General features: G+C 44.7%; 1 protein-coding gene across 1 annotated transcript; it reads left to right on the top strand.

Moving 5' to 3' along the window:
- Positions 1 to 40164: 40164 nt before the first annotated feature.
- LOC308660512 (ceramide synthase 4-like) lies at positions 40165 to 71753 on the top strand (the record flags this gene model as incomplete). Its single annotated transcript, XM_081314903.1, has 11 exons — positions 40165 to 40334; positions 41924 to 42041; positions 42671 to 42789; positions 48472 to 48529; positions 48825 to 48875; positions 59798 to 59890; positions 60666 to 60794; positions 62175 to 62281; positions 67981 to 68137; positions 71298 to 71376; positions 71512 to 71753. The coding sequence occupies 10 exons, from the start codon at positions 40165 to 40167 to the stop codon at positions 71367 to 71369; spliced, it is 1074 nt and encodes a 357-aa protein (XP_081171029.1). The 3' UTR covers positions 71370 to 71376; positions 71512 to 71753.
- Between the last annotated feature and the right edge of the window lie 336 nt (positions 71754 to 72089).

Here is a 72089-nt window from a genome sequence, read left to right as displayed (position 1 = left end):
ACCCAAAGAAATACAATAAGGATGCGGCTTGGTTAAAAGAGGTGGATGCAAATTAAACAGAAGCAGGTCAATGGTGAGAGACAGGGAGAGGTTAATATCAAGAGAGGAATATTTCAAGGAGATTCATTATCACCACCACTATTTCTTATTGCACTGTTTCCTCTGTCAACAATACTGGATAACTCAGGACACGGCTATCAAACATCAAAAACATCTGCCAGACTATCCCACCTCCTTTACATGGATGATCTGAAGCTGTGTGGAAAAACATCATCTGAAATAGAATCGCTGCTGAACACTATCCGTATAGAATCGCTGCTGAACACTATCCGGCGGTTATATCTGCCTCTTTGAGTGAGGGTAGTTTCCCCGCCGTCTTGAAAGAGGCGGTGGTGAGACCTCTCCTCAAGAAGCCTGCCTTGGACCCAGCTGTGTTGAATAACTTCTGTCCGGTCTCCAACCTTTGCTTTCTTGCGAAGGTTGTTGAGAGTGTGGTGGCGCATCAGCTCCCTCTGGTCCTGGATGAAGCGGATTATCTAGACCCGTACCAATCGGGTTTCAGGCCCGGGTACAGCACGGAGACGGCATTGGTCGCTCTGGTGAATGATCTCTGGAGGGCTCGGGACAGGGGACATTCCTCTGTCCTAGTCCTATTAGACCTCTCAGCGGCTTTCGATACCATCGACCATGGTATCCTGCTGCGGCGTCTCAGGGGATTGGGAGTGGGAGGCACGGTTTTGCAGTGGTTCTCCTCCTATCTCCTGGGACGTTCGCAGTCGGTGTTGGCAGGGGGGCAGAGGTCGACCTCGAGGTCTCTCGTTTGTGGAGTTCCTCAGGGGTCGGTCCTCTCGCCTCTTCTGTTCAACATCTATATGAAACCGCTGGGTGAGATCATTCGTGGTTTTGGAGTTGGGTATCATCAGTATGCTGATGATACCCAGCTTTTTATTTCGACCCCAAACCACCCCAGTGATGCCCTCGACGTGATGTCCCGTTGCCTGGAGGCGGTTCGGGTCTGGATGGGGAGGAACAGACTTCAACTCAACCCCGACAAGACTGAGTGGCTTTGCATCCCGGCATCCCGGGTTATTCAGGACATTCCATCTCTTTCTATGGGGGGGTGAACTATTACCCCCCGTAGATAGGGCTCGCAACTTGGGAGTCCTCCTAGATTCACGGCTCACCTTGGAAGACCACATAGTAGCTGTGACTAGGGGGGCCTTCGCCCAGGTTCGCCTGGTGCGCCAGTTGCGGCCCTATCTAGACCGGGATGCCTTATGTACGGTCACTCCCGCGCTCGTGACCTCTTGTCTGGACTACTGCAACGCTCTCTACATGGGGCTGCCCTTGAGGACCACTCGGAGGCTCCAACTGGTACAGAATGCAGCCGCGAGAGTTGTGTTGGGGGTCTCCCGATACTCCCATGTTACACCTCTGCTCCGTGAGCTGCATTGGCTCCCAGTTGTCTTCCGGGTGAGATTCAAGGTACTGGTAATGGTGTTTAAGGCCCTACATGGCATGGGTCCGGAGTACCTTAGGGAACACCTGCTGCCGGCATCAACTTTCCTCCGCCCTGTGCGTTCCCACAGAGAGGGCCTCCTCAGGGTGCCACCGATCAGAGAATGTCGATTGGTGGCCCCCAGGGGGAGGTCCTTCTCTGTGGGCGCCCCGGAGCTATGGAATCGGTTACCGGTTGAGCTCCGGATGGCGCCCGACCTTCGCTCCTTCCGTCGCGATCTAAAGACATTCTTGTTTGAACAAGCCGGCCTGGCCTGATGGGGGATGGGTGGGGTTTTTTACTGTTTTTTAATATTTGTATTTATTGTTTTTAAGGGACGCGGTGGCTCAGTGGGTTAGGACGCTGAGCTTGTTGATCAGAAGGTCGGCAGTTTGGCGGGTCGAATCCTGAGTGCCACGTAACAGAGTGTGAGCGCCTGTTACTCGTCCTAGCTTCTGCCAACCTAGCAGTTCGAAAGCACGTAAAAATGCAAGTAGAAAAATAGGGACCACTATGGTGGGAAGGTAACAGCGTTCCATGCGCCTTTGGCATCTAGTCATGCCGGCCACATGACCACGGAGTCGTCCTCGGACAAACGCTGGCTCTTCGGCTTTGAAACGGAGATGAGCACCGGCCCCTAGAGTCAGAAACGACTAGCACGCATGTGCGGGGGAACCTTTACCTTTACCTATTTATTGTTTTTAGTGGGCACATGTTTAATCCTTTTTAACTTTTGTATTTTTGTATTTTTGTATTTTTGTGTATATATATATATATATATATATATATATATATATATATATATATATATATATATATATATATATATATATATATATATATATATATATATATGTTTTCGTAGATTCTCGCGGGTGTCTGTATGTGTAGATCTAGAGTCTCGGGTTTCTTCCCGCGTTCCTTTCATCTTCAGAAAGTTGTGGCGACGTTTCGATGAAATCCCATCCGTCATCATCAGGCCGGAGTGTTCCTCCTGCTGCTTCCAGGAGCAATGCGTGGTCTGGCTGTTCCTTTCCTTCCAACTGCCGGTGGGGCTGTGTTCTGACTGGGTGGAGGCGTGGCTGCTTTCTGATTGGGTGGGGGTGTCCTCCGATTGGGTGGAGGCGTGGTTGTCTTCTGATTGAGTGGAGGCGTGGCTGTCTTCTGATTGGGTGGATGCGTGGTTGTCTTCTGATTGGTTGGAGGCGTGGCTGTCTTCTGATTGGGTGGGGTATGTTCTGAATGGGTGGGGTTTTTTGTTGTGTTGTAATATCCTGAGTGTTGTGATTTGGTATCCTGAGGAGTGGGCTGTGTAGTGGCCTCCAGAGCTTTGGTTTGGCTCCGAGTTCGAGGACCTGCTATGTATCTCTGGTATGGGTCAGTCAGGTTCGTGTGTGCGTTCTTCTGCTTGGGTGATGGCACTTTTGCTTGACTTGTTCTGTCTTCTGTGTGGGAGAGTTTTTGTTCTGGGTGTGGATGAGTCTTGCTGGGGCTGGTGGCATTTGGGGTTGTTTGTTGGTTTTTTAAATCCTTGTTTGCTGAAATTCGTTTCTCTATCAATGCTGGTTTCCAAATGGCATGTAGGCGGGAGGTGTCATCTCGCTTGTTCATACTGTCTGGGTGTTTTTCTATTTCAATGGCTTCTCTGATTATTCTGCTATTGAGATGTTCTATTTTGGCGATTGTTTTTGTACCTTCAAAATTGATGTTGTGTCCCGTAGTGTTTATGTGTTGTACTAGTGAAGATGTGTGATCTTTCTTCTGTACTGAGTTCTTATGTTCTTCTACACGTACCTCTATTCTTCTGTTAGTCTGTCCGATGTATGTTGCTGGACAGGAGGCGCATGGGATTTGGTATATGCCCTGGTTTTCCAGTTCTATTTTGTCTTTGGGATTTCTCAGGATGGTTGATATCTTTCTGTCAGTATTAAAAGCGGTTTTGATGTTATGTTTGCGTAGTACTTTACTGATTTTGTCGGTTGTTCCTTTTATGTAGGGCAAGATGGCTCGTCCGTTGTTCTGTTCTTCTTCTTGGATGTTTTTCTGTTTCGGAGTCCCCTGCTGAATCATATTGGTGATTTTGTTTTTTTGGAACTTGTTTGCTGTCAATATGTCTGTCAGGGTGTGTAGTTCTGTTTGTATATGTGTTTCATCTGCAAGGCGTCTGGTTCTTGTTATTAGTGTTTTGGCTACTGAATTTATTTGTGCTGGGTGATGATGTGATTGCGCATTGAGGTAACGGTTGGTGTGTGTTTTCTTTCGGTAGACTGTGTGTCCTAGGGTGCCGTTTTGTTTTTTGTATATAAGTACATCCAGGAAAGGTAACTGGTTGTTTGTTTCAATCTCCATGGTGAATTTTATTTTGGGATGTAGGCTGTTCAGGTGTGTTAGGAAGTTTTCTAGCTCCTTTCTTCCGTGGGGCCAGATCACGAAGGTGTCATCCACATATCTGAGCCACAGTTTCGGTTTGTTTGTAGTCTTTTCCAGAGCGTTAGTTTCAAATTCTTCCATGAAAAGGTTGGCGATAACTGGTGAAAGAGGGGATCCCATTGGTGCGCCTTCTATTTGTTTGTATCTCTGGCCTCTGTGTATGAAGTATGTGTTTGATAAGCAGTGTTCTGCTAGTTCTATAATATGGTTTGGTGGTTGGTATTTGCTTCTTATTGTTGATAGAGCTTCTTGGACTGGCACCTGGGTGAATAGTGATGCCACATCGAAGCTGACTAGCAAGTCTTTTTGGTCTATATGTAGATTTTTCACTAATTCTATAAAGTGGTATGAGTTTTGGACATATGAAGCTGCCATTTCTGCTTGAGGTTGTAATTGTTTTGCTAGGTATTTAGCTAAGTTTTGTAGTGGTGAGCCTATAGAACTTACTATGGGTCTTAGTGGGATTCCATCTTTGTGTATTTTGGGGAGGCCATATAGTTTTGGGCATCTGGATGACTTCTCCCTAGGAATGATTGTTTGTTGGATTTCTTGGCTTATAGAAGTTGATTTTATCTTTTTCTTGGTGGGAAAAAGATGAAGATGAAAGGAACGCGGGAAGAAACCCGAGACTCTAGATCTACATATATATATATATATATATATATATATATATATATATATATATATATATATATATATATATATATATATATATATATATATATATATATATATATATATATATATATATATATATATCTATCTTTTATTAAATTTGTATACCGCCCTTCTCCTGAATGACTCAGGGCGGTGAACAGGGCATATAAATAGCAAATACAAAAATTAAAAAGAAATTAAACAAGTGCCCAATTAAAAAATACAATAACAATAAAAACCCATTAAAAAACCCTTACGTCCCCCATCAGGCCAGACCAGCTAGTTCAAACAAGTGGGTCTTCAGGCCGCGCCGGAAGGAGCAAAGGTCCGATGCCATCCGGAGCTCAACCGGCAGTTGGTTCCATAGAGCCGGTGCGCCCACAGAGAAGGCCCTCCCCCTGGGGGCCACCAGTCGACATTCCCTGACCGGAGGCACCCTGAGGAGGCCCTCTCTGTGGGAACGCACAGGGCGGAGGGAGGTTGACGCTGGCAGCAGGTGGTCCTCGAGGTACCCCGGACCCATGTCATGTAAGGACTTGAAGATCATAACCAAAACCTTGAATCTCACCCGGAAGACAACTCGGAGCCAATGCTTGGAGGTCATCTAGTCCAACCCCACAATCTTCTTTAAAAAGTCAGATGAGGCAGAGATCCTACTGGGTGTTAAGGATGTTGTGGTGCCCATGGGCTGTGGGTTGACTATTCTGCCCCAAGAATTTCTCTACTCACCTGGCTTGACAGAATTTCTTGGTCAAGCTGGTCCGATCCTCATTCAGCCGGTATCTAAACCACCTTTCTACCTGTCTTGGTTGGAGATCACACTGCTTGGCTAAGCCATTGACTTCTTCCTGGAAAGCAGGACACAGAACCAACTTGATGATGATGATGATGACTGGCTATGCTCAGCTGTTTGAGGTCTACTTTATAACACCCCTGAAAATCAAGGCCAGAGTTTTAGCCACCTGTAGCCACACTTTCCAAAACCTCTGTGTGGAAGAAACTCACCTTTGGGGGACTTTTCCTCCACTTTCTGTAAAAAGCTTCCAGGATGGGGTTTGGAGAAGGTTTCTGCCTCACCTTCTCTCGCAGACCCAGTTTTTTGCTCAAGGGAAAAGGCAACAGTTCGGATCAGACAAACACACACTGGCTAAGTGCAGAGAAGAGCAACAAAGATGATTAGGGGACTGGAGGATAAAACATATGAAGAACGGTTGCTGGAGTTGGGTATGTCTAATTTAATGAAGAGAAGGAGGAGGGGGGGACATGATGGCAGTCTTCCAATATTGGAGGGGCTGTCAGAAAGGAGGGGGCCAAGCTATTCTCCAAAGCACCTGAAGGCCAGACAAGGAACAACGGATGGAAACTGATCAAGAAGAGATTCAACCTAGAAATAAGGAGAAATTTGCTGACAGAACAATCAATCAACAGAACAGAAGTTTCGTTCAGAAGTTATGGGTGCTTCATCAACTCTGTCTATTCTATTCTATTCTATTCTATTCTATTCTATTCTATTCTATTCTATTCTATTCTATTCTATTCTATTCTATTCTATTCTATTCTATTCTATTCTATTCTATTCTATTCTATTCTATTCTATTCTATTCCATCCCATCCCATCCCATCCCATCCCATCCCATCCCATCCCATCCCATCCTATTATTCTACTCTACTCTATTCTTCTTCTTGGACAGGGGGTTGGACCAGAGGACCTACAAGGTCCCTTCCAACTCTAGTCTTCTAATTGTAATTCCAAATTTAACTGGTCCTAGGTTTCCTTAAAGGGACGCAGTGGCTCAGTGGGTTAGGACGCTGAGCTTGTCGATCAGAAGGTCGGCAGTTTGGTGGGTCGAATCCCGAGTGCCACGTAACAGAGTGTGAGCGCCTGTTACTCGTCCTAGCTTCTGCCAACCTAGCAGTTCGAAAACACGTAAAAATGCAAGTAGAAAAATAGGGACCACTACGGTGGGAAGGTAACAGCGTTCCATGCGCCTTTGGCGTCCACTCATGCCGGCCACATGACCACGGAGACGTCCTCGGACAAGCGCTGGCTCTTCGGCTTTGAAGCGGAGATGAGCACCGGCCCCTAGAGTTGGAAACGACTAGCACGCATGTGCGGGGGAACCTTTACCTTGAACTTTTTAGGTTTCCTTGTTTCATGCTGTACTCAAGAACAGGCACATAAAACCAACAAAAAGAAAACAAAGCTGTTGAACATAACCTGCCTTTAAAAAAAATAATGCTGAAATATAACAAACGAATAATAAAAGATGGTTGCAGTAGAGTAAAATAAATTTTAAATACTGGTGATTAGAAACCATACTTAAGGGGGAAAAGACAAAAATACAATATTTATCTAGCATAACAGTAATCTGTTAACGTATTATTAAATCTAGACCTATTGAAACATGTTGTTCTTGCCTTCTCATTTTTAAAATATAAAGCCATTTTAAAAAACTGATGAAGAGATGGTGCTTTATGTCAATGAAGACCAAATCATCTAGTCCAAAGGTTGAATCAGGGCAACTGGACCAAATCCTGAGTTTGATCCAGTGGTCATGATTCAACCTGGACACAGACAGTGCTTTTAACAGAATAACAGAGTTGGAAGAGGCCTTGGAGGTCATCTAGTACAACCCCCTCCTCAAGCAGGAAACCCTATACCCTTTCAGACAAATGGTTGTCCAATCTCTGCTTAAAAACGTCCAGTGATGGAGCATTCACAACTTCTGGTGGCAAATTGTTCCACTGATTAATTGTTCTGTCAGGAAATTTCTTCTTAGTTCTAGGTTGCTTCTCTCTTTGGTTAGTTTCCATCCGTTGCTTCTTGTCCACCATTCAGGTGCTTTGGAGAATAGGTTGACCCCCCCCCTTTTCTTTGTGCTAGCCCCTCATATACTGGAACACTGCTAGCATGTTACCCCTAGTCTTTTCTTTTCACTAGACTAGACATTCCTGCAGGAATTCTTTATATCTTTCAGCCTCCAATCCCCTAATCATCTTTGTAGCTCTTCTCTGCACTCCTTTGTCTAGAGTCTCAACATCTTTTTTTAATGTAGCTCGGTCTATATGACTGAGTCCCCTTCTTCCACTGCTGCTTAGTTTCAGCTGGCCAAGAGCTTGCCTTTCGAAGAAGAACCGGACGGCAGTCAGGACGAGAGTGAGAGGAACGCAGAGGAGGAGGTGATGGGGTTGGGGATAGCGGACTTCCTCCGTGTCTTGCAGGTCCTCCCAGGTGACCCCTGGAGGGAACCAATGTTCCTGTTTCCAAAGCCATTGTGCGAGCTGTGCCATCTCCCTGGGAAAGACAAGAAAGAGTGTTTCCAGAAGAATAGTCCCCACCTCAACCCTTCCTCCTCCAGCAATACTATTCCATCTTCTCCCTTTCTTGGAAATAGCCCATGTCAGGGGACAGACAATGCAAGGACTCTTCCATGATCAAGTATCACAGCATAATCTTGAAAGTCTGCCACTCCATCTTATACCAAAGAGAATCAAGAAAGACTTTTTATTTATTTATTATTTAAATTTATATACCGCCCTATTCCCGTAGGACTCAGGGCGGTTTACAGGGAAAATTAAAATACATAGCATACAAAATTAAAATCAGTTAAAACTATTAATTAAATTGCAGTCCCTGAAGTTAAACTAAAACCCAATTAAATTAAATTAAATTAATTGGCTAAGTCTGGGCCAAAAAGCTCAAAGAACCAGGTTGTCAAGTCCCGGCAAAATGAGCGAAGGTCGGGGGCAGTCCTGAGTTCCGTGGGAAGTTGGTTAAATAGGGCCGGGAATAACCTGGGAATAACCCACCGGCATTCCTTAACCGGCGGTACCCTGAGAAGGCCCTCCCTGTGGGAGCACACAGGATGATGGGAAGTTGATGCCGGCAGCAGGTGTTCCCTCAGATATCCTGGACCCAAGCCATTTAGGGCTTTACAGGTCATTACCAGCACCTTGAATCTTCCCTTGACTTTCTTTCTCACCTGTTCTTCTTTCTCCATGGAATGCCACAGGTTTAGTTCCGGTTTCCAAGTCTTCAATCCCATCATTAATGTCATGGGCAGGGATTGAAAGGAAAGCTTACCGATCATAGAAGTCATAGAATCACAGGGCTGGAAGGGAGCTTGGAGGCCTTCCAATCCAACACCCTGCTCAAGGCAGATGTCCTTATGCCATCCTAGACAAATGGTTGTCTAATCTTCTTGAAAACCTCCAGTGATGGTGCAACCACAACTCCATTGTTCCCTTGTTCCCTTGCTCTCACTATCAGGAAATTTCTCTTTCCAGAGAAACTCTAATGAGATGGGTCCAGATTATGACCTTCATTCCGGAAGAGCCTCTGCTGTAACCGTGAGTTATTGACTGAGGATGCCTATGAATAAAGTAATTTGTTTATTCCATCCATTTGAGTTTTTATCCTGGCTGTATCACATGGAACCAGGAAACCCATCTACTTGGGAATCTGCTTGGGACAGCATAAATGGATAGAAACTAATCAAGGAGGGAAGCGACCTGGAATTAAGGAGAAACTTCCTAACAGTGAGAACAATTAACCAGAAGTTGTGGGTGTAGAAGGTAATAACGTTGAAGCCTCAAACAAACCAGCAAAATTAAAATCAAAGTTTCATTTTATCCATCATAAGCACAAAATCCAGACGTGGTTTCCAAATGGAAGCAAAATTAGATATGAGCCATGGCAATCCAGGGATTAGAATGCAGTACTTCTGCATTCCTCCTTCTGCTGACTGCCGGCTGCCTGTAATTTGGCAGTTCGATCCTGACCAGCTCAAGGTTGACTCAGCCTTCCATCCTTCTGAGGTTGGTAAAATGAGGACCCAGATTGTTTTTTGGGGGGGCAATATGCTGACTCTGTAAATTGCTTAGAGAGGGCTGCAAAGCACTGTGAAGCGGTATATAAGTAAGTGCTGGTGGGAAGAAAGGAAGGAAGGAAGGAAGGAAGGAAGGAAGGAAGGAAGGAAGGAAGGAAGGGAGGGAGGGAGGGAGGGCGGGCAGTGGTGGTGCAGTGGCTAGAATGCAGTATTACAGGCTAATACTGTTACCAGCTGTTTGATTCTGACCAGCTGAAGTTTGACTCAGCCATCTATCCTTCCGAGGTCAGTAAAATGAGGACCCAGATTGTTGGGGGGTGATAGGCTGACTCTGTAAACTGCTCAGAGAAGGCTGCAAAGCACTGTGAAGCAGTATATAAGTCTAAGTGTTAATGCTATATGTTCTTTTCATTGAATAAAGCAATCATCAATTCAACCTTTTATATGGTATAGGGTTTCCTGCTTAAGTGGAGGGGGTGGACTAGAAGACCTCCAAGGTCCCTTCCAGTTCTATTCTGATTGATTGATTTCTACTTAACCAGCTTGTTCTCCTAACTTTGAGGTAGACATCTAGGGAGAAAGAGCATCAGGAGAAAATTCCTCCATTGCCTGCAGCTGATCTGGCAAAGGGTGTCATTGGAAGCAGCTTCAGCTAAGCATCTCCTGATGTTCCTCAGCTAATCTTCTCTTCTCCTCTTTCCCTTCCCCCCCTCTCTCCCCCTCACCAGCCCCACAGTGCCATTGGGCGGCTTGCCCACCCCTCAAAGAGCCTTTGGTTCCATTGCACAGAGATCCCAATTTTTTTACTCCTCTCAGCTTATCAATGGGATTTACCAGGACCCAGATTGTTGGGGGTAATAAGCTGACTTTGTAATAATGCCGCTTGGGGTGTGTGTGAAAGCCCTAACAAGCAGGCATATACATAGAATGAAGGCTACTGCTAAGCTTGTAAGCCGCCCTGAGTCTTCGGAGAAGGGCGGGATATAAATGGAATAAAAATAAAAATAAATAAATAAATAAAAATAATCATAGCCACCACTACAAGCTATGTTTTTTAAAGAAGCGGGGTGGGGGTGGGGGTGCTACCTATACTTGCCAAAACAGACACCGAAAATGCAGAGCTGGCTGGGTCCTGCTCATATCTAATTTGCATTGGCCCCAAACTCAGCCAATCCATAAATCCAGAGATTGGGTTGAGCCCAGATCAATGAAATATTTAGGTTAAAGGGGAGGAAGGACTCCTGCCCAATTTGAAGAACCTGTCCTCCACAGTTGCAAACACTTCTGATCGTCCCGGACTGAGGGAGGGAGGGGTCACTGCGCCTCCGGTTGCCTGTCTCCCCCACCCTCCCCACCCTCCGGTTGATGCTGCAAACCACACCGCTTCTCTCTCCCTACCGACACCCACCACCGACCACCTCAGCCACTTTCGGCCCGTCGCCTCTTCCCAAGACCCAGAGGCTTCCGGGAGAGCAGTCTCGGATTCCCTCTGGCCACCTCCTGCCTTTCCCTTGCCGGCTCTGAAGCGGAATTTTCTGCGAGGGATGGATGGACCTCGGGCGCCGAACTGGCCCTTCTGGGGTTTCAGGCGCTGCCCAGGACCTCCACCTTCCGGCAGAACTAAGGAGAAAGGACGGTGAGAACAATTGATCGGTGGGACAACCCGCCTCCAGAACTTGCGAAGGTTGGGAGACTTTCTGGGATGGACCTGAAAGAAAACCCGACCGGGGACGACCCCACCACAGGGGTCTACCTCGAGACTCCGACTCGGGGAAGAGACACGAAGCTCGGCCGGGGATGGAGAAGCGCCCTTGCAGCTCGAACGGAGGACGGGGGTGGGGGGTTTCTCCCCCTCCCGTAAGAAGACTCCAAGGCTCATTCCGGTCCCCATCGCTCCCGGCCACTTCTCCAGGAAGAGGGCGATGGGAGTTGGAGTGCCACACGCGAGGACCCATCTCTTCCCTCCTCCCCCATCTTCCCCTCTTGCCACTCCTGCTTGCGCCCAAGCAAGCAAAGGATGCGCGCCAGGGAGCTCCCGTTTCTAACCACCCCCGAAGTGAGACGCTCGAGGCTGGCGCCCCAACTTCCCCAGTAAGAAAAGGGGGGGTAGCAGAATTAGGGCCCCGGTGCCCGAACTGATGCTCTCTGGGGAATCCAAGTGCATCTCGCCTACCTTCTCCGTGGCGATGCCAAACCGTCCACCTTTGCTGCCCTCGTCGCCTGCTCCTTCAGCTGCTCTGTGCCCGGTTCCGATCCTGGGAAGGAGAGACGTCGATTGTCCTCGGAGGGGTGGAGCCCAACGGGGGCGGGCCGCATAGCCTCTGAGCCTAGGCAAAGTGCCCAGGGACCTAGAAGGGCAGGGACGCGTCCTGAAACTTAAGGACTCTGCAAACGGACACCCGCCGCCTCTGAGAACGTGCAGAGGGCGAAACGTGAAAGAAGTATCTTCGCATGGTTCTGTCCATCGTCTGTCCGATGTCCAGGCGTTTTTCTTCGCTTTTTCTCCGATTCTCTTCCAGCTAGAGAGGCAAAGCCTTGTCATTTCCATCTGCGTGGCCTTGGATGTCCTTCACGAAATGATTTCCAACCTGGCCCACTTCGGTGGGGGCGCTTTCAAGAGACAGCCTCCCTGTGAGTTCTCTTTTCCTCCACCCAGCTCCAGACATTTTGTGCTTCCCTTTTTGATTAGAACAAGCGGGCCATGTCGGAAAGAAAATGTCCATGTTTCAACCTCTTCCCTAGACTATAGAATGATAGGGTGGGAAGGGACCTTGAAGGTCTTCTAGTCCAGCCTCCTGCCATCCTGGTCAAATGGTTGTCCGGACTATTTCTGAAAACCTGCAGTGATGGAGCACCCACAACTTCTGGAGACGAGCCGTTTTACTAGAATAGAATAGAATAGAATAGAATAGAATAGAATAGAATAGAATAGAATAGAATAGAATAGAATAGTAATAATAGTAATAATAGTTATTGATGTTGTTGTTGTTATTATTATTATTATTATTATTATTATTATTATTATTATTATTATTATTATTATTATTATTATTATTATTATTATTATTATTATTATTATTATTATTGGAAGGGACCTTGGAGGTCATCTAGTCCAACCCCCTGCTCAAGTAGGAAACATTTCAGGCAAATGGCTGGCCAGTCTCTTCTTAAAAGCTTCCAATGTTGGAGCATTCACAGCTTCTGGAGGCAGATTGTTCCACTGGTTAATTGTCCTCGCCGTCAGGAAAGTTTCTCCTTAGTTCTAGGCTGCTTCTCTCCTTGACTAGTTTCCATCCGTTGCTTCTTGTCCTGCTTTCAGGTGCTTTGGAGAATAGCTTGACTCCCTCTTCTTTGTGGCAGCCCTCAGCAACCGTTCCCTATATGTTTTAGCCTCCAGTCCCCCAATCATCTTTGTTGCTCTTCTCTGCACCCTTTCTAGAATCTCAACATCTTTTTTACATCGTGGTGACCAAAACTGGATGCAGTATTCCAGGTGTGGTCTTACCAAGGCCTTGTAAAGTGGTATTAACACTTCACGTGATCTTGATTCTATCCCTCTGTTAATGCAGCCTAGCACTGTGTTGGCTTTTTTGGCAGCTGCAGCCCACTGCTGGCTCATATTGAAGTGACTGTCTACTAGGACTCCGAGATCCCTCTCATTGTTACTACTATTGAGCTAGGTACCACCTATACTATACCTGTGCATTTGACTTTTCCTGCTTAAATGTAGAACCTTACTTTTTTCACCATTGAATTTCATTTTGTTAGATAATGCCCAGTGTTTAAGTCTGTCCAGATCCTCCTGCATTTTAAGCCTATCTTCTGGACTATTGGCTATTCCTGCCAGCTTGGTGTCGTCTGCAAATTTGATGAGTTCCCCATCTATCCCCTCATCCAAATCGTTGATGAAGATGTTGAAGAGCACTGGGCCCAGAACAGAGCCCTGGGGCACCCCACTACACACTTTCTTCCATGTAGATGCAGTTCCATTGAGGACCACACGCTGAGGACGGCCAGTCAGCCAGCTACGAATCCATCTGGTGGTGATGCTGTCTAACCCACATTTTTCTATCTTATCAAGTAGTAGGTTGTGATCTACTTTATCAAATGCCTTACTGAAGTCCAAGTAAATTATATCTACAGCATTCCTCTGGTCCACTAGTTTTGTCACTTGGTCAAAGAATGCAATAAGATTTGTCTGGCATGATCTGTTTTTGACAAACCCATGTTGACTTTTAGTGATGACTTTGTTTGCATCAAGGTGTTCGCTGATTTGTTGTTTGATTATCTTTTCCAGAATCTTCCCAGGTATTGTTCTGTACCAGCCTGCTACCGGCCCTGCAGAAAAGGCAGGGACAACCCCTTTACAAACGACAAGAGGCTGGAATTAAGCCTGCCAGTTTTATTAACATAAAACAGCAAAACAAGACACCAACCATGAAACAGGAGCTATGAAACAGGAACTAATCAAGCGGTTGCCTTCAGCAAACCAGCCCTCCCACGCATTCCCCTTTTATACAGTTCAGGGCGTGGCTTCTCTCTGCCTCCTTCCGAGGTGCCCCATTGCCTTCCTCTGTTTACTCCTGATTGACTGCCTCCTGCGTTGGGCGTCCTTGAACAGGGCCAGCTGTGGGTCCTCTTCATCCACGCTGTCAGGCTCACACAGCTGGGTCTCCGTTGTGACCAGGTGGGAGGGGCCTGGCTGAGGGCTCTCATCAGCAATATCTTCAACCCCCTCAGCAAGTTCTTCAACACCCCCCTCCTCCTCTGAGTCGTCCGACCCAACTCCCGAACCCACAGGCTGACCCTGAATCACAACAGGTATTGAGGTCAAGCTGATAGGTCTGTAGTTTCCTGGATCTATTTTTTCCCTTTTTTGAAGATGGGAACTACATCAGCTCTCTTCCAGTCCTCTGGTAGTTCCCCAGTGCTCCAGGATCTTTGAAAAATATAGTTCAGTGGTTCTGAGATCACGTCTGCCAGTTCCTTGAGAACTTTGGGATGTAATCCATCTGGTCCTGGTGATTTGAACTCATCTAGGCTGGACAGGTGCTCACTTACCATTTTCTTGCCTATCTTAACTTGTGTTTCTATTCTGTTTTTTATGGCACTGATTTTGGTAGGTTGGACTGTTTTTTCCCTTTGTGTAAAGACAGATGCAAAAATCGAGTTAAATAATTCTGCTTTCTCCCTGTTGCTTGTCACCTTCTTGCCACTTTCCCCCACTAATGGACCAATCATTTCCTTAACTTTTTTCTTGTTTTTTTATATGTTGAAAGAAGCTTTTTTTTTGTTATTTTTGACTTTGATCTCAAGCCTTAGTTTATTTTGAGCCTTAGCTTTCCTCACTTCATCTTTGCAGGCACGGGCTGTTTGCTGATATTCTGCCTTAGTTATGTGCCCCTCTTTCCACTTCTAATACTTGTCCTTTTTAGCTTTCAATTTATCAGAGAGTTCTTTATGCAGCCACGCTGTTTTCTTTTGAGAGCTGTTATTTTTTTCTTTGTTGGTATTGTGCTAGACTGGGCCTTTATTATCTCACTTTTCAAAATTTCCCAAGCTTCTTGAGTTGTTTTCCCCTTTAGGATTCTTATCCATGGAATTTTTCTCTCTAAGTTTATTGAAATTAGCTCCTTTAAAGTCCAAGACTCTAGTTTGGCTGTGTTCTATTGCTTGTGCTTCCAGAATGTTGAATTACAATATTGCATGATCACTTCCCCCCAAGGTTCCTGTGGCTTTGACACTTTCTATCATTTCATCTCTGTTTGTGAGAATTAAATCCAATATGGCTAATCCCCTAGTTCCCTTCTCTACTTTTTGGGAGAGAAAATTGTCTGCTAGGTTTGTCAGGAATCTGTTTGTTCTTCCACTTGGCGCAGAGTTTGTCTCAAGGTTGATATGAGGGTAATTAAAGTCCCCCACTATTATTGTGATGTGCTTCCTACATACCTTAGTTAGCTGACTAGCAAAAAATTCATCTTTTTCCTCTGCTTAGTTGGGCGGCGTATAGTATACACCTATGGCAATGTCATTTCCCCCCCTTTTATATTGACCCAAATGCATTCAAGTTTACAGTTTTCATCATTGTTGTGCTCTATAGAGAGCAACTCCACCTCCTCTTTTGTTTAGTCTGTTTCTTTTAAATAGTTTAAATCCCTCTAGCTGTGTGTTCCATTTGTGGGTTTCTTCCCACCATGTTTCCATAATGGCAACAATATCATATCCGCCCTCATTTACCTGAGGTAGTTGGAAGGGACCTTGGAGGTCATCTCTATTTCTTAGGTTAAATGGTATAGATGCCCTGCTATAGAAGGTTTACAGTTGTCTAATATTTGGCAATAGAATTCCAGAGCACCAGGAATGCCAGAATAATTGCTGACGTGGGTGTTCTGGGGGCCGCCATCTTGTTTCCGGTATCAGGCCATGTGGATGTCCTGGGGGCCGCCATCTTGCTTCCGGTTGCCCCAGGAAGCTGTAGGTCACAGTTTGGCGGGAAATTTTGCGCCAAAAGCTCTGGGGTCCCGGGGTCACTCAGGGTGGCCGGCGCCATGTTGGGGGGCCTCGTGGGCACTGGGGGAGGACTTACCCGGTGTCCATAGTCCCTCTGCACTGATATCCCTGGTGGAGGGGCTTGTGGCGTCCTTTGTGCTGTAAGGAGTGTTAAGAGCAACTCCTCGCATTCCTGTTCAGTCATTTGGCCCACGCGGCATTTGGCTTGGGCCCGGGCCATTTCTGCTGCGTCTGGGCAGTCTTGGGTAGACTGCAAGCCTTCCATGCTTCCCTCTGTGGCATGCAGAGGGGTCCCTGGTGCTGCATCTGTTCTCTCACCTGGAGCGAAGTTTGCATCAGGGGGTAGATGCAGGGCTGCTGTCTTTGATTGAAGACTTCTTGTTACAATCGGGGACCTCCTGCAATCCGTTTCAAATGGGTTCTTGCTGGAACCTTTAGACATCTTGCAGTAGCCGCTGGCTTGGAAGCATTGCCTTAAACCATCCTCTTGCTTCCAACTTGTGAGATGGTCTCACGAGGTCGATGGATCGTTAAGGTGCTTCCAAGTGAAAGGCATCACGCAAGAATGCGATCATTAAAAGCTTTATTTAACGATAAAGTAAATAGAAAGAGTTTCCTGGCATGGAGCCCTCCATACCAGGATTGTAAGCTAGCCGAAGAACAAAGAGAGAGCAAGCATAGCATAACTAGAACAGAACAAGAACAAAGAGCAGCCCCTTGAGCAGAGGTATTTATGGGGGGTCTCAGCCCCTCCCTAACCATAAAACTCTCTCACCAATGGGGCTGCAGGGGCCGGGGACCCCTGACCCATCAGTGGAAGCAAAGAAGCCTCTTTGCTCCCATCTGATGACCTTTTTGGGGAACTGTCATGGCTGGCACAAAACATCTAACATCTGGGGCATCCCCCTCAGGGGACACGGGAGTTAATCCCCACGGTTTTGCCTCTAATCAACTATGGCAAATGGATGTCACCCATGTTCACTCCTTGGCTCCCTGGAAGTATATTCATTTATCTATTGATTCAGGAGCACTTTGGGCCACACCTCAACAAGGGGAAATGGCTAATCGTGTTATTTCTCATCTTTTTTTCAGCCATTACTGCCTTGGATAAACCCTCCTCTTTAAAAACTAAAAACTATTCTTCATCGGCCTTTTTGTACAACCTGGAAAATTGTTCTTACTCATGGGCTACCCTACAATTCCACATTCAAGCCATCGTGGAACGTGCTAATCAGTCCTTAAAGGACTGTTTTCACAAATAAAAAAGGAGGGATCTCGGGTACCCAATTTGTTGTGGGTAACCTAGCAGTTCGAAAGCACGTAAAAATGCAAGTAGAAAAATAGAGACCACCACGGTGGGAAGGTAACAGCGTTCCGTGCGCCTTTGGCATCTAGTCACGCCGGCCACATGACCACGGAGACGTCCTCGGACAAGCGCTGGCTCTTCGGCTTGGAAACGGAGATGAGCACCGGCCCCTAGAGTCGGAAACGACTAGCACGCACGTGCGGGGGAACCTTTACCTTTTTATTCAAAATTCAACCACTTATCAGAGACACTTTCAACAGAAAACAAGTTTGCCTGCCCCTCTAGTATGTTATCTGGCATTGTGAGATTTAAAAACCCAAAATTTGATACTCACAACTCAAAGACAAGTCTGGTTAACAAAAACAAAGATTTATTGAAAAGAAATTGAAAATAATAAAGAAAATAATAAACAAAGAAAGCGTTTGCAAACGCGGCCTCTTAGACCCTTCCCAAGTTGGATTGGGTTCGAAGAGCGCGCCGAGCAAGTTTCAAAGCAAGCATTTATACTTTCTTTTCTCGATACATGCCCCCCCCTTAAGAAACTTAAGTTAGTCTTTGAAGTCAAAGAGATCTTCTTTGAACCTTTACTTCCAAAAGACTTATTGTAACAACTTCCTTACATCCGTCACTACACTATCTTGTTTTACTCACCTTCTTGAGATGAGTATCCTTTTTAACATTTCAAAAGAGCTTTGTTGATTACCATGTGTGAATTCTCTGTCTAAGCAGGAAATAGATGGCCCCCACATCTTAGTGTTACATTTGATACAATTCATTGGCATTACATTTGGTGTTACATTTGGTACCATTTATAAAAGAATAACCTTTATTTATTTTCCTTTAATTCCACCCTTTTTCTCTTCTACTTGAATTATTCTTTTATACTTTTAGGAATTCATCATTTCCTAATTTTTTTTCAAATTTGTGTGGAAGCAAGTTATTGTATTCTGAATCTTCTTTCCCTAACCCTTGTTTTCCTACCTTCATTATTAACATTGTTTCTTTTTTTCCATTTTCAACTGAAGATGTTATTAAAGTCATACTTTTCATTGTTCGTCTTATTAGTATTTGTATGAGAGGAATCAAACATGGTAAAAACATAATAGCCAAGAATCCTAGTATTGCAAATTTTGCTAGTTCTTTTCAATTTGCAAACCACCCTCCAAACCAATTATTTACCCCATCTAAGCTCAACCCCTTCCAGGTTTGGACTGGCACATGAGCTAATTTTATCATTTTGTCTGTAATTTCCTTTACTACCATACCAGACTCATATACTTCAATGCAGCAATTGCTCAGATTAAATTTTCCACACACACCTCCTTCTTGAGCTAATAAGTAGTCTAAGGCTAACCGATTCTGCATAATGTAAGTTCGAGACTTTACACTTTCCTTAGCTAAATGCGTTAGAGTACTTACAGTGTCATTTGTAATTACTTCAAGCACTGCTTGTAGCCTAATTACCCTATTTAGAATATAGATGGGCTCTCTGGCACCTAAAGTGCCATCTTCCGCCCATGTAGCTGGTCCATAATAGTTGATGATCTTCTCTGGAGTCCAATCATCATCTTTCCAGGTTCCAATTTTCATATTGCTTGGTTGTATGGCTCTTTTCTTTCGGACTTTATCTGATAAATCATCATATACAGTTAGTCCCAGCAATTGTTTCTGTTCGATGGGGAGAAGGAAAAAACTTGGCTTTATTATTCCTAAGATACAAGATCCATACCACCCCTTGGGTAGATACCCATAGGCATATTTTCCACATATCCAATACATACCTTCCGGGACTACCCAGTCCAGGGTGTCGTTTTCAGGATCTTTTAAATAAGCCATCTCAGTTATTTCACTTAATGTCTCTTTCTTTGATATTCCACTTCCTCCCCACCAACTGTCATTGTTCCATACAGCCAAGCAAATCATGTCTCCTACTGCGACTTTCCTATTCTTTCTTTGTCTTTCATAACATACTTTCCCTACTAAATTTGTGGTTAATGCCCATGTTTCCTCTTTTCCTTTTATGAACTTGAGAGTTTTATTTTTCCACATTTCCACCACAATGTCATGTTTTAATTCTTGAGCCTCCCATGGCCATTGTTCTCCCATATTTGTTCCTCCACAAACAAAACAATTTCTCACTGTTAGAGTTTTAGCAATTTCTTCAGCCAATTGTACAAACATATTCACTGTTTTCTTAGGAAATTCAGGTAATTCTAATTTTTCGAATTCCTGATAATATGACCAAAAGATACTCTTGTGTATTGGTTTTATTTTAGTTGTTTCTATTTTTAATACTAGCCACCCCCACGAGTCTTTTCCAGTTCCATCAATTCCTATTCCAAAGTCCTTATATTGAATTCCTTTTTCTAATGACTGATTTATATGTATACACATTGGGTTACATTTTCCTTGAGTGCAATCAGTCCTGGTACTTCCGATACTAATATTCACTTCCTTTGGACCTATACTTCTCTCATTTGGGACCGTAGTAGTGTACCAATAATCATAGCTTGGAGCAAAGGCAACAGGTACTGCACTTAATATATGCACTTTCTGAAATAAATACTTCCTTTCTTTTATATAATTTCTTTCCCACTCTAAGTTTTCACATCTCACCCCAAACGAGTTATCAGATCCTTGTCCATTATTAATAGCTTGGCAAGCATCAAAGCACACCCCCACACTAGTTCCGCCCCTGGTTTCATTATGGGCTATGTAACCTCATCTGATTTGACTTAATGAGAACATCTGAATTGCACCTACCCCTCCCTTATAAGCATACACCCACATTTTTGCAGTTACTGGTCCTATTGCTTTTGGGTCATAACATTCTACCCCTATGTTGGTGTGACAACGCTTATATTGTGTGTCATTTTGAATGCAGTCTGTTAAGTTAGTTTGTAAACATTCAGGAATCATAGTATGGTATATCATTGTTTTCTCAATTTTCCCTTCCCTTTTTGTCATTTTTACACATTGCGTACATGGTTCTAGTGGTTGGACAGGTTTTAAGAGTATAATAAGAAGAACTCCCAAGTACCACCCAGTAACGTTCCAATACATCCTCTATGCTCTTAATATCACACTCTATCTTACACCCCGTACATAAAATGCAATCAATATAATGGGAGCAACAACAACTTCCACAAAGGCACTTACAAAACCAGCACATCCTGGAGATATTGGATTTTTCTCAATCTTGGCTTTTCTCTGGGAGTGGAAGCATAAAAAAAATGCAATGTTTAGTCCTTATGTCTCTTTTACCCCTCCTTCTGTCAAGAGTCCGTTAGGTCCTTCAAAGCTTTAACTTCAGTGGATCTCCTTGGTGAGATTCCACCTTACACCTCTCTGGGGCTGGCACGGGCCCTTTCACTCGGGAGTAATGAGTCCAACCTCTTTCAGCTGTCCGGATGGCTGTTTCAGTAGTTAACAAGACAATGTAAGTGTGAGGTGTTCTCACAATGAATCGTTAAAGGAGCTTCCAAGCAAAGGCATCACGCAGAGATGCAATCATATTAGCTTTATTCATGATAGATCAAAAAGAAAGAAATACTTGGCATGAAAGCATTCATGCCTGCATGTGAGAGAGAAATAAAATAAAACAAGCTGGCATTACATGACTAAAAGAAGAACTAAGAGCTAGGAGAGGAGAACTGGAACTAGAAGGAGAAGTGGAGACTAGAAAGGAGAAGTGGAGACTAGAACTAGAACAAAGAGCAGCCCCTCATGCAGAGGTATTTATGGGGGGTCTTGGTCCCTCCCTGACCATAAAACACTCTCGCCAATGGGGCTGTAGGGTCCGAGACCCTTGGCTCATCAGTGGAAGCAAAGAAGCCTCTTTGCCTCCATCTGATGACCCTTTTGGGGAACTGCCAATGGCTGGCACTAATCATCTAACAATTCCCCTTCTTGCCAGCCAATGACAGGGACCAGTGAATGTATGTAAGGGGCGAGCAGGTGTCATAGACATGCATGAAAACATTCAGAAGGCCAAACACAAACGCTTACACAGAAGGTTGTGCCGGTCAATGGGAAGAGGCTTGGTAAACAGATCAGCTATCTGGTCAGCTGTATTACAGTGCTCAACATGTATAAAACCCTTTTTGGTAAGCTGTCTGACATTTTTATAGCGTATGTCTATATGGCGAGATCTAGATCCTACTGCATAAGCCTCCGAGATTGCAATGGCAGCTGTGTTGTCCTCTAGAATTTGGATGGGCAGAGGGGGAGATGCCCAGATGCTTGTTATCAGCTCATTGAACCAAGTCAAATCATTGGCCGTGTCTGACAGGCTGGCATATTCAGCCTCGGCCGTGGAGCAAGAAATAAATTTTTGCTGCCTAACATGCCAATGTACTGGGCAGCCATTTAGCAATATGAGGAAACCAGAAGTGCTCCGTCTAGTTTTGGTGTCGCCAGCCCAGTCTGCGTCTGAGTAAGCGGAGAGCTGGGCCGTCTTCCCCTTCTCTGGTTCTAGCATAAGGAGGGCATCAGCTGTGCCCTTTATGTATCTAAGCACCCTTTTAACAGCAGTCCAGTGGAATTCCTTTGGGTGTTCCACATGCCTGGACAATAGATTCACAGCTAAAGCTATGTCAGGTCTGCTCCAATTGCTGATGTATAGCAAGGAGCCAATCACAGATCTGTAAAGCGTGTTATCTGTGAACTCAGGACCGTCCTTATGGGTGTGGTTGTAAAAGTCGGTTTGCATTGGGCTATGCGTAGGATTAGATTCTGTCATTTTGCATTTGGCCAGTAATTCCTCTATCTTTTCTTTTTGAGATAGAGCGAACCCCCGCTTTGACCTCCTTACCTTCTGCCACTCACCGCCCTTTTCTTCCGTGGGTCTCAGGCATCGCTGGGGGACTGGACGGCTCATCCTCCCCATCTGATCCAGGTAGGATGACATCTTCATCTTGTTCCTCACTTTCGTCGGTGGCAGGGTATGTGGTCGTCTCAGGTGATGTCGTGGTCGGTGTGTCCTTGCTGGGTTGGTTGATATATGGGCTCAGATCATTGGAGTGAATCTGGGTCCAATTGGAGTCATCTTCGAAGGAGGCAGATTGAGAAGTCACAATCCTGCCCCCTTCTCCCAGGAAACGGTAGGCCTTGGAGCCAGGAGCATAGCCCAAGAACCTCAGTCTCTGGGAGACAGATCTCCCCTTCTTCCGCAGCTGCTTGGGGATGTGCACCCAAGCGTAGGAGCCAAACACACGCAAGTGTCCCAGACTTGGTTTCCTACCATGGACCAGGAAATATGGGGTCTGGTTCACAACACTGCTCCAGGTGCAGTTTAAGGTGTAATTGGCGTATTTCACCACCTCTGCCCAGTATGATTCTGCGACCCCAGCATCCTCAATCAGACTACGCACCATAGTTTGCAGGATTCCATTTCTTTTCTCTGCTACGCCATTTTGAGCAGGGGTGAATGGCGCAGTAAGAAAATGGCGGATGCCCTTATGCCTTACCCAGTCCTGGAATTTTCGGGACATGAACTCAGCCCCGCGGTTGCTCTGCAGTTGTGCGATCTTGGTCTTATACAGTTGTACAGTGATTTTATAGCGTCAAAGGCTTCAGATTTTTCTGTGAGGGTATACACGTGGCCGTACTGTGAAAAATTGTCAACGGCAGTGAGAAAATACTGACTTTTCCCTAGGGATGGTGTGAAAGGCCCAACCAAATCAACATGTACTAGTTGGTACGGGTATTGGGTCTTACGCAGTGACACCTTAGGGATGGGGGCAGCCTTCCTCTTTGCCCTCTTACAGATAGCACAGTCCAGGAATACCTCACAATCCTTGAGCTGGACTCCCTCAGCAAACTCTCCCATCTTTTTAACCACAGGGAAGCTCGCATGACCTAATCTTCAGTGTAAGAGATGGGCACACTTATCGTGGAGCGGCTTCCCCACTGACACCCTCTTGGCATTGATTACCTTGAGCGGTGTTTTAGGTGACTGCTGAGGTTCGGGTTTCTTGTCCACACTGCCCTTGGAAAGCCGTGGGGCTGGCTGAGGTGGCTTGGGTGCAACCGCTTCAGCCTTGTGCTCCTTAGACAGCCTTGGGGCTGGCTGTGGGGGTTTTCTCTCTTTCCGTGCGCAGGCCCCTTCCATGTCCTCTGTGGCTGGGTTCTCAGTGGAGAAGTATGGCAAACCATTTATGATGGCAATACTTCCAATGACCCTCTGGTTCCGGGTGACATGACCTCCCCCTTTGCGAAATAAAACTTCCACCTTGTCGTCGTCACATAATTTGATAATGCTTAATAGGTTGTTGGCAATGGAGGGAGCATGCAATACCCCTTCAACTTTTCCCAGCCCGGGTACAGAAACAGTGCCCTCCCCAACAATCAAAGCCTTATCACCATTGGCCACCCCTTGTTTCATATTGGTAATGGAGATGAAGCTCCAGAGTCCAGTAACCATAAGTCAGTGGGGTTATCAGCCTTTGTGTTGGGGGTGAGAGCACAAGTACACACAAAATTGCCCTTGGCACTACCTTTGCCCCCACCACGTCCCCTTCCTTGCCCCTTGCCCCTTCCTTGATTGGGACCGGGCTTGGGGCCTTGTTGGTGATGGGTGCAGTCTTTCTTCAGATGTCCCTCAGAGGCACAGATGAAGCACTTAAGTAGAGCATTAACCTGCTCTGAGCTGTGGTGCCTCCTGCTGGCTCGCTGGGTGGTAACTCTGGCATATTCTCCTGCATCTCTTCGTCTCTTATCTTCCTCAATGAGCCTCCCTGTGAGGTAGGACAGAGTCATGGCTTCCTTCGTTGTCCCCTCCAGTGAAACAATGAAGCTGCTACAACTTCTGTCCAGGGAAGCCAGAATGACAGCGACCATGTTAGCCTCAGGTACAAGGTAGTCTCTGGACACCAGTTCTGCCCTGAGCGCCTTTAATTTTCCCAGGTGCTCAGGCATGCTAGCTCCAAACCTCAGTCTGGAGGTGTAAAACTCAGTTGTAAGTCTGGTGATCGAACCGATGCTGTCACTGTTGAATAAATTGTATAATAACCGCCAAACTTCACCAGCTGTGAGCCCATCTGGAATCCTGGAGTACAAGTTAGTATCCAGTGAGCTCAGTAGAGTGGTGTATGCTTTCCTATGGTACCACTCTTCTTGGAGTCCCCAGGGAAGAGTTGGGGGGTCCAGAACCATCTCTAGAGTCCCTTGCTCTAATAGATACATCTGCACTTCTTTACTCCATCTGCTGAAATTCCCCCCCCCCCAAGTTGCAGTTTTTAAAATTTATTTAAGAATGCAGGAGCAGATAAAAAAGAATTTTCTTTGGCTCTAAATGCATTGTTGTAGATCTGTGAACTTTCCATTGAACTGAATGGAAGAGGGACCCCTCTGCTGGTAGATAGTGGTATTTTTCTCTGATTTTTGGATGGCCCCGACTGGGCATGCTCAGAGTTGGATGGCCCCAACTGGGCATGCTCAGAATTCATTTGAGCCCATGAGGCAGAGGGAGAGCTTCCTGCTTCTGTGCTAGGCCCAGCCCTGGGTCTGTAGTCTGGAATTTGGGCCTGAAAAGGGACTGAAAGCCGCAGCAGCCCCGAAGATTCCTCCTGAAGCCCCCCCCCGGCACTGGAACACTCACCGGGGGGCGAAGATCGCAGGATGGAGCTTGGATGGCACATGGATTGCCTGGATTGCCCTGAGAAGCCCATCGCTGGTCCTGAAGACCCTGGAGGCAGGAGGGGGCCTCATCCGGAGCCCCCCTGAAGACCATCTGGCAAGCAGGGCGTCTGGGCTGCGGCAAAAAGTAGGCTGGGAGGCCTGGGGGTTCACTGGGGGCCCTCTGGGATTGCAGGACGTAGTTGGGAGGCTCCATTGGGGTTTCCAAGCTGCTTCGGCTGGATGCTCCCGATTGCTGGGCCTCGAGGCTTGGCTGGGGCCTACCAATATCGGGCCATGTGGGTGTCCTGGGGGCCATCATCTTGTTTCTGGTATCGGGCCATATGGGTGTCCTGGGGGCCGCCATCTTGCTTCCGGTTGCCCCAGGAAGCTGTAGGTCACAGTTTGGCAGGAAATTTTGTGCCAAAAGCTCCGGGGTCCCGGGGTCACTCATGGTGGCCGGCACCATGTTAGGGGGCCTCGTGGGCGTTGGGGAAGGACTTACCCGGCGTCCAGAGGCCCTCTGCACTGGTATCCCTCATGGAGGGGCTTGTGGCATCCTTTGTGTTGCAAGGAACTTTAGAAGCAGCTCCTTGCGTTCCTGGTCAGTCATTTGGTCCACGCGGTGCCTGTCTTGGGCCCGGGCCGTTTCCGCTGTGTCTGGGCAGTCTTGGGTAGACTGTAAGCCTTCCATGCTTCCCTCTGTGGCTTGCAGATGTAGGGAGGCATGCGAAGGGGTCCCTGGCACTGAGCTTGCGTCAGGGGCTGTATGCAGGGCAGCTGTCTTTGATTGAAGACTCTTTGTCACAATCGGAGACCTCCTGCCATCCATTTTAAATGGGTTCTTGCTGGAACCTTTAGACATCTTGCAGTAGCCGCTGGCTTGGAAGCGTTGCCTTAAACCATCCTCTTGCTTCCAACTTGTGAGATGGTCTCACGAGGTCGATGGATCGTTAAGGTGCTTCCAAGTAAAAAGGCATCACACAGGGATGCAATCATTCAAAGCTTTATTTAACGATAAAGTAAATAGAAAGAGTTTCCTGGCATGGAGGCCTCCATTCCTGGATTGTAAACTAGCAGAAGAGAGAACAAAGAGAGAGAGCAAGCAAGCATAGCCTAGACAAAGAGCAGCCCCTTGAGCAGAGGTATTTATGGGGGTCTCAGCCCCTCCCTTACCATGAAACTCTCTCGCCAATGGGACTGCAGGGGCCGGGGACCCCTGAGCCACCAGTGGGAGCAAAGAAGCCTCTTTGCTCCCATCTGATGACCTTTTTGGGGAACTGCCATGGCTGGCACAAAACATCTAACAGTGTTCGCCCAGCTAAGGATGTCGTGGCACCAGTCCCTGAATCCGGTTTCAGAAATGGCCAAAATGACTCTACATATGGCACAGTGGTCAATATCTCACCAGACCAGCCATCCAGTAACGTGGAGAGATATGAAAAACCTGACCACCAAAGCGCAGACAGTGCTGCAACAGAAGCATGTGGAGCAAACCCCCGAGAATTTATGCGCTGCCATTTTTGTGGTTTTAACTGCCAATTCCTTAGCCATTGTTTATGCTTGATTATTAATTGTTGCCCTTTAGCAACAGCAGCTGTCATCTCACCCAAACATTCACTTGAGCAGCGAATGAAGCAAAACCTATGGGTGCAGCTAGCTAACATCACACAAAATGAGTCTTTTGCTTATCTGAATCGTATGACATGGAAAATTTGCTTTCTACATGTCTGATCCCTGTTTGTACCCCTTCTGCAGCAATTCAGAACTTCACTGGCTTGAGCAAATTTCTACTGAATAAAAACTTTAATTATGGGACTATATCTAGTTGGGGGTTGACTGCCTATGATCTACCCCCTGATGTAATTGCTTTGCACACCCTGATAGTAGCAGTCCCTGAGAATATAACATGCGCTAAAATAGTTAATTGTACATCTTCAAGTAAAAAATCTCACTTTTTTCGTATTACTTCACCTGTTTTAAACTGCACAGTTTTTGAGGAAACTTCCTTTAATTTTGCTCATGTTTGGCTCCCACAAGGATGGTTTTTTACAAGAAACTTTTAATTACGTTCCTGCTAATATTAGTGAAGCACAGGGTTGTCTCAGCTGGTTGATTCCTGTTTTGCTTTCCAAACAGCAAATTCACTCAAACCATTCTTGACGAGGAGTCACGCTTGATAGCACCTGTGACTCTGAAACAGCTTTACTTAATAAAGCAGCATATGTAGCTTTGGCGATATCTATACTGGGTGTGCCAGTGCTTGCTGCTCACGCTCATCTTAACATTAACGCTATTGTGTGTAATTTGGCAAAAACAATTAATGCTACTTCTATAGCTATTTCAGCAATCAACCATGAGCTGCAAGCTTTGCGTAAAGAGATTTTACAAAATTGTGCTGCTATTGATTATTTGCTTTTGCGTCAGCATTTGGGTTGTGGAAGTTTTGAAAGGATGTGTTCTTTTAACATTTCAGATGAATCACAAAGCATTCAGCACCAGCTCAATATTTTACACAATTTGGCCTCTGATTTGAAAACTGATACTTTAGGATCTTGGTGGGAAAGACTTTGGGCTTGGCTACCCACACGTTTATTGGGAAATGTCCTACGCTATTTAGTTATTATTTGTGCTATTTTGATTGGCGGGTGCTGTTTTGTTCAGTGTCTCCCTTCCTTTTGCAACAGCTTTTTGCCCTAAACCCCCTCCCACACTGCCTCAGAGTCAGGTATATGCCTTGTATAAGCAATTGCAAGGATATTCCTCTCCTAATTAGGACCCTTCCATTAACCCTTTTTACAAGTCCTTGGCTAACAAAAAAGAAAAGAGAGAGATGTAGAGATGGTGGTCAAGGATATGAAGGGACCATGCGCAGAAAACTGCCTGCCTCAGTATCCTGTTATTCACATGTCTATGAGCTCATTCCAATTAGCACTGCCAAGGACTGCCAGGAACCAGGTAGATATGAGAGACTCTGCCCTGGCTGAGATGTTTGAATGTTCTCTAAGATTGAGTAGGGAGTACACCAATAAACAATGCTTTTGCTGTGTGTTATTTCCTGCTTGTTAAAACTGTATAAATACAATAAACTCTGCATACGCAGACAGACATTTTGGGACATCCTGCGGTGACTGGTCTCTGAATCCCACACTTCAACATGGGAAATACTATCGCTTTTCACCTTCATGTTGGTTATGAAATGTACTTCAGAAGAATCTCTCCAGTAACTGTGAGTTAATGTTTAGAGAATGCCTGCTGAATTAAAGTAATCTGCACCAAACCCTTTCCATGGAGTTTATCTGCCTGCATGAAGGGATGGTAGCACCCTCCTTTACTTGAAGCAGAACAATCCTGGACACCAAAAAGTTGGGGCCCCCCCGGCAATTGATGGTTTTCTCCAGGAAAGAAGCTGGTGAGTGGGGGTCCCACCTTGATCTCTCTTTCCACCTTCTTCCCTGCAGCGCTCTCCCCCCGTCCCCCCACGATCTGAGATCAAAAGTACTTGAAAGGCAGAAGAGGAATCTAGACTGGTCTGGAGGGACCTCTGGGAACCTCCAAATAGCCCTGTGGATTTTGGATGAATCTTCTCTGGGATCAGCTGGGTCATTCTTACTCTCTTCCTTGTTGCAGGACTAAGGAGACTGGAGATGTCCCTGTTTCTGGCTTTCCGACCAGGACACCCCAGATTCAGAGGTCACTTTGCAGAGAAGCCAAAATCTTCTTGGGCTGTTCTCTGCTGGCTGCCTTTGTCTTGGCTCTATCAGGGGTTGAGGGAGAAGGGTGAAAGGGATGTGTGTGGGGGGGGAGAATTCCCCCAAGGAGATGGGAGCACTTGATGTTTGTGTGTATGTGTTCTCATCTCAGATCAATTCTCCTCTTGCAGGACAAAACGGAATCTGGAGAGGATTCGATCTGAATACGCAACTGGGCCTCTCTCTGGAATCAGGTCAGGCTCTGCCGTCCTTCTATTTGTGGCTTTATTTATTGCTTAAGGCATTAATAGCCTTTGCCTTTTCTCCAGGGTGTCCGGTCACCTGTCCTGGGAGGTATCAGTAATAACCCTGTGAAAGAAACCGGAGGGACACTGAATGCCCCCAATTCTCCCAGGAGACCTGGGGGGGGGGCCTTAAAACCAGGTTGCCCCAATCCAATTGCACTCCTTCCTCCCTGTGCTAGACAGTCTTTGCAAAAAGCTCCTGGAAAGAGCCCTGGCATTCTCCCCACAAACTCCCACGGTTTTCCACAAAAGGTGAAGGGAAAAGATGCAGACATTTCACATATTGAATGTGTATCTCCCCTTGATGGAAAAAGTAGCGCTGACAAGAGAAAGAGAAAAATGAGGGGAAAAAGACGCTCTTGGCAAGGAATGGAATCCAGCTTCCTTAAATTCACCCTTTTGGAGGGATCTTCCAGGGAAACCTTGGGAGAAAGGCTGGATTTTGGCTGCCCCTGAAAGGGAAGAGCTGCCCCTGGGAAGGTAGCTGAGCCCAGCCCTCCCCCACCAGGACTGACCCCCAACTGTCCGGCCACAGAATCCTAGAGGAAGCTTCTTAGGGCCCCCAAATCTGGTTTCTGCTCAGAGTCGCCGTCCAGATGAAAGCATCCTGGAAAGACCTCTGAAGTCTCTACTTGAGAAAGAGAGAAGCCCACAACAGGATCAGATCTTGTGCCAGCTGGTAAATCCCCTTCAGATGAGACACCCCCACACACACACCCCCACACACACACTGCTAAGAACACAGAGTTGCAATTCAGAATGGTAAAACAAAAATGGAAGGGAACACAACCTATATGTGCATGCAGAACAAAGAGGCAGATTTTGTTTCTCAGGGCCTGGTCATCTCACCTTTTGACTATTGCAATGCGCTCTACATGGGACTACCCTTGAAGACTATTTGGAAGCTACAACCAGTGCAGAATGCCCTGACAGGGGCAGTTCTTGGGGCCCCTGGCTGGCCCATGTTACACAGCTGTTCCGTGAGTGATTGGTTGTCTGAAGTGGCTTCTTTGTTGCTCTTGTAGCTCAAGATGGATTCCAAACTGCAGCCCATCTTCAGATCCAGTCTGGGAATCCTGGGGTCAGAGGTGAGTGCGAGAGAAGTGAGGATGATGCTCTGACAGCCACTCCTGCAGAGGAAGTGGCATCAAATGAGTGTGTTCGGGGGTGGGGGGTGTTATTTGTGTTTTGTGGCAGCTCCTTCTCCTTGCACAGAAGCTCCCTGGGATCTTGGGATCGGAGGAACTACAGGGTTCTAGTAAATATCAAAGGAATGCTAGACGTTCCACGGCCAACCAAAAGTTCCCGTGGATTCAAAGAGAGCTCTGGGGCACAGCTGAGTCCCTGGAGAATATTCACTATCTACACCGAGGGAAGATGATTTTTGTGGGGCAGCTTTGCTCAAACTCGGTGGGGGGTTCAGCTGTCACACCTGTCTGATGACTGTTTCCTCACAGATCAAGGGGGACCTTTGTTTGCTTGGAACTTCAATTATCTCTCGCAATGGTAAGCAAATTTGAGCTTGGGAGATGTTTCTGGGTTGGAGTAAGAATCTGGCAAGATTCAGGTAAATCTCACTCCTTTCAGTGGATCTACTCAATGTGTGATCCTTTGAAAATATAAACCTCCATCTTGAATTGCACATATCTGATCTGAAGACCTGAGGAATGAGGGATGAGTTTATTAATGGCCACCCATTTCCCTCATTGTATAGCAGGAAGAGGATCTATTTGAAGGAACCATTTTTCACGGTTGTTCAAATAAATTAAAAAAAGAAAGATCCAGGTGGAGAAAATCTGTAGTCACCGAGCTATGTTCTGTTCAAGAAAATGTGTGTTTATTTGTCTTTATTAAGTTCACTGTTAACAGAAGCAACTAAGATTTCTAAATGATCACGGAACCTGAGTATACCAAATGGTATGTGGACAAATATGTGTTTGTGTGTGTGTGTGTCTCTGTGTCTGTGTGTCTGTGTGTTTGGGAAAGGCCGTTGTTGGGTACAGAAGCCCTCTTGCATTCAGGCATCCCAACACCTGTTTCCTAGATGCCTTTTTCTCAACGACTGTTTGTAAAGAAAACCAGAGACATGGAAGATTTTAAAACAAGTTCTGCTCAATTGTCAACCAGAACTGTTGTGTTGTGAGTTCTGGAGAGCAGGAAGGACGCCGAGATGATGAGTACAGCATAGCAGCTCTTTATTAGGTGAAGGGACTATATTGGGGGATAGGGGCTACCTGCATTTTTATATATACCTGGCCAGTACCTGGCTAGGTACTCTACCAACCAATCGGTTTGAACCTCTGTTTCCCGCCGAAATGCTTCCCGTCAAAACAGTTACAGTTCAAGGCCTCCTGGTGGTGACTGTTATACACAGCTTTAGGTGTTGCAATAAAGCTTAATACATAACAAGAACAAAGAGCTCGGATAATATCAGCTGAAATAGAAAAAAAGGGCTGACTCAAGGCCTGCAATAGAGGAAAAAGAGGCTGGACAAGGAAGCCAGGCCAGTTCCTCAAACTCTGTCCCTTCCTTCCTTCCCTCCCCCTCAATGTCCCTTCCTTCCCTCCCTCTTTTAAAAAAGAGCCTCCCTGATTGCCAAAAGGAAAGGAGGGGAAAGGATGAAGTCAGAATAGGGAAGTCTGAAATTACGGTACTTAATTTGTTAGACTGTTGGGAACAGTTTGCTGTTTGACCAACAAGGGACCCAAAGACCAGAATATCGCTCATTAGCTATCAACAGACTAAACTTTCTACTGTTTGATGGTGTTCTGTACCAGCCTGCTTCCGGCCCTGCAGAAAAGGCAGGGACAACCCCTTTTACAAGAAGGCAAGAGGCTGGAATTACGCCTGCCAAATTTATTGCTACAAAAACAAATAGAACAAGACACGAACCAAGAAACAGGAGCTTTTCAAGCGGTTGCCTTCAGAAAACCAGCCCTCCCACGCATTCCCCCTTAAATACAGTTCAGGGCGTGGCTTCTCTCTGCCTCCTTCCGAGGAGCCCCATTGTCTTCCTCTGTTTACTCCTGATTGACTGCCTCCTGCGTCAGGCGTCCTTGAACAGGGCCAGCTGTGGGTCATCTTCATCCACGCTGTCAGGCTCACACAGCTGGGTCTGTGTCGTGAGCAGATGAGAGGGGCCTGGCTGAGGACTCTCATCAAGCTCTTCAACACCCCCCTCCTCCTCCTCCTCTGAGTCATCCGACCCAACTGCCGAACCCACAGGCTGACCCTGAATCACAACAGATGGTGATTAAATCCTGTCAGCGTAAATTACAGAAGAATTTTTTTGTACGATAGACCATTTAATATTGGTAGATTCTTGGAGGAAGAAAAAAACAATGGATTGGATTATTTTACTCCGTGCAACCGTTTACAAAGAAGAAATCTGAAGAAAAGATGCCGAAGATATTGGCTGAATTTAGAAACAAAGAGACTGAATTGCCAACGGATTCTAAAATTCTACATCCGATTAAATTGCTACACCAACAGCTAGCCATGTTAACAGTCTGGGCAAGTGAAACTAAACTGAACCATGTGAAATGGAGGCATTTTGAATTTGCAAATAAACGAGGAAGATGGCTAGCATATAAACTGAATAAGGAAAAGATAGAGAAAAGCCGAGAGAAACAGTAGTACCATAATGATCTTATCAAAGAGTCATTTTATAACATTTAGACACATGAACACGTAGATCAAGGGTCCCCAACCCCCGGTCTGTGCACTGCTACTGGGCCACGGCATGCCAGCAACTGGTCTGCGCAAACAGCAAAGCCCCATCCGTGGGATGCAGGCAGAACACAAAACCACACACTCTCCAGTCCGTGGAAAAACCTCTCTCCACGGAACCGGTCCCTGGTGCCCAAAAGTTTGGGGACCTCTGACATTGATATAGACATAGATACATGTATATATGTTAAGAATGATAGAAGTGTTGTGATTCAGGGTCAGCCTGTGGGTTCGGCAGTTGGGTCAGACGACTCAGAGGAGGAGGGGGGTGATGAAGAGCTTGCTGAGGGGGTTGAAGAACTTGCTGATGAGAGCCCTCAGCCAGGCCCCTCCCACCTGGTCACAACGGAGACCCAGCTGTGTGAGCCTGACAGCGTGGATGAAGATGACCCACAGCTGGCCCTGTTCAAGGACGCCCGACGCAGTAGGCAGTCAATCAGGAGTAAACAGAGGAAGGCAATGGGGCACCTCGGAAGGAGGCAGAGAGAAGCCACGCCCTGAACTGTATAAAAGGGGAATGCGTGGGAGGGCTGGTTTGCTGAAGGCAACCGCTTGATTAGTTCCTGTTTCATAGCTCCTGTTTCATGGTTGGTGTCTTGTTTTGCTGTTTTATGTTAATAAATTTGACAGGCTTAATTCCAGCCTCTTGCCGTTTGTAAAGGGGTTGTCCCTGTCTTTTCTGCAGGGCCGGTAGCAGGCTGGTACAGAACAATACCTGGGAAGATTCTGGAAAAGATAATCAAACAACAAATCAGCGAACACCTTAATGCAAACAAAGTCATCACTAAAAGTCAACATGGGTTTGTCAAAAACACATCATGCCAGACAAATCTTATTGCATTCTTTGACCAAGTGACAAAACTAGTGGACCAGAGGAATGCTGTAGATATACAGGAATGCTGTAGAGCCTTGGTGGCGCAGTGGGCTAATGCCTCCTTAAGTAACACCAGCTGCCTGCAATTAGTGCAGGTTCGCATCCCACCAGGCTCAAGGTTGACTCAGCCTTCCATCCTTCCGAGGTAGGTAAAATGAGGACCCAGATTGTTGGGGGCAATTAAGCTGACTTTGTAATAATGCCGCTGGGAGGGGGTGTGAAAGCCCTAATAAGCAGGCATATACATAGAATGAAGGCTACTGCTAAGCTTGTAAGCCGCCCTGAGTCTTCGGAGAAGGGCGGGATATAAATGGAATAAAAATAAAATAAATAAAAAAATAAATTTACTTGGACTTCAGTAAGGCATTTGATAAAGTAGATCACAACCTACTACTTGATAAGATAGAAAAATGTGCGTTAGATAGCATCACCACCAGATGGATTCGTAGCTGGCTGACAGGCCGTACTCAGCATGTGGTCCTCAATGGAACCGCATCTACATGGAAGGAAGTGTGTAGTGGGGTGCCCCAGGGCTCTGTTCTGGGCCCAGTGCTCTTCAACATCTTCATCAATGATTTGGATGAGGGGATGGATGGGGAACTCATCAAATTTGCAGACAACACCAAGCTGGCAGGAATAGCCAATACTCCAGAAGATAGGCTTAAAATATAGGAGGATCTGGACAGACTCGAACACCGGGCACTATATAACAAAATGAAATTCAGTGGTGAAAAAAGTAAGGTTCTACATTTAGGCAGGAAAAATCAAATGCACAGGTATAGTATAGGTGGTACCTAGCTCAAGAGTAGTAACTGTGAGAGGGATCTCGGAGTCCTAGTAGACAGTCACTTCAATATGAGCTAGCAGTGTTCTGCAGCTACCAAAAAAAGCCAACACAGTGCTAGGCTGCATTAACAGAGGGATAGAATCAAGATCAAGTGAAGTACTAATACCACTTTACAATGCTTTGGTAAGGCCACACCTGGAATACAGCATCCAGTTTTGGTCACCACGATGTAAACAAGATGTCGAGATTCTAGAAAGGGTACAGAGAAGAGCAACAAAGATGATTGGGGGACTAGAGGCTAAAACATATAGGGAATGGTTGCTGAGGGCTGCCACAAAGAAGAGGGAGTCAAGCTATTCTCCAAAGCACCTGAAAGCAGGACAAGAAGCAACGGATGGAAACTAGTCAAGGAGAGAAGCAACCTAGAACTAAGGAGAAACTTCCTGATAGTGAGAACAATTAACCAGTGGCACAACCTGCCTCCAGAAGCGGTGAATGCTCCAACACTGGAGGTTTTTAAGAAGAGACTGGCCAGCCACTTGCCTGAAATGTTATAGGGTTTCCTGCCTGAGCTGGTGGTTGGACTAGATGACCTCCAAGGTCCCTTCCAAATAACAACAACAACAACAACAACAATAATAACAACAACAACAACAATAATAATAATTACTATTACTATTACTATTACTATTACTATTCTATTCTATTCTATTCTATTCTATTCTATTCTATTCTATTCTATTCTATTCTATTCTATTCTATTCTATTCTATTCTATTCTATTCTATTCTATTCTATTCTATTCTATTCTAGTAAAACGGCTCATCTCCAGAAGTTGTGGCTGCTCCATCACTGCAGGTTTTCAGAAATAGTCGGGACAACCATTTGACCAGGATGGCAGGAGGCTGGACTAGAAGACCTTCAAGGTCCCTTCCCGCCCTATCATTCTATAGTCTAGGGAAGAGGTTGAAACATGGACATTTTCTTTCCGACATGGCCCGCTTGTTCTAATCAAAAAGGGAAGCACAAAATGTCTGGTGCTGGGTGGAGGAAAAGAGAACTCACAGGGAGGCTGTCTCTTGAAAGCGCCCCCACCGATTTGGGCCAGGTTGGAAATCATTTCATGAAGGACATCCAAGGCCACGCAGATGCAAATGACAAGGCTTTGCCTCTTTAGCTGGAAGAGAACTGGCGAAAAAGCGAAGAAAAACGCCTGGACATCGGACAGACGATGGACAGAACCGTGCGAAGATACTTCTTTCATGTTTCGCCCTCTGCACGTTCTCAGAGGCGGCGGGTGTCCGTTTGCAGAGTCCTTAAGTTTCAGGACGCGTCCCTGCCCTTCTAGGTCCCTGGGCACTTTGCCTAGGCTCAGAGGCTATGCGGCCCGCCCCCGTTGGGCTCCACCCCTCCGAGGACAATCGACGTCTCTCCTTCCCAGGATCGGAACCGGGCACAGAGCAGCTGAAGGAGCAGGCGACGAGGGCAGCAAAGGTGGACGGTTTGGCATCGCCACGGAGAAGGTAGGCGAGATGCACTTGGATTCCCCAGAGAGCATCGGTTCGGGCACCGGGGCCCTAATTCTGCTACCCCACTTTTCTTACTGGGGAAGTTGGGGCGCCAGCCTCGAGCGTCTCACTTTGGGGGTGGTGGTGGTTAGAAACGGGAGCTCCCTGGCGCGCATCCTTTGCTTGCTTGGGCGCAAGCAGGAGTGGCAACAGGGGAAGATGGGGGAGGAGGGAAGAGATGGGTCCTCGCGTGTGGCACTCCAACTCCCATCGCCCTCTTCCTGGAGAAGTGGCCGGGAGCGATGGGGACCGGAATGAGCCTCGGAGTCTTCTTACGGGAGGGGGAGAGACCCCCCACCCCCGTCCTCCGTTCGAGCTGCAAGGGGGCTTCTCCATCCCCGGCCGAGCTTCGTGTCTCTTCCCCGAGTCGGAGTCTCGAGGTAGACCCCTGTGGTGGGGTCGTCCCCGGTCGGGTTTTCTTTCAGGTCCATCCCAGAAAGTCTCCCAACCTTCGCAAGTTCTGGGGGGCGGGTTGTCCCACCGATCAATTGTTCTCACCGTCCTTTCTCCTTAGTTCTGCCGGAAGGTGGAGGTCCTGGGCAGCGCCTGAAACCCCCAGAAGGGCCAGTTCGGCGCCCGAGGTCCATCCATCCCTCGCAGAAAATTCCGCTTCAGAGCCGGCAAGGGAAAGGCAAGGAGGTGGCCAGAGGGAATCCGAGACTGCTCTCGCGGAAGCCTCTGGGTCTCGGGAAGAGGCGACGGGCCGAAAGTGGCTGAGGTGGTCGGTGGTGGGTGTCGGTAGGGAGAGAGAAGCGGTGTGGTTTGCAGCATCAACCGGAGGGTGGGGAGGGTGGGGGAGACAGGCAAGCGGAGGCGCAGTGACCCCTCCCTCCCTCAGTCCGGGGCGATCAGAAGTGTTTGCAACTGTGGAGGACAGGTTCTTCAAATCGGGCAGGAGTCCTTCCTCCCCTTTAACCAAAACATTTCATTGATCTGGGCTCAACCCAATCTCTGGATTTATGGATTGGCTGAGTTTGGGGCCAATGCAAATTAGATATGAGCAGGAACCAGCCAGCTCTGCATCTTCTGTGTCTGTTTTGGCAAGTATAGGTAGCACCCCCGCCCCCACCCCGCTTTTTTAAAAAAACATAGCTTGTAGTGGTGGTGATGATTATTTTGTGCCTGGTAAATCCCATTGATAAGCTGAGAGGAGTAAAAAAATTGGGATCTCTGTGCAATGGAACCAAAGGCTCTTTGAGGGGTGGGCAAGCCGCCCAATGGCACTGTGGGGCTGGTGAGGGGGAGAGAGGGGGGGAAGGGAAAGAGGAGAAGAGAAGATTAGCTGAGGAACATCAGGAGATGCTTAGCTGAAGCTGCTTCCAATGACACCCTTTGCCAGATCAGCTGCAGGCAATGGAGGAATTTTCTCCTGATGCTCTTTCTCCCTAGATGTCTACCTCAAAGTTAGGAGAACAAGCTGGTTAAGTAGAAATCAATCAATCAGAATAGAACTGGAAGGGACCTTGGAGGTCTTCTAGTCCACCCCCTCCACTTAAGCAGGAAACCCTATACCATATAAAAGGTTGAATTGATGATTGCTTTATTCAATGAAAAGAACATATAGCATTAACACTTAGACTTATATACTGCTTCACAGTGCTTTGCAGCCTTCTCTGAGCAGTTTACAGAGTCAGCCTATCACCCCCCAACAATCTGGGTCCTCATTTTACTGACCTCGGAAGGATAGATGGCTGAGTCAAACTTCAGCTGGTCAGAATCAAACAGCTGGTAACAGTATTGGCCTGTAATACTGCATTCTAGCCACTGCACCACCACTGCCCTCCCTCCCTCCCTCCCTTCCTTCCTTCCTTCCTTCCTTCCTTCCTTCCTTCCTTCCTTCCTTCCTTCCTTCCTTCCTTCCTTCCTTCCCACTTACCACCAGCACTTACTTATATACCGCTTCACAGTGCTTTGCAGCCCTCTCTAAGCAATTTACAGAGTCAGCATATTGCCCCCCCCCAAACAATCTGGGTCCTCATTTTACCAACCTCAGAAGGATGGAAGGCTGAGTCAACCTTGAGCTGGTCAGGATCGAACTGCCAAATTACAGGCAGCCGGCAGTCAGCAGAAGGAGGAATGCAGAAGTACTGCATTCTAAGCCCTGCATTGCCATGGCTCATATCTAATTTTGCTTCCATTTGGAAACCACGTCTGGATTTTGTGCTTATGATGGATAAAATGAAACTTTGATTTTAATTTTGCTGGTTTGTTTGAGGCTTCAACGTTATTACCTTCTAAACCCACAACTTCTGGTTAATTGTTCTCACTGTTAGGAAGTTTCTCCTTAATTCCAGGTCGCTTCCCTCCTTGATTAGTTTCTATCCATTTATGCTGTCCCAAGCAGATTCCCAAGTAGATGGGTTTCCTGGTTCCATGTGATACAGCCAGGATAAAAACTCAAATGGATGGAATAAACAAATTACTTTATTCATAGGCATCCTCAGTCAATAACTCACGGTTACAGAAGAGGCTCTTCCGGAATGAAGGTCGTAATCTGGACCCATCTCATTAGAGTTTCTCTGGAAAGAGAAATTTCCTGATAGTGAGAGCAAGGGAACAAGGGAACAATGGAGTTGTGGTTGCACCATCACTGGAGGTTTTCAAGAAAAGATTGGACAACCATTTGTCTAGGATGGCATAAGGACACCATGTCCCTTTTAGATAAACATAGGATCTACTAAAAACTAGACTGCCTCCCATAAGCTATCTCTTTAGGAAATAGCTTTAACCCTTCAAATGCTAAGTGTTCGAACATACAGTTCTCTCAATGAAACAACATTAATCCTGTAAATGCTAAATACACTAACACAGTTCCTAAACACAAGCTCTGGCCGAATGGTCACATATTGGTCCAGCACACCATTGTTTCTTGTCTTGCCTTCAGGTGCTTTGGAAAATAAGTTGATCCCCCCCTTCTTTGTGGCAGCCCCTCAAATACTGGAATACTGCTATCATGTCTCCCCTACTCCTTATTTTCTCTAGACTAGCCAAACCCAGTTCCTGTTTTAGTCTCTAGGCCTTTAATCATCATAGATGCTCTTCTCTGTACTTTTTTCTTAGCCAAGTTCTTCTAAGATCTTCTTTACCTGTGCGGTTGTCAAGCCAGCCGGCTCCCCATCCTATTTCACTGGTGGTCTCTGTGTTGATTTCTGTGAAAACTTGTTCTGTTATGTCCAGCTTATTTCTCTAACCTATGAAAATAAATGACCTTTCCCAGTGTTTTTTGAAGCCATGATAGCTGTCTTCCAATGCTTGAGCAGAAGAAACGAGGGGGTGGATTTGTTTCCCAAAGTACCTGAAGGCAGGAGAAGAAGCAACAGGTGGAAACTCAGTAAACAGGTGAAAACCCATTAAAGAAAGATGCAGTCTGGAAAGAGAAATTTCCCGATAGTGAGAGCAAGGGAACAATGGAACAATGGAGTTGTGGTTGCACCATCACTGGAGGTTTTCAAGAAGATTGGACAACCATTTGTCTAGGATGGCATAAGGACATCTGCCTTGAGCAGGGGGTTGGATTGGAAGGCCTCCAAGCTCCCTTCCAGCCCTGTGATTCTATGACTTCTATGATCGGTAAGCTTTCCTTTCAATCCCTGCCCATGACATGAATGATGGGATTGAAGACTTGGAAACCGGAACTAAACCTGTGGCATTCCATGGAGAAAGAAGAACAGGTGAGAAAGAAAGTCAAGGGAAGATTCAAGGTGCTGGTAATGACCTGTAAAGCCCTAAATGGCTTGGGTCCAGGATATCTGAGGGAACACCTGCTGCCGGCATCAACTTCCCATCATCCTGTGTGCTCCCACAGGGAGGGCCTTCTCAGGGTACCGCCGGTTAAGGAATGCCGGTGGGTTATTCCCAGGTTATTCCCGGCCCTATTTAACCAACTTCCCACGGAACTCAGGACTGCCCCCGACCTTCGCTCATTTCGCTGGGACTTGACAACCTGGTTCTTCAAGCTGTTTGGCCCAGACTGAGGAAATTAATTTAATTTAATTTAATTGGGTTTTAGTTTAACTTCAGGGACTGCAATTTAATTAATAGTTTTAACTGATTTTAATTTTGTATGCTATGTATTTTAATTTTCCCTGTAAACCGCCCTGAGTCCTAAGGGAATAGGGCGGTATATAAATTTAAATAATAAATAAATAAAAAGTCTTTCTTGATTCTCTTTGGTATAAGATGGAGTGGCAGACTTTCAAGATTATGCTGTGATACTTGATCATGGAAGAGTTCTTGCATTGTCTGTCCCCTGACATGGGCTATTTCCAAGAAAGGGAGAAGATGGAATAGTGTTGCTGGAGGAGGAAGGGTTGAGGTGGGGACCATTCTTCTGGAAACACTCTTTCTTGTCTTTCCCAGGGAGATGGCACAGCTCGCACAATGGCTTTGGAAACAGGAACATTGGTTACCTCCAGGGGTCACCTGGGAGGACCTACAGGACACGGAGGAAGTCCGCTATCCCCAACCCCGTCACCTCCTCCTCTGCGTTCCTCTCACTCTCGTCCTGGCTGCCCTCCAGTTCTTCTTCGAAAGGCAAGCTCTTGGCCAGCTGAAACTAAGCAGCAGTGGAAGAAGGGGACTCAGTCATTTAGACCGAGCTACATTAAAAATAGATGTTGAGACTCTAGACAAAGGAGTGCAGAGAAGAGCTACAAAGATGATTAGGGGATTGGAGGCTGAAAGATATAAAGAATTCCTGCAGGAATGTCTAGTCTAGTGAAAAGAAAAGACTAGGGGTAACATGCTAGCAGTGTTCCAGTATATGAGGGGCTAGCACAAAGAAAAGGGGGGGTCAACCTATTCTCCAAAGCACCTGAATGGTGGACAAGAAGCAATGGATGGAAACTAACCAAAGAGAGAAGCAACCTAGAACTAAGAAGAAATTTCCTGACAGAACAATTAATCAGGGGAACAATTTGCCTCCAGAAGCTGTGAATGCTCCGTCACTGGAAGTTTTTAAGCAGAGATTGGACAACCATTTGTCTGAAAGGGTATAGGGTTTCCTGCTTGAGGAGGGGGTTGTACTAGATGGCCTCCAAGGCCCCTTCCAACTGTGTTATTCTGTTAAAAGCACTGTCTGTGTCCAGGTTGAATCATGACCACTGGATCAAACTCAGGATTTGGTCCAGTTGCCCTGATTCAACCTTTGGACTAGATGATCTGGTCTTCATTGACATAAAGCACCATCTCTTCATCAGTTTTTAAAATGGCTTTATATTTTAAAAATGAGAAGGCAAGAACAACATGTTTCAATAGGTCTAGATTTAATAATACGTTAACAGATTACTTTTATGCTAGATAAATATTGTATTTTTGTCTTTCCCCCCTTAAGTATGATTTCTAATCACCAGTATTTAAAATTTATTTTACTCTACTGCAACCATTTTTTATTATTGGTTTGTTATATTTCAGCATTTTTTTAAAGGCAGATTATGTTCAACAACTTTGGTATTATGTGTCTGTTGTTCAGTACAGCATGAAACAAGGAAACCTAGGACCAGTTAAATTTAGAATTAAAATTAGAAGACTAGAGTTGGAAGGGACCTTGTAGGTCCTCTATTCCAACCCCCTGTCCAAGAAGAAGAATAGAGTAGAATTATAGAATGGAATGGTATGGAATGGAGTGGAGTGGAGTGGAGTGGAATAGAATAGAATAGAATAGAATAGAATAGAATAGAATAGAATAGAATAGAATAGAATAGAATAGAATAGAATAGAATAGAATAGAATAGAATAGAATAGAATAGAATAGAATAGAATAGAATAGATGAAACACCCATAACTTCTGAATGCATCTTCTGTTCCGTTGATTGATTGTTCTGTCTGCAAATTTCTCCTTATTTCTAGGTTGAATCTCTTCTTGATCAGTTTCCATCCGTTGTTCCTTGTCTGGCCTTCAGGTGCTTTGGACTTTTGGAGAATAGCTTGACCCCCTCCTCTCTGACAGCCCCTCCAATATTGGAAGTCTGCCATCATGTCCCCCCTCCTCCTTCTCTTCATTAAATTAGACATACAACTGTTCTTCATATGTTTTATCCTCCAGTCCCCTGATCATCTTTGTTGCTCTTCTCTGTACTTAGCCAGTGTGTGTTTGTCTGATCCAAACTGTTGCCTTTTCCCAGGAGGATCTGCGCCCCGTTGAGCAAAAAACTGGGTCTGCGAGAGAAGGTGAGGCAGAAACCTTCTCCAAACCCCATCCTGGAAGCTTTTTACAGAAAGTGGAGGAAAAGTCCCCCAAAGGTGAGTTTCTTCCACACAGAGGTTTTGGAAAGTGTGGCTACAGGTGGCTAAAACTCTGGCCTTGGATATAATACTCCTGATTTTCAGGGGTGTTATAAAGTAGACCTCAAACAGCTGAGCATAGCCAGTCATCATATTCTGACTCTGACTGTTGTTTAATGATTTATCCCCTTGCTAAGACCCCTGTGTTTGGCCTGTATAAGTGTATACTATCACTGTTAACATCCCTTGCCAGATAGCAGAACTCATGAAAATACCTTTTATCATCCAGAAGTACCTTTATTTGCATGCAGAGAAGATTAGAGCAAAACAAGATGTGGTAGATGATGAATGGATGGTATTCCAAGGTCAAAAGACAGTAATGATCCTGCCTCTCCACATGTATGGTGGAAGAGTGAAGTACGGAGGAAGAAGGAGCAGGAAGTACATCTCAGAATGGGAGGGGTGAAAGTACGGAGTTAAGAAGGAGGAGGAAGTACGTCACAAAATGGGAGGGATTGGCTGACCACATTAGCATAATGTTGTAATTCCCCCAAACAACCACATGGTGGCAGCACGACATGCATTACATAGTACATAGCACAATCATCATCATCATCATCAAGTTGGTTCTGTGTCCTGCTTTCCAGGAAGAAGTCAATGCCTTAGCCAAGCAGTGTGATCTCCAACCAAGACAGGTAGAAAGGTGGTTTAGATACCAGCTGAATGAGGATCGGCCCAGCTTGACCAAGAAATTCTGTCAAGCCAGGTGAGTAGAGAAATTCTTGGGGCAGAATAGTCAACCCACAGCCCATGGGCAACAGAACATCCTTAACACCCAGTAGGATCTCTGCCTCATTTGACTTTTTAAAGAAGATTGTGGGGTTGGACTAGATGACCTCCAAGACTCCTTCCAACTCTATTATTATTATTGGTCATCACACAGTCAGCCAGATGTTCAGACTGGATTCGGCATTTTTGTCTACCTATTGAGTCCTTACCAAGGATAGGCAGATGTGGATGTTTGAGGGTATTCCAGATCTCGTCGCAGGATGGAAGCAGTTCCTAGTAAGGCCACCTTTTGCAATTAACTAATGGCGAATTTTTCAATGCCAATGATGGTGTTCAAGTGGTGCTCCAGTTGCTTTGGGATTGCACTCAAGGCACCTATTTCTATTGGTACTACCCTTGCTTGCCTTTGCCATAGTCTTTCTATTTCTATTTGTAGGTCTTTGTATTTTGTGATCTTCTCCAGTTCTTTTTTGTCTATTCTGCTGTCTCCAGGCACTGCCACGTCCACTATCCAGACTTTTTTGTCTTTCTTATCGAGAATTGTTAAGTCCGGGGTGTTATGTTGCAGGTGCTTGTCTGTTTAAATTCTGAAGTCCAAGAACAGTTTAACTTTATCATTTTCTATGACTTTCTCTATTTTATGATCCCACCAGTTCTTGCTTACACACAAATGATATTTCTTGCAGATCTTCCAATGCACCATTGTTGCTACTTTGTCATGCCACTGCTTGTAGTCAGTCTGTGTTATCTTCTTGCAGCAGTTTGCCAGGTGATCCACTGTTTCTTCAGCTTCTTTGCATAGGCGGCACTTACTGTCTGTTGCTGTCTTCTCACTTTTGACTTTGTATGCATTTGTCCTTAAGGCTTGGTCTTGTGCAGCCAGAATTAGTCCCTCAGTCTCTTTTATCAACTTTTCTGCTCTTAGCCGTTGCCAGGTCTTGTTATTATCTGCTGTCCCAGCTATTTTTTTAATGTACTGGCCATGTAGTGCTTTGTCTTCCCATGCCTCTATTCTGTTCTTCATTTGGTCTTTCTCGTAGGCCAGTTTGGTCTCTCCAGTAGTCAGTAAGCCTTCCTGATATGCTAATTTCAGTGCATCTTCATCATTGACCTTCAGATATTCTTCCAAAGCCATTTTTTCTTCTTCATCTGATGTACTTAATAATAATAATAATAATTTTATTTGTATACCGCCCTTCTGCCGAAGGACTCAGGGCGGTGAACAGGGCAAACATAAAAGTACAGGAATACAAAAACTAAAAAAGAATTAAACAAGATGCCCAAGTTAAAACAGTAGATTAAAATACATTTAAAATAGCAATAAAACCTAAAGCCATCCCCCATCAGGCCAGGCCGGCTTGTTCGAACAAATAAGTCTTCAGATCGCGTCGGAAGGAGCGAAGGTTGGGCGCCATCCGGAGCTCAACCGGCAAATGGTTCCATAAATCCGGGGCGCCCACAGAGAAGGACCTCCCCCTGGGGGCCACCAGACAACATTCTCTGACCGGTGGCACCCTGAGGAGGCCCTCTCTGTGGGAGCGCACTGGGCGGAGGGAAGTTGACGCCGGCAGCAGATGATCCCTAAGGTACTCCGGACCCATGCCATGTAGGGCTTTGAAAACCATTACCAGAAACTTGAATCTCACCTGGAAGACAACTGGGAGCCAATGCAGCTCACGGAGCAGAGGTGTAACATGGGAGTATCGGGAGACTCCCAACACAACTGTCGCGGCTACATTCTGTACCAGTTGGAGCCTCCGAGTGGTCCTCAAGGGAAGCCCCATGTAGAGAGCATTGCAGTAGTCTAAACGAGAGGTCACGAGCGCATGAGTGACCGTACACAGGGCGAACCTGGGCGAAGGCCCCCCTAGTCACAGCTATTATGTGGTCTTCCAAAGAAAGCTGTGAATCTAGGAGGACTCCCAAGTTCCGAGCCCTATCTACGGGGGGTAATAACTCATAGAAAGAGATGGAATGTTTTGAATATCCTGAGATGCCGGTACGCACAGCCACTCAGTCTTGTCAGGGTTGAGTTGAAGCCTATTCCTCCCCATCCAGACCCGAACCGCTTCCAGGCAATGGGACATCACATCAAGGGCATCACTGGGGTGGTTTGGGGTCAAAATAAAAAGCTGGGTATCATCAGCATGCTGATGATACCCAACTCCAAAACCACGAATGATCTCACCCAGCGGTTTCATGTAGATGTTGAACAGGAGAGGCGAGAGGACCGATCCCTGAGGAACTCCACAAGCGAGAGGCCTCGAGGTCGACCTCTGCCCCCCTGCCAACACCGACTGCGAACATCCCAGGTGATAGGAGGAGAACCACTGCAAAACCGTGCCTCCCACTCCCAATCCCCTGAGACGCTGCAGCAGGATACCATGGTGGATAGCATCGAAAGCCGCTGAGAGGTCTAATAGGACTAGGACAGAGGAATATCCCCTGTCCCGGGCCCTCCAGAGATCATTCACCAGAGCGACCAATGCCGTCTCCGTGCTGTACCCGGGTCTGAAACCCGATTGGTACGGGTCTAGATAATCCGCTTCATCCAGAACCAGAGGGAGCTGATGCGCCACCACACTCTCAACAACCTTCGCAAGAAAGCGAAGGTTGGAGACCGGACAAAAGTTATTTAACACAGCTGTGTCCAAGGCAGGCTTTTTGAGGAGAGGTCTCACCACCGCCTCCTTCAAGACGGTGGGGAAACTACCCTCACTCAAAGACACAGATATAACCGCCTGGAACCAGCCTTGTGTCCCCTCCCGAGCTGCATAAACCAGCCAGGAAGGGCACGGGTCGAATAAACATGTGGTGGAGCTCAACCTCCCCATAATCCTGTCCACTTACTCTGGAGTCACAGGATCAAACTCCTCCCAGATAACTTCGACAAGACCACCCGTGTCCTGATCCTCAGACTCTGCCCAGTCGGAGTCCAAACCGGTCCGAATCCAAGTGATTTTTTTCGGGGCGATAACAGAGGGTCGGAGCGCCTCACCGCTTGTAAATAGTGGAGATGCCCTCCCGGATGTCGATACAGCCCTCTGTTCGTACACCTGCTGCCATTCCCTAACGTCGTGGGAATAGGTAATCCCACGACCCGCTCCAGAGCTCTGGAGGCAACCGACCCCCGCTCCCCCCCTACGCGATCAATCCCGGACCTGGCCTGAACAACGGTTGATGGACTACCCCCCATTTCCAAACAACCATGAAAGATTCCCACCCCCCTCCCTAACCCCACAAAAAATTGACTAAAAAACTAACCAGGGGCTTCTTATTAAATTTGTACCGGAGGCCCCTGCCCCTGCCCAGCCATCTCTCAGGCTCCCAACAATCCCAACAATCAGGGTCCCAACTTGTAGCATTCCACATCCACCTATTTGCCTTGGTAGATAAAATTTATCAATATCACTGCCTGGCTGAAGGGCATGATTCATTGTCATTATTTTTCTGGTCTTCCTATCCATTGCTATTAGTTCTGCTTGAGTCCAGTCCACTATTCCAGCTGTGTATCTAATGACTGGAATTGCCCATGTGTTTATTGCCTTCATGGTGTTTCCTCCATTGTGTTTGGACTTTAAGATCTTCTTCACTCTCTTGATGTATTCACCTCTAATCTTTTCTTTGACTTTAGTGTGCTTGATGTTGTCAGCTTGAAGGATACCCAAGTATTTGTAGTAATCATCCTCATCCAGACTCTTAATGTTATTTTTATGGGGCATCTTTATTCCTTCAATTTTCACTGTTTTTCCTTGTTTGAGAGTAAGTGTGGCACATTTGTCCAAGCCAAACCCCATTGCAATATCTTGGCTATATATACGGATAGTGTTCAGCAGCGATTCTATTTCAGATGATGTTTTTCCACACAGCTTCAGATCATCCATGTAAAGAAGGTGGGATAGTCTGGCAGATGTTTTTGATGTTTGATACCCGTGTCCTGAGTTATCCAGTATTGTTGACAGAGGAAACAGTGCAATAAGAAATAGTGGTGGTGATAATGAATCTCCTTGAAATATTCCTCTCTTGATATTAACCTCTCCCAGTCTCTCACCATTGACCTGCTTCTGTTTAATTTGCATCCACCTCTTTTAACCAAGCCGCATCTTTATTGTATTTCTTTGGGTTATCCCATATCTGCTTCCAGAACTGCACTTTTTCTTCCTTGTCAGGTACTGACTGATTCATTGAAGTTTCTCCATTGATGGATTGGTAGAAACGTTTCTGACTGGATTGAAATTGGAGGTTCTAATTTGAGCTTCGTATCTACTCCTTTTCCTGGCTATAGATATTATTTGCTGCCTTATTATTTCCAGTGCTTCCTTGATCTTCCTCGTTTCTAAGTGGTATTTCTTGATTCTGTGGTCTTCTTGTTCTTCAGCTTCGTTTCTTTCATCTCTTTCATCTAGCTTCCTTGCATATGATCTTAACTTGCTGATCTTATTTTTTAGTCTAACCTTCCTTTTTGTGGTGCACTATTTGATTGTTTTTCTTCTTTCTTGATTTTGTATCCTAGGTATTCTAGTCCAACCCCCTGTAGATGTAATATATCTTTATTTCAGCTAGAGCAGAAATGGAAAAGCATCTCAGAAAAAAGAGCAGTGCTGGCCAAGAACTAAAAATAATATATAGATCCATCCATGACATCAGCAGAAGTTGTTACATTTAAGTTAAGAATCACATTCAGGGAAGAGAAGAATTCTATTGGATTGTCCTAGAGATCAGAATCTGGATCAAGGGCAGGGGTGGTATTCAAATACGTGAACAACCGGTTCTCTGTGTGGATGCTGCTTCCAGAAGTCCATTCTGGGCCTGGGCAACAAAAAATTAGCTACCAGTTCTACTGAACTGGTGCGAACTGGCTGAATCAGATACTACTGTTATAGATACTAAGTTGATGTTGAATTTAATTACGGCAGCGAGACTTTTAGTAGCGCAATATTGGAAGAAGGAAGAACTGCCAACTATAGAAGAGTGGACTTTAAAAGTTTCTAACTTGGCGGAAATGGCAAAAATTTCAGCGTATTTGAAAGACCAATCGCAACAGAGATACATTGTGGAATGGAGGAGATGGATCGAATATATTCAGAATAAATATGGGACTAAAAAGTTTCATTTAGCATTTGAATAAGTACTGGATCTATATGATGCATAACTAGTTAGTGGTTATTTTATTAATATTTTGATGATGGAGAGTTAAAGTGCGACAGAATTTAATGTCTTATTATTGTTAGCATATTTTAGATTATGCTTGTTTGTATTTTTATACCCTGTATTCAGCTCTGGGAAGTCGGGGAGGGGGGAGGGGAGGGGAGGGAGGGGTTGGGGAGAGAGGAGGGGGAGGAGGGGGGTTGTATTTAAAAATGTATTGTAAAACTTTTCAATAATAATAATAAAAAATTAGCTACCAGTTCTCCTGAACTGGTGCGAACTGGCTGAATCCCACCACTGAACAAGGGGTTCAAGTAGAAGAAATGACAAAGTGTGGAAAAGTTATTTAGTGCTTCAGAAGGTGGAAGTGAGGGCTGTTGGAGTAGTGGATATCTTGCACCTCTTTCAGATGAACTAGATGACCTTTGTATTTCCTTCCAGCTTTCAAAGCCCTGAATCTCCTGAACCTGCTGTCCAATTGTCTTGATGTTTTTTTCTCATTGTTTTCCAGCTGGAGAGGCACCTACTATATTATTGCCTTCTGCATGGGGTGGGCCATCCTTTATGACGTGAGTTCCCCCCTTTTGCTACTTCTTGTCAACAGATATTTTGCTACATGTCATTCAGCGGGCAACTCTCATCTGCCTTCCAGCCTCCTACATTTAATGCTTTCCTTTTTGATTAGAAAAAGTTGGGAGTGTGGGGACAGAAGGGGTCCATGTTGTCAACTTCTTTCAAATATCTTAGTGACTGCAGTTGCTTTGTGGTCTCCTTTCCCTTCCATCGTCCCATTCAATGGCAGCTACAGAGAAGTGTGGGTGGGCTGGTGTGATGCGATTCCTAACGAACAGTGTCTTCTTTCAGAAACCCTGGTTCTGGGATTTCCGCAAATGTTGGCTTGGGTATCCGAAGCAGGTAAGGAGTCAAGAGACATTTGACATTTCCATGGAAAAGTGTTCATAAATTAGCATATGAAACTGCAGTACATCCTGCCTGGCCTTCCCAAAGATGTTTATGCAAGCATTAAAAATACAATTTTTTCCACTTCCAGTAAAAAGCAGCACACCTAAATGGTTAAACAATAATAAGGGACACCACATGAGACCAAGTGCAAGCAAGCCATCATCAAATCCTGGGCAAAACCATAGGATGGTGTGGGTAGCAGCAGGAGAGGTGAAACTTAACCACCATGAAAATAGAATAGAATAGAATAGAGTTACAGAAAATAATAATAATAATAATAATAATAATAATAATAATAATAATAATAATAATAATAATAATAATAATAATAATAAAGAATTATGGATGAAACGTGCAACAGTGATAACCATTGTCATGGGGGCACTGGAAACTATGTCCAAAAACTTTGCAAAACACATCAAGAAATTGCAACTTCCTGCAATAACTCCACCAAAGCTACAAAAAACTACGCTACTTGGAACATCTTACATTTTAAGGAGATACCTGATTGAATGATTTCCAGAGCTTGGGGCAGGAACTTAGCAGTATAGGCTGTAGGCTTACTTTTCAGAGGTTTTACCTGCATATAAGGAGCAAAACGGAAAAGGCCAGCGTATAGCAGAATTTAATATGTGGCTAAAGGAGTGGTGTAAAGGAGAAGGCTTTGGTTATATTAGTCATGATGTCTGTAGCTGGTCCAATGAAAAAATGTACAAAAGAGATGGTCTGCATCCATCCAAGAATGGGACTGAGTTACTTGGCAATAAAATCACAGCTTTTTTGGAGGAACATTTAAACTAAATAATGGGGATAGTGAGTTAATTGATACAGAACATCACTGTACCCGGCAATCTAAGAAAATAGGGGAAGCCAGGCACCACACAAGTTATGCAGCAAGTAAACACAGGGTCAGTCATAAAGGACTCAAATGTCTATACACCAATGCACAGAGTATGAACAGTAAGCAGGGTGAACTAGAAATTCAGGTAAATGAGGGCAGATATGATATTGTTGCCATTACGGAAACATGGTGGGACGAAACCTACAAATGGAACACACAGCTAGAAGGATTTAAACTATTTAAAAGAAACAGACTAAACAAAAGAGGAGGAGTAGTTGCTCTCTATATAAGAAATAACTTTATCTCTACAGAAATAGAGCACAACAATGACGAAAACTGTAAACTTGAAAGCATTTGGGTCAATATAAAAGGGGGAAAAAATGACATTGCCATAGGTGTATACTATAGGCTGCCCAACCAAGCAGAGGAAATAGATGAACTTTTTGCTAGTCAGCTAACTAAGGTATGTAAGAAGCACATCACAATAGTAATGGGGGACTTTAATTACCCTGATATCAACTGGGAGAGAAACTCTGCACCAAGTTGAAGATCAAACAGATTCCTGTCAAACCTAGCAGACAACTTTCTCTCCCAAAAAGTAGAGAAGGGAACTAGGGGATTAGCCATATTGGATTTAATTCTCACTAACAGAGATGAAATGATAGAAAGTGTCAAAGCCACAGGAACCTTGGGGGGAAGTGATCATGCAATATTGGAATTCAACATTCTGGAGGCACAAGCAATAGAACACAGCCAAACTAGAGTCTTGGACTTTAAAAGAGCTAATTTCAATAAACTTAGAGAGACCATGGGAAGAATTCCATGGATGAGAATCCTAAAGGGGAAAACAACTCAAGAACCTTGGGAAATTTTGAAAAGTGAGATAATAAAGGCCCAGTCTAGTACAATACCAACAAAGAAGAAAAATAACAGCTCTCAAAAGAAACCAGCATGGCTGCATAAAGAACTCTCTGATAAATTGAAAGATAAAAAGGACAAGTATAAGAATTGGAAAGAGGGGCACATAACTAAGTCAGAATATCAGCAAACACCCCTTGCCTTTAAAGATGAAGTGAGGAAAGCTAAGGCTCAAAATGAACTAAGGCTTGCGACCAAAGTCAAAAATAACAAAAAATGCTTCTTTCAACATATAAAAAACAAGAAAAAAGTTAAGGAAATGATTGGTCCATTAGTGGGGGAAAGTGGCAAGAAGGTGACAAGCAATATGGAGAAAGCAGAACTATTTAATTTGTTTTTTGCATCTGTCTTTACACAAAGGGAAAAAACAGTCCAACCTACCAAAACCAGTGCCATGAAAAACAGAATAGAAACACAAGGCCCTTCGCCCAGTGCGCTCCCACAGGGAGGGTCTGCTCAGGGTGCCGCCGGTGAGAGATTGCCGGCGGGTGACACCCAGGGACAGGGCCTTCTCAGTGGGAGCGCCTGCCCTCTGGAACCAGCTGCCGGTGGAGCTGAGGACTGCCCCCGACCTCCGATCATTCCGCCGGGGCCTGAAGACCTGGCTCTTTGAGCTCTCGGGCCCAGGCTGAGGAGAAATTTTAATTGGGGTTTTAAGTATACAGGGTCAATTTAATATTTTTTAATTTGGTTTTTTAACTTTTGTATGGTGGATTTTTAATTTCCTGTAAACCGCCCTGAGTCCTCAGGGAATAGGGCGGTATATAAATGTAACTAAATAAATAAATAAATAAATAAATAAATAAATAAATAAGATAGGCAAGAAAATGGTGAGCACCTGTCCAGCCTAGACGAGTTCAAATCACCAGGACCAGATGGATTACACCCCAAAGTTCTCAAGGAACTGGCAGACGTGATCTCAGAACCACTGAACTATATTTTTCAAAGATCGTGGAGCACTGGGGAACTACCAGAGGACTGGAAGAGAGCTGATGTAGTTCCCATCTTCAGAAAAGAGAGAAAAAATAGATCCAGGAAACTACAGACCTATCAGCCTGACCTCAATACCTGGGAAGATTCTGGAAAAGATAATCAAACAACAAATCAGCGAACACCTTGATGCAAACGAAGTATCAGAATCCATTTATATCATATTCATAAATGTATGTTTAAAACATTATTGCATGGATTCTGCCATCTCCCGAAGAGAAGAGAATGGATGTGTATTGAACCGGTATTAGGCATTTCAAAGGAAAGGAGAAGCCTTTTGAACTGGGGAAACAAAAGGGAGGGCTAGCATCTGGCTTGTGTCACGGAAGAGAGCAATAAACATAAAAGGTCCTAAATTCCTTTTTCCCACAAGAGGGATGATACGAGAGAAAGGATGGGGGACTGACCAAATGGGGCTAAGGGGGGGTTAAACCGGGAACTCTATATAAGGGTTAGTTCGTGGAATAATATTAAGTCCTGTCTTGTATTCCTACAACCAAGCATGCCATAGTAAAGATTCTTTTTGGAATAGATTTGACTCCAAGAATTTTGTCTTCCTAAGACGTGGTTTGGGGTGGGTCCTGACATTAGACAGGACTTGCACTGAAAGTCAACCTGGGAAGAGGAACCTCTTCCCATCATATTCCTCCTGGGAGGAAACGGCGGAGCAGTACAAACGAAAACCCCGGTGGTCGATGGGCGTTGGAAGGAAAAGTGAGTGGGAAAAGGCTTCGGGAGAAGTGACCCTGAGACGGAGCGACCACCAACCGGAATGGAAACAAAAGATGGAGAACTTCCTGCACGCCAGTGAGGAAGAGTGGATTCTGGAAAAAGCTATTAACTTGATGAAAACAACCCTGAGCTCACTAAGGGAGGAGAGAGCTGGAAACCGCAACCGACACAACACCTGGGGTCGCAACTGGAGGGGTGACGGAAGGGATCCAACACCTGAAACCCCAGGGCCGTCCAATGGAACAGGAGCCACTGACTCAGCGGTACCCAACCACCCCAGACCCACAGACGGGGATCGAAATGAGGAGCGATACACTGCGGCGCAGACAACGCTCCAGCCAAAGATTCCCGCCCCTGGAAGCAAAGTTCAAGGGGGAGCCATCACGACTGGGATTTTTCCTAACCCAAGTCCTCAGCTACATGGAAGAGTACGGACGGGACATCCCCAGTGACAAAACGCGCATCCGAATTGTGCAATCTGCCCTGGATGGGACGGCTGCAGACTGGGTGGTGAACCTGCATGACTCCCACGCCCCAGACTCAACGACTTCAACTGATTCATGTCATCCTTGAGGCGATGATTTGAGGACCCTTTGGCTGACTGGAAGGCCCGGGAGAGAATCAAAATGGTGAGGCAGGGCAGGAGAACAGTGGCCGAATATACCCAAGAATTCCGAGCCATCGCCAGCAAGCTGAACTGGCCAGAAGACATCCTCCTCAGCCATTTCAAAGACGGTCTAAACTACGACCTGTATGATGCTTGCCTGCCTCGAGGAGACCCCTACCATCTCGACCACTGGGATGTCCTGGCAGAGGAAGTGGAAATAGACCTATTGAAGAGACAACGCAGAGGGCCGCCTGCCACTCGAGCAAACACGTGAGGGGGAAAACCCACCGGCCACGGCTAAAAAATCAAAGGGATGTTTCAATTGCGGGAGAGAGGGCCACCGTGCTGCAGAATGTCATTCGAAAGCCCCTCCACGCAAAACAGAGGCGTCATCTTCCAAAAAGCTGGGGAAGTCTCAAGGCAACCCAAAAGAATCTTCCATGAAGGGGACAGAGGCTGTAGAGTCCACAATTCCTGCCAGGAACTGGGATTGGACTCCGGCCTGCACCGCAGGGACGGTGGACAACTCGGAAGACAGCTCAGAGGGAGAACCATTGGTAAGTGGACCCCTTCCACCCATTCTTAAGACAGTGACTATATTAGCTTCCCCTATGCCTGAAGCAGCCAAAATAAAAGCTCTGATAGACTCTGGATGCATCCGCTGCCTTATCAGCCCAACGTTGGTGGAGAGATTGAGCATCCCAGTGAGGAGGCTAAAACAACCAATCTCTTTTAGTCAATTAGATGGGACAATAGCAGGGGGAGGACCAGCCACCCTAGCCACTTTACCAATCGACCTATCACTGGGGCCCCATGAGGAGGACATAACGTTTATAGTGGCCCCAGGCATGGAATGCCCAATGATTCTAGGACTGGAATGGCTGAAGAAATGGAACCCCGGGATAAACTGGAGGACTGCAGAACTCAACTTCCCAAAAGTGGAACAGGAAAACGTAAAACCCCCAAACACCCCCCTAACCCAGAGGGAGGAGACAACAGCAGTGGGGAAAGAGAAGGGGTTACCAGAGATACCAGAGGAATACAGGTACCTGGCTGAGGTTTTCAGTGAGGAAAAAGCAGATGAACTACCGCCCCACAGACTGCACCATAGAATTCAAACCTGGGGCAAAACTCCCAAAATCCAGGATGTATGCCATGAGCCCAAGGGAAATGGCAGAAATGGAAAGATTCATAAAGAAAAACTTAGAAAGAGGATTTATTGAGCCTGCCAAACCCAAAGTGGCCGCCCTGGTTCTGTTCAGGGAGATGAAGGATGGTTCTTTCTGCTTGTGCGTATATTACCAGAACCTAAATACAATTAGTGAATGTAATCTGTACCCCCTTCCCCTAATGAAGGATATGCTATCCCACCTATCGAAAGGAAGGATTTTTACCAAACTAGACCTGAGGGAAGCATACTACTGTATTAGGATTAAGGAAGGAGACGAATGGAAGACTGTATTCAACTGCCCAATGGGGTGTTATCAATTCAAAGTATTGCCATTCGGACTGCAAGGGGCCCCCGCAGTCTTTATGCAATTAATTAATGATGTGCTAAGAGAGCACCTATATAAGGGGGTACTGGTTTACCTCGATGACATCCTTATCTTCACAGAAACCAAAGAGAAACATATCAAACTAGTCAGAGCAGTCCTGAAGAAGTTGCGAGCTGCTCATTTATATGCTAAATTATCGAAGTGTGAATTCCATCAGGAAAAAATCGACTATCTGGGATATCGCATATCTCCAGAGGGCATCGAAATCGACCCTGAGAAGGTCAGGGCAGTACTAGAGTGGGCACCCCCCCGCACATGGAAGCAATTGCAAAGTTTCCTGGGCTTTGCAAATTTCTACCGCCAATTCATCCCCGCATTTGGCCAAATAGCAATGCCCCTCACAAATTTGTTGAAAACAAAGGGGGGTGGTCACCCGTGAAACCCAGCCAGCCCCTAAAATGGTCAATGGAATGTCAAGCAGCATTTGAGAGACTAAAGAGACTCTTTTCTGCGGAACCTGTACTTAAACACCAAGATCCCAACAAACCTTTTGTAATACAGGCAGATGCGAGCGACGTAGCAGTCGGAGCCGTATTACTACAGGAAAATCATGAGGGGGTGTTGCAACCTTGAGCATATACATCCAGGAAACTTACAGAAACTGAACAACGATGGCCAATATGGGAGAAGGAAGTATTCTCATTAAGGTGGTCATTATTAACTTGGCGCCAATTTTTGGAAGGAAATAAAATACCTTTCCAGGTCTGGACTGACCACAAAAATTTAGAAGCACTAAAAATGCCCAGGAAACTCACTCCTAAGCAAGCCCGCTGGTCCCAACACTTTCACCGATTCAATTTCACTCTCAAACACTTGCCGGGGGGGAAGAACTTCCTGGCAGACGCATTATCTCGCATGCCCCAATATAATAGCACACGGGTAACTGACTTTAAACCCCTCGTACCAGAACAACAACTGGCAGCACCAGTCACCACCAGGACACAAGTAAAAATGAAGCCGGAAGTGGATAGCCAAACCGGAATAGAATTCCGAAAGTCCTTGGAAGGGGACGAATGGTTCCAGAAAAATAGGCATGTGTGCACTATTAAAGATGGGTTACCCTGGGTGGGTGAGAAGCTATACATACCTGCCACCCAGAGGACCAATTTCTTGCAACTGTGCCATGATACAAAATCAGCAGGACATTTCGGGTTTGTAAAAACATTACACTTAACTAAAAGGCAATTTTGGTGGCAATCTATGAAAAAAGACATAGAAAGCTATGTGAGCAGTTGTCAAATTTGCGCAATGGCCAAGAGGTTACAAGGGAAATTGCCAGGACTGTTACAACTGGTGGCGAATCCCTCAGCCCCATGGAAAGAAATAGCCATGGATTTTATTGTAGAACTACCAGAAAGCAACGGAAACACTGTTGTCTGGACTGTCACTGATCTGTTCTCTAAACAAGTCCATTTCATACCTTGCCCAAAAATTTCAACTGCAAAAGCATTAGCAAAACTTTTCATACAGCATGTTTACAGATTACATGGGGCACCACAACGCATCATATCTGACAGGGGGGTGCAATTTACCTCAGCATTTTGGAAGGAATTTTTATCTCTGTTAGGAACTACCCAAGGACTGACATCTAGTCATCATCCTCAGGGGAACGGGCAAGTGGAACGGTCTAACACAGTACTTGAGCAATATTTAAGATGTTATATAAGTTTCCAACAGTCGGACTGGTCGGACCTACTGCCTTTTGCAGAAGTGGCATATAACAACGCAGTTCACTCCAGCACAGGTTACACTCCTTTTCAAGTAGCCACAGGTCAGAGCTTCAACCCCATACCTGATCTAACCCCAAAAGAACCGGTAATTCCAGAACTAAAGGAATGGATTGCTCAGTTACAATACACCTGGCCTATTGTCAGAAAAGCGTTAACAGAGGCTAGATTAGCACACAAGACACAGGCAGACAAGAAAAGAACCGATCCCACACCGTTCAAGGTGGGAGAGATGGTATATCTGTCTACAAAATACCTTAAGTCTCTCCAACACTGTAAAAAACTAGGACCAAAATACATTGGACCTTTTCCAATTAAAAGAATCATAAACCCAGTTACAGTTGAATTAGGACTACCTAAAAATCTTAGACGAATACAACCAATCTTTCACTGCAGTCTAATAAAGAGAGAACAACAATCTCCCCTATGAACAAAAATTCCACCACCACCACCTCCCATCATGGTGGAAGTGGAACAACATTTTGAGGTGAAAGAAATTCTGGATTCCAGGAAACATCATGGAACAACCCAATATTTAGTGGCTTGGAAACACCTCTCCTCCTCAGAAAATGAATGGGTCAGCAAACACCACGTTAAAGCACCAAAGCTGCTTAAGAGATTTCATACAGAATATCCGAACAAACCGAATTAACATTTACATATGTTTTTTTTCCTCTTTCCTTCCCCTACAGATGGACACATCTTTTTTCTAAGGAGAGCGGACTGTCAGAATCCATTTATATCATATTCATAAATGTATGTTTAAAACATTATTCCATGGATTCTGCCATCTCCCGAAGAGAAGAGAATGGATGTGTATTGAAACGGTATTAGGCATTTCAAAGGAAAGGAGAAGCCTTTTGAACTGGGGAAACAAAAGGGAGGGCTAGCATCTGGCTTGTGTCACGGAAGAGAGCAATAAACATGAAAGGTCCTAAATTCCTTTTTCCCACAAGAGGGATGATACGAGAGAAAGGATGGGGGACTGACCAAATGAGGCTAAGGGGGGTTAAACCGGGAACTCTATATAAGGGTTAGTTCATGGAATAATATTAAGTCCTGTCTCATTTCCTACAACCAAGTATGTCATAGTAAAGATTCTTTTTGGAATAGACTTGACTCCAAGAATTTTGTCTTCCTAAGACGTGGTTTGGGATGGGTCCTGACACAAAGTCATCACTAAACGTCAACATGGGTTTGTCAAAAACAGATCATGCCAGACAAATCTTATTACATTCTTTGACCAAGTGACAAAACTAGTGGACCAGAGGAATGCTGTAGATATAATTTACTTGGACTTCAGTAAGGCATTTGATAAAGTAGATCACAACCTACTACTTGATAAGATAGAAAAATGTGGGTTAGATAGCATCACCACCAGATAGATTCGTAGCTGGCTGACAGGCCGTACTCAGCGTGTGGTCCTCAATGGAACCGCGTCTACATGGAAGGAAGTGTGTAGTGGGGTGCCCCAGGGCTCTGTTCTGGGCCCAGTGCTCTTCAATATCTTCATCAACGATTTGGATGAGGGGATAGATGGGGAACTCATCAAATTTGCAGATGACACCAAGCTGGCAGGAATAGCCAATACTCCAAAAGATAGGCTTAAGATACAGAAGGATCTGGACAGACACAGCAACCTGTGTCAACCATTAATGCCAGTCTATTTGAGTGTAGAGTTGACTGAGTTTCATGTTTTATGAATAAAAGTTTAATAATAATAATAATAATAATAATAATAATAATAATAATAATAATGATAATAATAATAATAATAATAATAATAATAATAAAAAAAGTTGTAAGGGATCTTGGAGGTCATCTAGTCCAACCCCCTGCTCAGGCAGGAAACCCTATACCCTTTCAGACAAATGGCTGTCCAGTCTCTTCTTAAAAACTTTCAGTGTTGGAACATTCACAACTTCTGGAGGCAGGTTGTTCCACTGGTTAATTGTTCTGTCAGAAAGTTTCTCCTTAGTTCCAGGTTGCTTCTCTCCATGATTAGTTTCCACCCGTTGCTTCTTGTCCTGCCTTCGGGTGCTTTGGAGAACAGCTTGACTTCCTCTTCTTTATGTAAGGTAAAGGTAAAGGTAAAAGTTCCCCTGCATATACGTGCCAGTCGTTTCCGACTCTAGGGGCCGGTGCCTAGATACCTTCTCCAATGCCTGTTCAACCCTTTAGTTTTATAGAACAAAATGGGGGAAAAAATCTTCGGACTATTGTCTTGCTGAATTGTCCCTTTTCAGCTTCAATTGCTTTGCTGGATTTTTGGGCCATTCCCTATAGGATATTTGGATATTTAGTTGAAACTATTCTTCCTTCCAGCCATACAATATTTCCTGGTCCGTAGGCTGCATGTACCTCAGCCCTAAGAGAGCCTCCCCTGAACTTGATGGCCAGCAAGGAGTTCTTTTTTCCTTGAAAGGTTCAGAAAGATTCAGGCCTGCTGAAGTTTTTCTTAGTTTATATGAGGCCAGGGAGGAAGGCTTTTCTTCTGTGCAATTATACAATCAATACTAATTCTACTTTACAATAAGGCTACTGTTAGGCATATGGTGTTAGCCTACAATGTTGGGTTGAAAATATATTAACCATGATGTCTTTAAGATGTTAATTGGCCAATGGGTGTGTAAGTGTTCTCATGGCCATAAGAGGGAGCTAGTAACGTAGCTTCTTTCTCTCTCTGAATTCACTGCTCTCTACTATTACTGTTTTTGCTCTTTTACTGTTATAAACCTGAACTGTGTATTGACCTCTGAACCGGTAAGAAGACTTTGTATTTTGGATTGCTACTTGGACTGTTTATTTTTGACTGTGCATTTTTGTGTTTACACCACCTCAAAAGTAAACTACTTTTTCCTTTTACAACTCAGTGTACTCTTGTGTTTACTGTGTGACTCTTGCTGCTCTCAGTACCCTTCCTTGTCTGTGCAACTCTTTGGTAGCACAAGGAGACCTCTGCACAACAAATTTCTTAACAGCTACATTAACAGAACGTGGCAATTTCAAAAGCACAAACCTCCCATTGTCACTTTTACCCTCTCCAGGTTGAGTACTATGCAGATCTCACTTTATGTAAGGACCCACTTCAATTAATCTCCTCCTCTGACTAAAGTCATAATGTCCAATCCACAGGTGGCATGAAGCCTGGATGGCTGATACAGTTGGCGCGCATCTCAAGGTCTTCTCCAGCTTTTGTTTCTCAGTAACCGTCTCCCTGATAAGGGAGACACATTCCTTTCTCAAGATGATAGAGGCAGAGGAGGGAAAGTAGAAAGCAAAAGCATCTCCCTTCCCCCCAGCAGAATGGCAGACCCCCAAAATAGAATATATATATGCAGGGGAAACAATGAGGGTTTGGGGGACCTGACAGTCACACACACATTCCATTACAATTGCTGAGTTTGAGAAACACCACTTTAGGACTTTATTTTTGCTTTGGAAATTTAGAGTTGACATGATACCATTTCTCTTCATTCAACCCTTCCCCTTTTGCATTACAGCCTCTCCAGCTAAGCATTTTTGGCTACTACATCATGCAGTTCAGCTTCTACTGCTCCTTGCTCATCACTCTTCCTTTTGATGTCAAGCAGAAGGTGAGTGGTCTCTGGCAGAAGAGATGCAGTTGAGCTGGTCTAGGAGCCCCGTTCAGATTCAAGAAGTGAACATGGTTCTTCCTTTGTTGCATCAGCAGCATTTATGTCTTTCTCTCAGATTATGTAGTTGCCATCTCATCAATATGACTCAGGTGGTTAATTTTAAAACTGCGCAATCAATGAAATGAAGAAAAAAGTAAAAGACAAAGACACTAGTTCTGTGCATTCTTCACATGCAATGACCTTTAACTAGGCGAAATGGTACATAACATGGCAACACTTTTTGAAGCAGGCAACCTCAAATGGGCTAACATACAGAATACATCTAAATTCCAGGAGGAATTTAGGGTTATGAGCCTTCAATGCTCTTGGCTGCTGCTGTACTGCTGTACTGCTATGAGATTCATTTTCAGTATTCTTTGACAGTTTCCCAGCCAGTCACACAATCCCTTGTTCCCTTCTCCCATCTAGCAGAAGCCATTTACCTGCCTGCTGGGAAGGATAGGAAAGGGGAAGGTAGGGAAGGAAAAGAGGAAGGGGCGTGGAGGGAGGGAAAGGGGAAAAGGGAAGGAAAATATGAAAAGGAACAGAGGGAGAGAGGGTGGGAGGGAAGGAGAGGAAGGACGAAAGGATTTCCATTGCTCCCTGCCAGCTTCCCTAAGGTAAGAAATATCTCTGAAACAATGACTCAGAGGGCACAGTTGCCTACTTTCACTTTAAATTCTCCATAATAATGATGCAAAATCCATCAATTCAATCCTCTCTTCTGTTGCAGGACTTTCATCAGCAAATTGTCCATCATGTAGTCACAATTTTCCTTATTGGCTTCTCATACTGTTTCAATTACACCCGTATCGGTTCGGTTATCTTATTTCTAACTGATGTTCCGCATTGTCTCCTGGAGGTAAGTTAAGCTCAGAAATGCTCTTGCCCTACTCCAGGAAGGAAGAACACATTCTGCTTTTTCACCCCACCTCCCTAAAATAACTTCTTCTATGGAAAAAGAAAATAATTTCGGAAAGGAATTTATGCTGGCCTCTTGCCTGCAGCATGCCAGAGATAATGCGACTGGCTAAAAGATGTTGTTGTAAAGTCATGTCCGACCCATCACGACCCTATGGACAACGTTGCTCCAGGCCTTCCTGTCCTCTACCATCTTCTGGAGTCCATTTAAGCTCACGCCTACTGCTTCAGTGACTCCATCCAGCCACCTCCTTCTCTGTCGTCCCCTTCTTCTCTTGCCCTCAACCTTTCCCAGCATTAGGCTCTTCTCCAGTGAGTCCTTCCTTCTCATTAGGTGGCCAAAGTATTTGAGTTTTAGCTTCAGGATCTGGCCTTCTAAAGAGCAGTCAGGGTTGATCTCCTCTAGGACTGACCGGTTTGATCGCCTTGCAGTCCAAGGGACTCGCAGGAGTCTTCTCCAGCACCATAGTTCAAAGGCCTCCATTCTTTGGTGCTCAGCCTTTTTTATGGTCCAACTTTCACTGCCATGATCAGGGTACTGGAAGGGTACTATAAAGAACAATTGCTGGAATTGGGTATGTCTAGTATAATGAAGAGAAGAATTAGGGGTGACATGATAACAGTCTTCCAATATCTCAGGGGCTGCCACAAAGAAGAGGAAGTCAAGTCCAAAGCATCTGAAGGCAGGACAAGAAGCAATGGATGGAAACTAAATCAAGGATAGAAGCAACCTAGAACATCCCTCTAATAGAGGGAAGAGAGGTGCTGCAATTTAAAGCCAGAGAACAATAGACTTGGAAGGGATGTCAGAGGTCTTCTAGTCCAACCCCCTGCTTGAGCAGGAGATCCTATACCATTTCAGACAAATGGCTGTGCAGTCTTTTATTGAAAGCCTTCAGTGATGGAACCCCCACAACTTGTAGAGGCAAGCTGTTCTACTGATTAATTGTTCTCACTGTCAGGAAATTTCTCTTTAATTGTAGGTTGCTTCTCTCCTTCATGAGTTCTTGTCCTGCCTTCAGGTTCTTTGGAGAATGGGTTGACCCTCTCTCTTCTTTGTGGCAGGCCCTTCAGTATTGCAAGACGTCTAGCTGGTCACCATTCATTGTTTCCTGTCTTGCCTTTTGGTGGAAAATAGCTTGACCCCTTTATCTTTGTAGGAGCCCCTCAAATATTAGAGCAGTGCTATCATGTCACCAGGGCTACCATGTCAGTGCTATCATGTCAGAATATTGTCATTGTATCCTGAAAGTCAAGTGTTCACAAAGTAGGAACCTTAGTCACTCAACAATCACTGCTTCTTTTTCTCTTTTTTTCTCAGGCAGCAAAGGCGTTTAAGTACCTGAAGTGGCAGAAAACCTGTGACACACTCTTTATCGCATTCTCAGCAATATTCCTGTTCACTCGTCTGGGGATTCTTCCTTTCAAGTAAGCTTCAGGAATCATGCAAAAAGGATGCGGCTTTGACAACACAGTTGTGCCATTTCTCTATCACCAATACACATCTTATCTATTTAACTTCTCATCCTCTACATCAGCAAATTTGTAATACAATATCTTTCCTTTCTGCTAGTTTTCCATTTTTTTTAAGTAGTAATCAAAATTTCTTTTTATTTCAGTATTTAATGCTTCCCCTCTCTTCCTCTTTGTGTCTGCTCTCATGCTTAAACTAATAATTTTTGTTATTGATGTTCCATATAGACCTATTTATTACTTTCATCAATACATTTTGAGCTTTACATCCTATTCACCTTTACATAACCTTTATACACAAATTGACATTCAAATTTAGCTATTAATATTTATACTGCCATGTTTTAATGACCAAAAACTTTTCTTTATCTCAATTCATAACAATGTCTTACGTTCAACATGCACATCTATCTATTTGAGTATAATTCTGTTTTAGATTTTCATAAGATGGTCAAAACTCCATTTTTCTTCAGACTTATTCTAGCTTTTTTGCTTTGTCAAATCATCTTCCATGTCCTTGTTTTTGGGTCATCAAACCAATCTTCTTGTAATGTCATATATATTATTTGATGTTGGCGAAACCATCTGGTCACCATTTTTTTGAGAGGACTGGTAGATCTGGTGGGTCATCTCTTTATTCTTCCGTATCGACGTGGTTGTTCTGAGTTGTTTATCTTCTTATCCAACTGTTCTTTTTCTGGATCCTCCAATTCCTTCTGATTTATATAGGAAACCTTTTCCTTTTTCCAAGTTGTCAGTGTCTTTTCTGGATTTTCAAATGTCAATATTTGTTGAGTAATTAATTCTTCTGTCATGGTATTTGAATGTTTCATTTTTTTTCTCTTGTACTTTGTATAGATGATTTTTTAGTGGTGGTCAAAATTTGGGCTTTCATGTCTGGGCTGTCTTTTTGTTCCTTCCCATAGCTTCTTAATTTTTCATTGGCTGTGATGAGAGTTTGAATTATTGTTTTCAACATAGACAGAATTTGTTCATCTTTATCCATAAGGAGATCCAGAGTTATTTTAATATTCTCAGTTTTTCTTCTTATTTATAAGGGAAAAAACCCCAGATTTTCAACAGAAATAGATAATGAAAAATAAAAAGAAAAAATATTTCACTCCATAAGCTTTACGAAATAAAATTCCAATTGGGATCTAGTTACTTTTTTAATGTTTTAAACTCCCCTAGGTGGTCAATCGCCACTGTTTCTGGGGGTAGGGCTAAAATACCCCTTTCCTTACCACAGGGGGAAAAATGCTTAGCAGCTTAAGCAGGTACAAAAATAATTAGAGTGTAAAAGAGGTAGATCTCACCCAGTCTCTTCCATTCTGCTTTAAGGTTGCCTGGTGGAAAACGTGACTTTAGCTGTTTGCAGCCTAGGGAAGAGCCATATTTTTATGGCTGGTCCTTTCATCCGCCAGTTTGGAGGGATCGCCAGGTGTAATGGGAGAGTTGTAACTCTCCTGTGTTCCAGCGAATGCCCCTCCTTGCTGGTCACCTCTTTGGAGTGACTTTCGGCCCTTTTCAGGGGTTCCCAGCCATGATGGAGAGAGAGAAAGCAAGACTCCCAGCCGTCCATGGTGGCCGCGCGGCAAACCGGAAGTCCTCCAAAAACATCATTGTCAAAGCAGAAGTGGAAGCAAGGTCAGCTCTGAGGTTTTCACGTGAAAACTCACATAGGTAAAAACCCCTTTTCATCCCTGGGCTACCCACAGTTCATCGTCCACCAATTATATTCAGTACTTTTGTCTTGGGAAAACAGTCCTACACTGGCTGGTAGCCCTGAGATCTTGGCCTTCGTGGATATCTTATCTCCAGTGGCAGAAGACTCTGATGCATTCTTTAGCCTCCACCCCTCCCATTTCTGACTGGCAAAATGTGAGTTGGAAGTTGATGCAGGCAAAAAAATGCAAGTTAGCTTTGACAATGATTATTTTATTTTATTTTTGCTAGTTTCTGGTCTTTGGGGCTGATTTCTGTCAAAACCACTGTTGAAAGAAAAATCAGGTCCAGTTCCAAGCCAGAAGTAAGGCACTGGAAATAAAATGGAAGCTAAAATGCTGGAAATAAAGTGGAGGCTGCTTAGGGAAGAAGGTTCCTATTTATTGATGAGCAGAACCTCATCAACATCATGTAGTTCTGGGACAGGTGACAAAATGGAGTTGAGGGTTGTTGTTGTTAGCTGCAAAATTGTGACCGACCCATCACGACCACATGGACAACGTTCCTCCAGGCCTTCCTGTCCTCTACCATCTTCTGGAGTCCATTTAAGCTCACGCCTACTGCTTCGGTGACTCCATCCAGCCACCTCATTCTCTGTCGTCCCGTTCTTCTATTGCCCTCAATCTTTCCCAACATTAGGCTCTTCTCCAGTGAGTCCTTCCATCTCCTTAGGTGGCCAAAGTATTTGAGTTTAAACTTCAGGATCTGGCCTTCTAAAGAGCAGTCAGCATTGATCTGCTCTACGACTGACCGGTTTGATCGCCTTGCAGTCCAAGGGACTCGCAGGAGTCTTCTCCAGCACCATAGCTAAGTTTCAAGCCAACTTTTGCACTCTCCTTCTTCAGCCGCATGAAAAGGCTCTTTAGTTCTTTAGTTTGTGCCATTAGATTGGCATCATCTGCATATCTTAGGTTGTTGATATTTCTACCGGTAATCTTCATTCCAACTTTTGATTCATCTAGCCCTGCCTTTCTCATGATGCGCTCTGCATATAAGTTAAATAGGTAGGGCGACAGTATACAGCCTTGCCGGACTCCTTTCCCAATTTTGAATCAATCAGTGGTTCCGTGTCCAGTTCTCACTGTTGCTTCTTGCCCCACATATAGGTTTCTCAAGAGAGAAATAAGATGGTCTGGTACGCCCATCTCTTTAAGAACTTTCCACAGTTTGTTATGATCCAGCATAGTCAATGAAGCAGAAGTAGATGTTTTTCTGGAACTCTCTAGCTTTCTCCATGATCCAGCATATGTTAGCAATTTGATCTCTAGTTCCTCTGCCTCTTCGAAATCCTGCCTGTACTTCTGGTAGTTCTCGATCCACATACTGCTGGAGTCTAGCTTGTAGGATTTTAAGCATAACTTTACTAGCATGAGAAATGAGTGCAATGGTGCGATAGTTTGAACATTCTTTGGCACTGCCTTTCTTTGGAATTGGAATGTAAACTGATCTTTTCCAATCCTGTGGCCACTGTTGAGTTTTCCAAATTTGCTGGCAAATTGAGTGTAGCACTTTTACTGCATTGTCTTTTAAGATTTTGAACAGCTCAACTGGAATACTGTCACCTCCACTAGCTTTGTTGTTGCTCAGCTTTTCTAAGGCACACTTCAGTTCACATTCTAGGATGTCTGGCTCAAGGTCAGTGACCACCTCATCGTGGTTATCAGGGACATTAAGTTCATTTTTGTATAGTTCTTCTGTGCAATTTTGCCACCTCTTCTCAATCTTTCCTGCCTCTGTTAGGTCCCTGCCATTTTGGTCCTGTATCATGCCCATTTTTGCATTAAACATTCCCTTCATTTCTCCAATTTTCTTGAAAAGATCTCTGGTCCTCCCTATTCTATTCTTTTCTTCTATTTCTTTGCACTGTTCATTTAAGAAGGCATTCTTACCTCTTCTAGCTATTCTCTGGAATTCTGCATTCAATTGGGCATATCTTTCTTTTTCTTCAATGCCTTTCACTTCCCTCCTTTCCTCAGCTATTTGCAAAGCATCCTCAGACAGCCATTTTGCTTTCTTGCATTTCTTTTTCTTTGGGATGGTTTCTAGTTGCTACCTGTTGTACAATGTCGCGAACCTCTGTCCATAGTTCTTCAGGCACCCTGTCTATCAGATCTAATTCCTTAAATCTATTTGTCACCTCTACTGTATATTCAACAGAGATATGATTTAATTCATACCTGAGTGGCCTAGTACTTTTCCCTACCTTCTTCAGTTTAAGCCTAAACTTTGCAATGAGAAGCTCATGGTCTGAGCCACAGTCAGATCCTGGTCTTGTTTTTACTGACTGTATAGAGCTTCTCCATCTTTGGCTGCAGAGCACAGAGTCAATCTGATTTGTGTGTTGACCGTCTGGTGATGTCCATGTATAGAGCCATCTCTTGAGTTGTTGAAAAAGAGTGTTTGCTATGACCACCGTATTCTCTTGACAAAATTCTGTCAGCCTTTGCCCTGCTTCATATTTGTACTCCAAGGCCAAATTTGCCTGTTATTCCAGTTATCTTTTGGCTTCCTACTTTAGCATTCCAATCCCCCATGATGATAAGGACATCACTTTTTGGTGTTAGTTCTATAAGGTGCTGTAGGGCTTCATAGAACCGGTCAATTTCATCCTCTTCAGCACTGGTGGTTGGGGTATAGACATGGACTACTGTGATATTGAATGGTTTTAACAAGCAGGCATATACATAGAATGAAGGCTACTGCTAAGCTTGTAAGCCGCCCTGAGTCTTCGGAGAAGGGCGGGATATAAATGGAATTAAAATAAATAAATAAATAAATTCTGTCATTGGAGTTGAGGGTAGATGGGTTTTTATGCATTCTTTAGGGCTTTGTGTTTGAGATGCCTATTGTAAAATGTATTTTGACCAGTTCTTGAGTGTGCCCTTTTGTGATTCTAATTATGGTTGCCTGGCTCCCATTGTGGCTTGGAGGTCACGTCCTGTCCTTGGAGCTGGGTGGGTAATGTAGATTTTAGGAGTCTTTGTTTTTCTAATTCCATCAGCTCCAGCTTTCTGTAGGAGCTGTGGCTGAAGGCATTTTGCTTATGAATAGTGTGGCCCCAGTCTTTCTGAATGGATTACCAAACCTCCATTTCTAAAGATTGGCCTCCTCAGGTTTCTGCATTAGGCAGGGCGACTGGGACAGGTTTCTGCCTTTGTTAAGATTTTTCTCCATTTCTCCTTTAGGGGAAATATTCTATCCTGCCTTTTTAATATTCCCCAAAATATTTCATTTTCTGTGGGGTGTTCGTGTGCCGACTTCCTACACCACGCATAGAAATAAAAGAATTTGCTTAATGACCACTATGAAGATATTTGTAAAATTGCATCTGGTCATCTAAGCGCCTCAACGAATGATTGTTGTGAGTTACAATACAAATTCTGGCTTCCATTATGGTTGTTCTGTCCTCGCTGTGTGCAACATGGCATGCAATTAAACGCACTTATCCTTCAATAAACCACAGACCGTGTGCATAGATCTGGATGCTTTATTAAAGGAACAGGATGGTGAAACTGGGAAAAATAGAAATACATACAGTAAGGACCCAAATACAAAATAAACAGCATTGAATTGCTAGTAAGCATAATAATTAACAAATACAGATAAATCCAAATCTCAGAAGCGATGCTGTGTGTATGAGACATGGATTTTTGCTTCAGATGAACATGCGTCATGGATTAGGCTGGATTCTTTGTAGTGCTTAGAATGAGAGAGGGTGGGAGGTGCCATCATCAAACCAATTTCCAAACAACAAAAGATTTGTCCCCAGCTACTAGGTGGGACTCAACACATGACAGAGAACAACATTTTTGAAGACCTAGTCAATAACCTGACTTCATTACTGGGTTAATTATCCCAGCCTTCAAAAATATAGAGTGGATAACCCTTTCCTTCTTTCTTTTTGCCGTCCTCCTTGCCCCTCCCCCAAGGATTCTCCACAACACATATTTCTATTCCATGGAACTCTGCCAGCCTTTTTTCGGCTACTACTTCTTCAATGCTCTCCTGATGATCATGCAGCTCCTTCACGTTTTTTGGTCCTACCTGGTCATCCGCATGCTTTATCAGTTCCTGATCCATGGAGCGGTAAGGGTAGAAACTGAGCATTCGGGGAGGTGTGAGCTGGAGGTACATGTTGGTGAGGAGGGTCAAAACCAGAATTTAGAATTAGAATTAAAGATTTCAAACTCAAAACACGTCCCTACTTTCTCTGGATTGCTTTGTTGTATGTTTCTCTTTCTTTAAAATAAGTCTGTCAGATTAGGACAACACCACCCATAATTTAGAATGGAATAGAATAGAATAACAGAGTTGGAAGGGACCTTAGAGGTCTTCTAGTCCAACTCCCTGCTCAGGCATTTCAGACAAATGGCTGTCCAGTCTCTTCTTAAAAACCTCCAGTGTTGGAGCATTCACCGCTTCTGGAGGCAGGTTGTTCCACTGGTTAATTGTTCTAACTGTCAGGAAGTTTCTCCTTAGTTCTAGGTTGCTTTTCTCCTTGATTAGTTTCCATCCATTGCTTCTTGTCCTGCCTTCGGGCGCTTTGGAGAAGAGCTTGACTGCCTCTTCTTTGTGTCAACCCCTGAGAAGAGGAAGTTTGAATCCTTTTTATCCTGCTCCATTGTCAGTGAGGGATTTTGAGGGGTGGGATGCAGAGCATAGGGTATCTAGGGATGGGGAAAGCTCCCAAGGACTAGGGGTGATGTGATAACTGTCTTCCAATATCTCAGAGGCTGCTGCAAAGGAGGGATAACAAGCAACAGATGGAAACTAATCAAGGAGAGAAGCAACCCAGAACTAAGGAGAAACTTCCTGACAGTTAGAAGAATTAATTATTAACCCTGATATCAACTGGGAGACAAACTCTGCACCAAATGGAAGATCAAACAGATTCCTGACAAACCTAGCAGACAGCTTTCTCTCCCAAAAAGTAGAGAAGGGAACTAGGAAATTAGCCATATTGGATTTAATTCTCACAAACAGAGATGAAATGATAGAAAATGTCGAAGCCACAGGAACCTTGGGGAGAAGTGATCATGCAATATTGGAATTCAACATTCTGGAAGCACAAGCAATAGAATACAGCCAAACTAGAGTCTTTGACTTTAAAAGAGCTAATTTCAATAAACTTAGAGAGACCATGGGAAGAGTTCCATGGATGAGAATCCTAAAGGGGAAAACAACTCAAGAAGCTTGGGAAATTTTGAAAAGTTAATAAAGGCCCAGTCTAGTACAATACCAACAAAGAAGAAAAATAACAGTTCTCAAAAGAAACCAGCATGGCTGCATAAAGAACTCTCTGATAAATTGAAAGATAAAAAGGACAAGTATAAGAATTGGAAAGAGGGGCACATAACTAAGTCAGAATATCAGCAAATAGCCCATGCCTGCAAAGATGAAGTGAGGAAAGCTAAGGCTCAAAATGAACTAAGGCTTGCAACAAAAGTCAAAAATAACTAAAAAAGTTTCTTTCAACATGTAAAAAAGAAGAAAAAAGTTAAGGAAAGAATTGGTCCATTAGTGGGGGAATCATCATCTTCTTCTTCTTCTTCTTCTTCTTCTTCTTCTTCTTCTTCTTCTTCTTCTTCTTCTTCTTCTTCTTCTTCTTCTTCTTCTTCTTCTTCTTCTTCTTCTTCTTCTTCTTCTTCTTCTTCTTCTTCTTCTCCTTCTCCTTCTCCTTCTCCTTCTTCTTCTTCTCCTCCTCCTCCTCCTCCTCCTCCTCCTCCTCCTCCTCCTCCTCCTCCTTCTTCTCCTTCTCCTCCTCCTCCTTCTTCTTCTTCTTCTTCTTCTTCTTCTTCTTCTTCTTCTTCTTATTATTATTATTATTATTATTATTATTATTATTATTATTATTATTATTATTATTATTATTATTATTATTATTATTATTATTATTATTATTATTATTATTATTGGAACAACCTGCCTCCATAAGTTATAAATGCTGGAAGGTTTTAAGAAGAGACTGGACAACTATTGGTCTGAAATGGTATAGGGTTTCCTGCTTGATCAGGGGGTTGGACTAGAAGACCTCCAAGACCCCTTCCAACTCTGTTATTCTGTTATGCCTGAGGCACCCTGCACTCTGCTTAACGACCCATGCAATCATTTAAGGACCACATCAGGGAGAGCAGAGGCAGGGGTCGTTAACCGAGGGCATTTCATATAATGACTATCATCACTTATGACTGCAATTGGCTCCATTATGGTCACAGGTCAAAAATTACCTGTACTTTTAAGATCCAAACAACACCATATACACATAAGGGTGATCTTGGAGGTGGGTGGTTGAAAGAACAGGAAACTTTGCAGAAACGCAAAATATGTTCATAAAGAAAAACCAGAATGAAGGATCCTCTTCCTCTTCCCTCTGCAACACCCAAGCAAGTGCATTTGAACTGTGAAGAAATAAATGGGGAGTCACCGGAAAGATGGACCATGCTGCAGAATCAGAATTGCAGATCCGTTTTTACAAGCTGTTATAGAGGGCCATCCACCATTCATTTCATCATATACAGTAAAATGGGTCTCAAAATATACAATCCAGAGACCAGCTGTGAATTAGTGGGATTCAAACAGTATCCCTCAAGCCCGGAGTACAAGGAGAGGGGATGACTGTGCAATTTGGAAGGTCAATCAATCAGAATACAGCTGAAAGGGACCTTCAAGGTCTTTTCGTTCAGCCCCCTACTCAAGCCGGGGACCTTATTCAATTTGAGACAAGTGGCTGTCCAGTCTTTTCTTACAAACCTCCAGTGATGAAGCACCTCTGGTGGCAAGCTGTTCCACTGCTTAATTGTCCTCACTGTTAGGAAATTTCTCCCAAATTCCAAGTTGCTTCTCTCCTTGGTTCATTTCCATCTATTGTTTCTTCAATCACAATATAGCTGGCAGGGACCTTCAAGGTCTTCTAGTCTAATCCCCTGCTGAAGCCAGAAACCCTATAATATTTTCAAACAAAAGATTGTTCAATCTCTCCAATATCTTAGCTTTGCAGTGGGTTAAAGCCCCCACCCATGACCCTTTAAAACCTATGAAACCCCTTCTTCAAAAAGGGATGGGTTTGCTTGCATGGCACATAAAACCTGGTGTGGCCCTCAGATTATATAAAAGTCATGCATCCCCAGTGAAAAAGACTAGTTCTATGCCCCCCTCCCCTCAAGTTTTCTGCCTCTTTCCCCATCCTCTAACAGATTCTAGCCATGCAGGCTTAAAAGGAGGCAACATATCTGTATCTCTCTTGCAGGTGGAAAAGGATGTGCGGAGCGACTCGGAGGGCAGCGAAGAAGAGGATGAGTTGAGCCAGAAATCAGAATAGAAAAATGGTACCATCAATGCCCAACTGAACTGCCACTTAACCTGCATTATTAAGAGAAGGCTCATGCAGACGAACAGTGGGAATTCCCCCTCAAATGGTCACACCAAAGTCCCCTCTAATCTTCTCTCTGTTTCCATATTAGGTACTCTTCTCCACTGGAATACTGCATCCAGATTGGTTACTAATGTCAACGCTGCTAACATTGGATGTTCTTGCTTGGACAACAGATGGAATTGCATCCATTTTACTCTTTTGCTCTTAGAGTTAGTTGATGCTGGGAGGGGAATATGGATTAGAGTCCAGTTAGTCATAACAATAATAACTCAGCCATGGGAATCCAAGGTTATTGCACCCAGAGTTGATAAAGATTTTGTGGGCAGGGCAGCTGGGGAGGAAGCCCACACTTCAAGCTAATTGGGGAATGTGATTAATGACTGTTAATTGGAGGAGGGAATTGTGTTTAGCTACTTTTTGCCCAGGGTCAGGGAATTCAGTTTTTGGCTTTAACTATGTAGTGCCGATACTTTGTTTCTCGAATAAAAGATTCTTTAAGGTAAACAGTGTCTCGAAGTTCTTTTGAAGAGTTTTATCTGTCGTAACTGTGACAACCACATTACAAAAAAGATGTTGAGACTTTGGAAAAAGTGTAGAGAAGAGCACCTAAGACGATTAAAGGCCTGGAGGTAAAAGATATGAAGAAATTAAGGAATTGAATTTGGC

This window comes from Vipera berus, assembly GCF_964194415.1.
Source record: "Vipera berus genome assembly, chromosome: 1".
Classification (NCBI taxonomy): domain Eukaryota; kingdom Metazoa; phylum Chordata; class Lepidosauria; order Squamata; family Viperidae; genus Vipera; species Vipera berus.
The sequence above is the reverse complement of the archived record's forward strand: the minus strand, read 5'-3'. Positions and strand labels throughout refer to the sequence as shown.